Consider the following 72,089-nt stretch of genomic DNA (forward strand, 5'->3'; position numbering starts at 1 on the left):
TCCAAGCCCTTCTCACTCAGGAGAGCAGCTCCTAGTTTCCATCCTGAGTCCCCTGCTACTCCCTTTTCCCCTCTTCCTCGGCCCCAAACTTGGCCACAGTTATTTAACATATCTATGAAACCAGTTAAAGGTTATAGATATGTTAAATAACCATTCCTCCAGAGGTTAGCTCCAAAAATGTTGCTATGCAAAATAGCTCTCAATGGCCTGGCTCCATTCATCCCTTCCCCCTGGGGGGGTGAGGACATCTTAATATGTCTCTCCAATATTTCTATACACTTTGAATTCTGGACACCTTTCCAAATCTTTTTTTTGGGGCCCCCCCTGGCTGCACCCTGTATCAGTACCAGGGCCTGTTCTAATCCCTACAGCAGCTGGAACCACCTAACATGGACAATGGAGTCTGGCCTGATGAGATTTTTTTGTAAAAGTACACAATAAAGCACATGTTAACTCAAATAGTGATTAATTATAATTTATTTAAATTAATAGTATAGGTCCCACCCAACCACCAAAATTCCACTGAATTAAAAGACAATCCTAGTCAAATAATGTAATTCGTTTTTAAAATATTTTATTTACTTATTTTTAGAGAGAGGGGAAGGGTATGAGAAAAAGAGAGAAACATTAATGTGTGGTTGCCTCCTACACGCCCCACTATTGGGGACCTGGCCTGAAACCCAGGCATGTGGTCTATACTGGACATCCAATGAGCGACCCTTTGGTTCTCAGACTTGTGCTCTATCTACTGGGCCATTCCAGTCATAGCAAAGAATATATTTCAAAATCACACATCTGAAGGAAGACAGTTGATATTATACATTAAGAACATTATATTTCATATGGAAGAATCCAGCAGCCTCTTACCATGGTGACTATCCCCAGAAATAGCTGATGGAGGCTCAGAGTGAGGGTTTCCTGTCAAGGTAGAAGTTCCCTTTCTGTGAGCAAATCTAAGCTGGGTATTCTCATTTCCCTCCCTCTGAATCTCAGCTTCACTGACAACACTAGACTGAAAAACAAGTCAGTTATTGTCCTGCTGTAATCATTTCAAGATACGAAGAATTCTGAGTTGTATACATACATAATCATGTTTGTAAGGGAGTCTCTCAAATAAAAATGACATCAAAAATTAAGAAAATAAAGTACTAAGAATGACTGTCCTTTATTTTGTGATCTTTTGACAAAGATAAATATTAAATATAATATTAAATATATTTAATTCCATGTTACATAGACAAAGTGTATGTATATACAGGTAGATAAGATAGATGTAGATGTAGATGTAGATATAGCTATAGATACATGTATATATGAAATTCTGGCAGTTGTAGGTTAATAGAAAGCTAGAATTTAGACATGAAGTTAACAAATTCAAATTTCATTTAAATCTATTTGAGGAAACATGGGGATTTTAAATGTAACTTACTCATGAAGTCCACAACTTCTTAGGATACCCAAGTGAGGCCATTCATTAACCTGCCCTCAATAAACTAGGGTGAACAAACTAGGTGAACACTTATCCTTGACATACATGATGAGGAAGTTCAAAAAAAAAGATTCTTCCACACAGGTCCCAGAAAAACTCCAAGGTCTGACATCAGTCCCTCCCCACTTACATTATATATAATATGCTGTACGTATATGTATACACACACATTCCTTCCAAACATACCCTTGGCACATCAAGGCTTCCCAGTCCCCATGCCAGGACATCAGCCTCCAAATACCCTTTCAGCCAGGTCTTGAGTGAATACAAGGATGACAAATTACAAATTGACCCTGTATGAGCAGAAAGCAGGTCCCATAGTCCACACAAATCTCAGGACACCTGCCGGCCCATAGTCAGTGCCTGTGTCTCTCTGAGATAAGGAGATTCAAGGATCTCAGCATCACATATTGGTCTAGGAACCTGATAGACTTCCTTAGGGCCTCACCTGTGAAGAGGGGATGCACTGCCCTGGGGGAAGTGACGTGAAAGGAAAAACAGAGCGTGCCTAACACCTGTCTCAGCTGCAGTGCATTGAATGAACTCTGGGTGGCAGGTCCTAGACAGTGTGGCCCATTCCCTGTAGCAGGGCTAAAACAGAAACTGCATCTGCAGCTACCTGCATGACCAGGTCCCTCAGCCAGGTCAATGAAAAGACTCTTCTTTACTTGTACTTATTTTTACATCAAAATGTACATATTATTTTATATAAAATTGTGATTATCCGAACTGGCAATTATGAGTCTACATAATGTGTCACTTTGTACTTGTGAAGATGTTACATTTAATGTTAATCCATTTTATTTATGAACTGAATGACCCATGAGATTAAAATAGTGTGAACCACTCATCTACTCCAGCTTCTATAATAAACATAGAAAGAATGCTGTCCATTGACATGATTCAAAGGTGTCTCCATACCCATACTTTCTCCTGCTTCAGAACTGCACAACTAAGTCCAAGACAAGAAATGTGCTCAGGACAAAGGAAAACATGGGGCCATGACATCAGCTTTTCCCTACATATAAGAACAGAGGGCCACATGTAAAAAATTATCTCTCAACTCCAGGGTAAATTCTTCCATGGGTTGTGGGGATCACACGGGGCAGAGGTCTCTGGGGAAGGCAGCTGTGGTCTAGAACAAGATGAGACTGCTGGGTATTCTCCTGTTCCTGGTGACAGTCCCCCATGGTGAGTTTCTCAATGTCAGAAATGGGTATGGGATGGTGGAGATTGCATGTTACTGTTAATTCTCCTTGCCCTCAGGTGTGCTGTCCCAGGTGCAACTGCAGGAGTCAGGCCCAGGACTGGTGAATTTCTCACAGATTCTTCATCACATGCACAGTCTCTGGTTATTCCATCACCACAGCTTACTGCTGGGACTGGATCCACCAGCCCCCCAGAGAAGGGGATGGAGTGGATAGGGTACACGTGTAATAATAGAAGCACTTACTACAGCCCATCCTCAAGAGCTGCACCTCCATCTCCCGAGACAGGTCCAAGAACCAGTTCTTCCTGTAGTTGAGCTCTATGGTCACTGAGAACACAATTGTATATTACTGTGCATGATTTCCCAGTGAGGGGAATCAGCATGAGCTCAGACACACACCTCCTGTCAAGAGACAAAAGGGTTGCCTGTATGGTATGCTCAAGACAACAAGGGACATTCAGGACAGCAACTGAGACAGTGGAAAACTACACTGACATATCTCCACAGACTCTGACAACCCAGGACCACCTTTTCTTTCTACACTGTTCCTGCATCATAACCTGCTTCCCCTCCTGTGAAGATGCCCATCCAGTGTCATCCATGGTACTCCTTGTTGTGTGCTGTATGAATGAGGACCTGTGGCTCTTAGTCAGAGACCTCGCACATGTCAAGTCAGTGTTGGCTACACTGACTGGGGAACAGTAATCAGACTCTGACCAGGATAACCAGAACCTTCTCACCAGAGTCTCCGATAATTCCAGGTGATGGGGGTGGGGGAAGGAAACCACAAGGGTGGGCACCCTGCAGTCTTCATGTCAACTGTGTTTGCTTTTGCTCCATCCTCAAAGTTGCTAACTCAGTTGGTTCAGGACAGTGTGTGGATCCTTTCGAACTGCTAGGAACAGGGGAGAAGGAAAATCTGAGGTCATTACTATGAAAATCACCACTTTGTGCATGCTTGAGTGTATGTGTGTGTATAATTTATTGAGCCATAGAAGTACATGTGATATTAGGGCCACATTCAGGTGCTCTGACCAGCAGAACAGTCAACTGGAGCTCGACCACCTTCCTGGAACAAATGGGTTGAGGGGACAAGAGGCGCGAAGAATGGCAGCAAGACAATGAATTCTGATCAAGTTGCAAATTTTATTTTTCCGTACTGGGTATATATGAAAGAAGGGAGAGGAAGGAGATTAGGCTGCTTGCTATTGGCTAGCTTAAGACAAAGGAGGGCCCGCTTATTGGTTACTTGGGTGTAACTTGTACTCATGGACACCTCATGTGCCTGTAGCAGATTGGCTTGTGGAGCGCATGCACACGGGGGCTAGCTGGAGGTTATTTGGAGAGTCCTTGTTGATTAGAGGTTCCCATAGTCAACAGACTGTGCCTTGTGGCTAACCACAATGTTCTTAGCTAAAGGCCAGGTGCTCATTTCAGGGAAGTATGAGAACTGGGGCAAGGTTCCCAACATTTTCTCCCTTTTTATTACTTTGAGGGTGAGGAGAACGTAGGTAGGGTAGACTTTAACCAGCTGGGGGAGGTAGAGGCCTGACTCCTCCTGGGCTCATTCTGAGCTTTAGGGTACCTTTTGGGAGGAGAGGAGTTGGGTACCAAACTCTTTGCAAGTCAGCTTACCTCTCAGGAGACTTGAAGTGGCCGTACGTGTGGGCCTCTCCTTGCAGTGCTTTGCCTTGCACTCAGCGGTGTCTATCACAGCTACTTGGCTGTGAAGCATACCTTCAAGGGTTATGCTGCTCCCGTAGGAGGGGAACCTGGCAGGAATCGTGGGCTAGCACCCCAGCGGCTGTACGGCTCAGAGTCCGCTCCATGTTCCAGCATTTCTAATTGATGATAGTGCACCTGAATAGGTCTTCCTAGTACACTATTAAGTTGGTCTTTGACTAAGTTGGTTACACGTCTAAGAATCCAGGGGGCAAAGGAGAGGATGAGGGTGATAGAAACTAAAGGTCCTAAGAGGGGAAGGAGGTAGGGGAAAATTCCGTTGAGTCCACCCCAAAGGGGGTGTTCGGAAAGTTATTTTCTTCTTTTCTCTAGGCCTTCTTGTAATTTTCTTATCTTGTCTCGGACGATGCCTGATTTGTTGGCATAGAAGCAGCAGTGTTCCTGTAAAGCCAAACAGATACCTCCCTGTTCTGCAGTAAGTAAATCTAGATCTCGTCTGTTTTGAAGGACAACTTCTGCTAGGGAGTCTACTTGGCCTTGGATATCACTAATGGCACTGGACAGAGTCTGGACATCATCAATTAGTTGTTTAGAGAGCTTTGTGTATGAATGGACTGCGACTCCCAATCCTGCAGTCTCTGTGGCAACTGCTCCAGAGACGCCTAATCCAACTAATAGGGGTATGAATGTTAATGCTCTTTTTTGTCGCCCAGCAATATGGTCTAAGCTGGGAATGGGGACAGGCTCATCTCCGGGGAGAACATCTATATCTGGTAGTAAGGTAGCCAAGACACATAGCCCGGTCCAGTTAGCAGGCAAGGGTGAAAAGGCTAGGTTGTCTCCACAAATGAATATTTGTCCATGACCTGGGCAAAGGGGGTTACTATAATTGGTTATGCTGCTACAACTAGTAAATTCTATAAAGCCGACAGGAATGTCGAAGCTATTATTTTGAGCTATGCCTTGTAAGCACGGGGAGGGTGGGAATATTGTAGGTTGGACTCTAAAAGGTAAACTAGGGTTACATTATAGCTGTGATTCATTAAGGGTGGATATATTGACAGGAATAGCTAAAGGCATGGGGGTGCCTAGGCTCATATATAACCAGCAATCCTCGGCTAGGCAAGGGTTAGATATGTTAAGAGCTTGATGTGTGGCTATTAAAACGTCAGCAGTCTGGGTGTCTAGGTCTACTCCCCGAGGTTTGGGGAAAGCTAGTGGGTGGTAGGCGAGTTTTGGATATTGGCTGTCTATGAGATGCTCTATTTGTTTTTGTACAGAGTGTTCTCTTACGAGATCTTGTGGGCCGCCACCATCAGAGATATGTGTGGGGGCTGCTCGTTGCCAGCATACTGGCTGACCTATGGTGCCTGAGCAGCTAGCTTGCAGGTATTTAGTGGAATGAGTACTAATAACAGATGAGCTGGATCCCCAATCTCCTATATTGGCAGCATCTTTTGTCTTTCGTAGTATGGCAGTAAAATAAGTGGTATTTCTGGAAATACACTCTTGTACTTTATCATAACAAGTGGAATTCATCGCAGAGTGAAAGGTAGAACATGCTTGAGGGCATGGCCCTGGCCTACCGTTTATGGTAGGTATGATAGGGGTTTTTTTAGTTTCTTCTTCTATGTTAATAGAAATTGAGGGACAAATTGAGGGGGCCCTCGAAGTGGGCCGAGATTGATTTTTTGAAATTTCTTGTCTCTCTTTATAGAGATTTTGGGCTGAAGGGGCCCTCGAGGGGGGCCGGGATTGATTTTTTAGAACTTCTTGCCCTTCTTTACAGAGGTTCTGGACATCTGGAAAATGCCCATGAGTGACTAAGATTTCCTTAATGAGATTAAAATAACTGAAGGTGGTGATGGGGATGGTCTGGGGGCCAAAGACTCGATAATAGTCATTAAGGCAATCTCCGACCCGGTTCCAACACCGCGGGTCAATCGTCCCCTCTTGGGGGGAACCAGGGGCACGTTTTGAATATAAAGTCAAAAAATAAAACTAAATCTTTTTTCTTAACTCGAGTTCCTCGCACCTTGAGAGTTTGTTTTAATTGGCTTATAAAAATATCATTCTGTGAACATGCTTATCCCATGATTGGGCCTTACCTGGCCGAGTTCGCCGTCGAGGGGAGGGGTTCCTGGATCTGTCTCGCGGTCGAGTAGTCGCCGTGATCCGTGCGGGGAAGTCACTGGTGGGAACGGCACTTTGTTCAGGCGGCTATCGGGCCCCACGTTGGGCGCCACTTGCTAGGGCCAGCAGAGCAGTCAACTGGAGCTCAACCACCTTTCTGGAACAAATGGGTTGAGGGGACAAGAGGCGCGAAGAATGGCAGCAAGACAATGAATTCTGATCAAGCTGCAAATTTTATTTTTCCGTACTGGGTATATATATATAGGGAATAAGGGAGAGGAAGGAGATTAGGCTGCTTGCTATTGGCTAGCTTAAGACAAAGGAGGGCCCGCTTATTGGTTACTTGGGTGTAACTTGTACTCGTGGACACCTCATGTGCCTGTAGCTGATTGGCTTATGGAGCGCATGCACACGGGGGCTAGCTGGAGGTTATTTGGAGAGTCCTTGTTGATTAGAGGTTCCAATAGTCAATGGACTGTGCCTTGTGGCTAACCGCAATGTTCTTAGCTAAAGGCCAGGTGCTCATTTCGGGGAAGTATGAGACCTGGGGCAAGGTTCCCAACATTCAGGAATACTAAAATGGAACCTGTGAGCGGAAGCGCCTAAGGACTGCAGTGTCCCCCAAGCTCCTTGAGAACTTCAAGACTCATAGATATCTGCTGAATTAGTGCATGTGGCAATTTCAGAAAAGGAACTCCCTGGAGTCTGGACAGCGCCTTGTGTTGGGGTTCCCTACAGAGTAACTGGGTTCAGTAATGATCATAATCCTTACCCTGAGATGTCTAAAACATGGTGTTCCTGAGGGAGCATCCTGAAGCCAAGAGTCACCCTTTAATTCTGAGCTAGGTCCTCTGAGAAGTCCATGTCATGTGACTCCCTATTCTCCCTTGCAGAATTTGGGCCTGGAAGCAGAGAGTGCATGGGATCCATGGTCTCAGGCTGCTGTTTATGTTGCAGATGGTGAGGGAGCTGGGGAGGGATTTCTTCTAAGGGACTGGGTCTTCCACTTTTCACAAAAACATCCTTCATGAGAATTGGACATGAGATGCCTGAAAACATCCCATTCCATCAGAGCATTTACCAAACATGGTAAGACAAGAGAACTCCAGTCAGTGATGGTATTTCTGGGCTTCTTATATCTGAATGTTAACGAGCTGGAGAAAGGCATTTTTTTTTTTTTTTTTACAATATATTCAGTACTGCATTTTGAAGACACGCTCACCCAAGGAAAAAAACCGACAGGTATTAGTGCCCAGATCTGGTCCATGTGGTCCTTGAGTTACTCAAAGGTGGGTTTTTAATGAGGAACATGACCTGCGGGAGCTTGTTCCTCAGTGGGAGAAGCTATGTCTACACAGACCTCAGGGAACTGGCAGAAGTCTGATGCCATATAGCACTGATTAAGTCTAGGACCCTGAATCTCCATTGATTATGATCTCTCTGCCCTCTACTCTCTCCCAGGTGGAGTCATATAATCAGTTATCAAGTGACCTGCCTCAGGACCATAGAAATGAGGTAGACTAGTTAAATGCAGGTCTGTCTGTGCCCTGAGAGCATCTCTCACAGCCACACCCTCCCCTATTGAAGCCCTGATGAAACAGTCCCCTAACCATGGACTGAAGATGGGGAGTCCTCTCCCTGGTGGCAGTGATTACAGTTAAGTGGCTCCCCAATCCATGAGTTGAGAAGGGGACCAGGGACAGTCCAAGCAGATTTTCAACCACCATTACTTACTTTCCACAAGTGTCCAAACCTGTGCCTTCTATTGCATCCTGGGACTGAGGGGAGGAACCTGGGGTCTCAGTGAAGTTCTCTGGCAAGGTATTAGGATACACCTTCAAGAGTTAGTCTATGTTATGGGTGTGACAGGAGTAGGCCTGAAATATATGGGCTGGATAAACACAAACATTGGGAAACCTGTGTATGCCCGGGGGTTCTCAGAACAAGATTTCTTCTGCATGGACACTTCTGTTAGCATCACCTATCTGCAAATTAATGGCCTGATGTCCAAGGATATGACCATGTATTAATGTGCAAGAGTCTCATGTGATGACCAATATCCTGGGAATGTCACAAACCCTGGGAAGTGGAACACATGGACTGTGCTGAGGAGATAGAGAGTGGAGAGTTTCCTGACTTCCTCATAAGGGAGAACAGAAACAGAATCAGAGAAATGGACATCACATGGAGAAATTTCCATCGGGAATGGGAAGGTAGGAATAGGGGAAAAAAGGTGCAGGGAAGAAGCATAACTTGTAGGCATAAAATAGATGTGGAGAGATAAAAATGGTATAGGAAGCAGAGAGCCCAAAGAACATATATGTACAACCCACAGACATGAAGTGGGTTGGATGCTGGAGGGTTGGGAGTGCAGGGCAGAGAGAGGATAAAAGGGGAGAAATTGGAAAAATTGTAATAGCATAATCAATAAAATATACTTAAAATAAAAGGATGTTTTAGAAACATTGTCAATATGTAGATGGACATCTAAATATATTACTGTGTGAGAGACTCAGAGAAATAAACTCAGTATGAGCCCAGACACACTCCTCCCTGTTGAAAGTCAAAAATGCTGAACTGCAGGGGGCTCTCAAGACACTAGGGGGAAAAGTTCAAAATAACCCAGCCAGTTGCCCACATGGACTCTATTCAGCAAGCCCCACTTTTCTGGGTCTCCTATTCCTGCAGTAGAATGTATTTATTTTTCTGGTGAGATGCCCTTGTGGAGTTCTCATGGTCTTGTCTTCGAGGCTCTTGGTTTTGAGCTCTCAGAATGGGGAGCTGTGGGCTGTAGGTCAATGTGACCCACACCCCACACACACACATTGGGGCAATGTTGGCTACATTGATTGACAATGGTCTACTGGTTATGATTCTCCCCAGGACAAGCCAGGGCCATTTTTACTGTGGCCTTTGTAGGTTCCAAGTGCTGGAAAAACAGGAAACCACAAGTGGGGGCACTTTTCACTGTTCATGTAAATTGTTTGCTTTCATTTCATTGTCAAAAGAGTTAACTCACTAGTTTCAGGTCAGTGTTGAGGCCCTGCACATGTATTAGGAAGAGGAGAGGAGGGCAATCTGGAGTAATTACCACAAAAATTATTATGCTGTGCATGTGTCTGTGTGTGATTTATTAAACTATAGTAGTGCAGTGGGGTTAAGACCATGTGCAGGGATACTCTGATGGGACCTTGAAGCAGAGGGATGTGAGGATACCAGAGGTTCCATAAGTCCCAGGGTCTTCTGGACTCAATAGTGTCAACTGTGAGGACACCATCTCAGTGAGATGCACTGTGAGGAAGAGGCAGAGAAAATGCTCCTGAAAGGACCCCTGTTATTACTGTGATGTGCAAGGGGCATATTGGAGCTTCCTTATCCTCTGAATGAGGGATGTTTACTGATGCATCATTTTGGGATACTTGATCGGGGTTAGGTTTGGGGATTTGAACTGCAGCGTTTCCTTAGCAAGTTCTATATATCCTTCTATTTCAGAACAATGGAACAGTTTGGGGGGAACAGTGAGTACCTGAAAGTGAAAAAGTAATTTCTATGCCCTTATCTCTGACCTACATCACACTGATCACATTCTGGTTGACGTATGTTCCAGGTTCCAGCACAGTCCATGACATCACAGTGCTCTTTCAGTCCTTCCTCATGGTAAGATTATAAGTAAGCTCTTCACCTGAGACCAAAGCCTTGTCAGTGTCTTCGGCACTGGGCCAGAAGTGGTGGTTATCACACAGCAGGGAGCAGGTTTTGGATACTCTTGATAATGGGAGACCCATGTCCATTCTATACTATGTTCCTATCACAACTGAATCAATTACCTACCACACAGCTGGAGCTGCCATCTACACATATTTATTTCTGTTTAGTCTGAAGGTCAGAGCATGAATTCTCTTCACTGGACTGAGTTCAAGGTGATGGCAGCACCACCTTTTCTGCAGAGGCTCTAGGGCCATGCTGTGGTCCAAATATGTGTGTTTCTCCAAATATATATGTTGAAATCTTCATCTCCAAGGAAGTTAGTATTGGGACTGCAAATATGGGGAATTTTTAGATCATGAGAGAGTCCCATGAAAGGGGTTAGTGCCTTTATCAATGAGGCCAGAGAGCTACCTGGTCCTTCCACCACATAAGGACCCAGGAAAAAGTTGCCAGGTATGAACTAAGGAAAAGGTCCCTCTCCAGAAGGCACAAAACTAGCATCTGGACTGTGGACTTCCAGCCCCTAGGCCGCTGGCACATAAATGTTGTTGTTTATCAGCTCCCCAGTTCATGGCACATGGTTATAACAACCTGAACAGTCTTAGATATACATCTGTTTCCTTGTATTTTCCAGATTCTAGAACTATATTTCTTGACCCATGGCCTCTTCCTCCTTTTCTACAGCTTGGAAAATCTCACCAGACATCCGTGGTCTCATCACTTTCTTTTTCTCTTTGGACCATCAGTTCCATCTTTATTATTCTGATATAGACACAGATTACTCTGGAGAATCTTCAGTTACCCATACATAAAAATTAGTCAAACATGACAAAATGACTTTTCAGTGTAACACTGAGTTCCCAAGCATGATTCAGACCAGCACAGCCACACTCATTCTCCCTATGTACCACTCACAGGCCAATTACTTTTGGCACAATCCAACATCGTCCAAAATGTTGACTCTTTAATGCACAAACTCAAGTACAAAATCCATCTGAATTTTTCCTTCTGAGCATTCTTTCTCTAAGTTCGGCATATGGAAGACAATTAGCATGTATTCATCCTGGGGCTACATGCTGTCCAAGTGTAGAACTGTGGTACTAGAAGGGGGGGTTATCATCTCCTAAACTGCAGCTGTGGGGTGGGTATTTGATTCCAGAGTGATAAACATTAGATAGACAGAAATCAGCAGCCAGAAGCAAATTTGAAATCCATCTGAGTGATCTCCAGTAGACTTAAGAACTGGGAATGACTTTCTGTGGCTCATACCAAAACCCCTGTGGTGCTGCTCTATTCTAGGGTCTCCTTTCCTTCTTCTAAAAGGGTGCAGGTGTTGGAACAGAGCATGTTAATCAGCCTGGTTCCTGCCAGTAGATCACTGAGTGCAAAAGCATTTTTTACTTTGTCCTCTGTTGTTATGCAACAGAACTTATGGCAGTTTCTCAGTTTGATTTTGTTCAAGGCCCTTGGAATAGGAGAATTGCCTCAAGAGAGAAGCAGGTCTCCTCTCTGAGGTATCAGATACCCATGGGGTTTTCATCTGTGTAACTGATGGTGGGTCCTGGGTGGAAATAACTAAAAAAGGACATCATATAAACAAGAGGGTTCACAGTGCCTCACTGAAAGGAACCCAGTGTGCAGGCTGGATAAGGAAAGAGTTGATGAGGGCCCTCAAGTCTCTTGGGGACTCTGAGGAAATCATGCTCTGAGGATCCCCTGGAGAGCTCAGGATACAGGGAGATCTTGTCTCACAAGATGACATGGTTAAGGGCACATCTATTGTCAAGTTTTTATCTCCATGCTCTGCAAATATTGTTATTACATTAAGACACTATAAAGCTTGCCTAAACAGTGTGTAAACACACAGAAATGTCCTCTTCCTATAATAAACTCTCAGAATTGTCATAACCAAATGTTCCAAGCACCAGGCACTTGGGATAATTTAACTAATGATCAGAAGTTTAAACTGCCGACACTCCATTTCACAGATGAGTAATTAAGATTACATCTGAGAAATTTCACACATCAAATAAATTTTGACTTAAAATTTTTTACTATAGTTAGTGAGTCAAGTTAAGTCAAAATGCATAGGATTTGTTAACTTCTTTAAAGTTTTTCATTATTATCTAAGCAGAGAGACCCTCTGTAAATGGCCTCATTTGGTGGTTTTAAATAAACAGCCTCCACATCAGCTCCATGAATCTCTAGCTTAGGGTGTGTGAGTTCCAATGACAGGAAAGCATCTGCTCATGCTGTCTGCTCTGAGTCCTTGAATGTTGGGAAGCCAGAGTCACTCAGAGCCAAAGGCACCATCCCTGAGTATACTGATTCCTCTCCTACAATACCTGCAGCCTGTGCTCTGTCCCCCGCATGTGCACTCCACTTCAGCATTGGAGTGTAGCCTGCAGTAAATGCAGATACTCATTCAAGCTCCAGTTACAACAAAATGTCCTACAACCTCACAAACTATGTCCCGCTGTACCCTTGATTAAATTTAGTGAAGCAGTGGGGGGCAGAAACGTGGGTACAGGGCCAAGTGCTGGGATCACTGTTGTCAGATGTGGCCATTTGGATGTACCCCAGGACTTCTCAGCATTCTGTAGTAAGTTATTGAAATGCCAGAAAGACCAAAGTTCCCAGGACACTTGCCTGCATTGAGGTACTGACCTCCATGCAGGTCCCCACACCCAGATCTCCCTATATAGTAGGAGGACATGCAAATATGGATCTTTTACTCATGAAAAGCAGCCCAGCCCTGACCCTGAAGTTCTGGGACAGGATCCCAGCCCAGGATTCCCGCTTGTTCCCAGTTCCTGCTCAGGACAAAACACAGAACACTCATTATGGAGTTTGGGATTGTCTGGATTTTCCCTGTTGCAATTTTAAAAGGTAATTTATGGAGAATGAGAGACACTGAGTATGTGAGTGGATATGACACAGAGAAAAAGTGGATGGTGACAGTTTCCTGACCTGAGATCTTTCTGTTTGCAGGTGTTCAGAGTGAGGTGCAGATGGTGGCGTCTGACAGCATCTAGGTGCAGCTTGGGGGAAGGAATTTTGAGATTCTTCTGTTGAGCCTCTGGATTTATCATCATTAGCACCTGGATGCACTGATTCTGCCTGGCTCTACAGAAGGGGCTTGTATAATTTTTTTTGCATCAATACCAATGAAAATACTACAAACTATTCCAATACTGTAAAGGACCAATTCACCATCTCCAGAGACAATGACAAGAATACACTGCACCTTCAACTGTGCAGCCTAAGAGCCAAGGGTGTGGCCCTGAAATAATGTACAGCACAATGAGGGGGCAGTCACTGTGAGCTCAGAAACAAACCTCCCTGCAAGAGGAGCTGTGTCCACCAGGGGGCATTTGGGGTCCCTGAAGAAAAGGACCATCCCAGGAGAAGGAGCAGTTGGAGGTTTGGGCTGGTTTCTTTGTGTCATTTCTTCTTCCTGTAACAGTTACCTCAGGAAAGCTCTCTGGATTCCTGATTCTGCACTCACCTCTGAAGTCTAATGGGGATAGAAAAGTCCACTGCAGAAGAAGAAAATACTTTTCACATGTGCAAGAGACTGTCCTTTTCAAACTCTTCTGCCCCTTCCAAAAAATTATCAAACCTCTTGATCTATGTCAGCTGAATCTAACCAGAGGCTTTGCAGGACTCAGCAGTGAGTCCAGCCCCACACAGTTCAGTTCCAAGTCATCCAACAGGAGGACATATGCATGCAGGACAGCGGGCATCAGAGGCAAATGAGCCCACCTCCAGAAGAGTAAGGTCCCCTGTGGTGACAGTCACTGAGTTAGCTTCATGCTCACAACACCTAGAGCAAGTGATGTCACACAGATGCAGAGGGATGCACAACAGCTTTGTGTGGATGTCCAGGCTGATGACAAACATACACCACAAGGGAGCTTGTAATGTCAATTACCCACAGTCGAAATCTCTGGGAGGAACAGGTTAAGGAACCTGCAAATGAACATGTTTTCTGGGAGGAACCTTCTGCAAGTCAGATTATAACCCTACATCCTGGGTAGCATCCCTCAGTGTGTTACTTAGGTAGGAACCACCAGAGAATAATAGTAGCACAGGGATCTGCATGAGATTTTTCAATAAACCTAATGATGCTCAAAATTTTTACAAAACGTGAAACCTGTGAGTAGAGCCCTGGAATTCAGTCACGTCTCTTGCCTGTTGTACCCTGGAATTTTGGGTTAAATCTCTTTTTTTCTTTGTCTATCCCAGGTGTCATTCCACATTATATGACATGAGCTTCTAGCCTACAGAAGAGTGGTCAGACACTTACAGTTTGTGGTGTGATGGGTTAGTATTTCCTGCACCCACCTGGCACCACTCATGGTCATTACAATATTATTGACTTTATTTTGAGGTTTGTGACTTACCTCCCTGTGTTTAACCTGTAATTTCCAATTTGTACTTTTTTATCTCTTTTCTATTATCATTAAGGCTCCCAAATCTGGGTCTATGAGCATGTTTCTATTCTGCTTGCTTTTTCGTTGTTGTTCTTGTTGTTGTTTATTAGATTCCAGATATAAGTCAGATCAAATGACATTGGTGTTATTCCACCTGAATATTTTTATTCAGCATAACAGTCCCTAGGTCCGTCCAGTCCAGAATAGGAATATTTAATGTTCTTTTGCCTAAGGATTTCATGTTTTTTTGTCTGAGTAAAAATAATGGGTTAACTTTCAAAGCAGTTATTTTTTTATATTAATGACTAGATGACTATGTTAGGCTATTTCTGAGAAAAGTGACACAAGACAAGTTGAACTTGCTACATGAGGAGGACAAATCACAACATAAAGAACAACGCCCCTGAAAGTACTGGCTCCAGGCTTGCTTAATCCCACCATCCATGTACCTGGGAGGATCTCTTTCCTCTTCTGCACAATGAACCACAGAGCATGTGACTTCATGCAGAGATGACACCTGTCTCATGTGTAAAAGGTGACAGCATTCTCAAGTATCATGTACAGATATGAAAATGCATGAAAAAGAGGGAGGAGACAAAGCTTCTGAAATTTACTTCTGATGAACCAGGGATTAACCTGGTCTCATTTCTGAATAGAACTATGTCACATACCCAGAAAGCCACACATACTGATGGTGAAAATAGGACAGAACCCAAGCACCTGACCAGATTTACATAAAGTTAGATCCTCCAATCCCAGGATGGAGAGAAACTTTAAATGATTTATTTACTTGGTAATCAATGGACAAAGAAAAATGATGTTTTTCATATCAATTATGATTAATTTATTTTCTGTTATTTTGTATTAGTGCCTGGTATGAAGTTTTGCCATAAAGAATTTTTTTAATTTAAAATTATTTCCCAAATTCCACCTACATCTTCACCTGAGAAGATCTAGTCATGGCTGAGATTCTCCTGTGTTCCCAATGGTGGAACCTGGTTTTACCACAGAGTTTAGGAAATAAAAATAAAGGTGAGCAGTGAAGATGCTGAACATTCAGCACCAAACTCCACTAAAACAATGTGCCCCAGGAGCACTTTGTGCTTCTCTGTAGATTTCATGCTTCTGTCTCCCATGCTCCACACAGACCTCCTCCAACACTGGGTCCACATGCTCTAGGGTCTCACTCTGTTTGCAGTTCATACTCTGATTGCTCTGTAAAAGAAATAGGGTCCAATGGAACTTCCTGTCACCTGATCGGGGACCTCCTGCAGTTTTAATGCTCCCTCTAATCATGAGCATTGAATTACCTTGGTGTGTTCATTACTGGTTGTTTTCAAAGGCATCTCTCATTTTAAATACTGACCTTTTATGACAATTTACTCTCCTAGGTCATGTACCCATCTCCTGGAACAGTTGGGTCAGTGGGGATGGTAGAGGTTCCAATGTGCAGAGTAATTCTTAACAGACATGCACCCTTAGACATGTTAATCTCTGAAGCATTGTCCTTCATGTCAGCATCCAAAGGCAGAGCTCCGTATATAGTAGGAGGTCATGCAAATAGGGACCCTCTGCTCATGAAAAGCAGCCCAGCTCTGACCCTGCAGCTCTGGAACAGGAGCCCAGCTCAAGATTCCCAGGTGTTCCCAGTTCCTGCTCAGGACAGAACACAGACCTTTCACTATGGAGTTTGGGCTCAGCTGGGGTTTCTTTGTCGCTATTTTAAGTAATTCACAGAGAGTGAGGGATAATAAGTGTGTGAGCAGATATGGGGGAAACAGTCGACATGTGAGTTTCCTGATCTGATATCTTTGTGTTTGCAGGTGTACAGTGTGAGGTTCACCTGATGGAATCTGGGGGAGGCTTGGTGCAACCTGAGATGGTCTCTGAGACTCTCCTGTTCAGCCCCTGAATTCAGTTTCAGTGGCTACAAATTGAAGTGGGTCAGCTAGGCTTCAGGGAAGTGGCTGGAGTGGGTTTCATACATTAATAGTAATGGTGGTGGCACATAATATGCAAACTCTGTGAAAGGCCAATTCACCATCTCCAGAGAAGAGGGCAAGAATGAGCTATATCTGCAAATGAACAACCTGAGATCCGAGTACAAGGCTGTGTATTACCGTGTGAGAGACACAGTGAGGGGACGTCTGTGTGAGCCTAGACACAAACCTCCCTGTGGGGCACAAAAGAGCTGGGATGCAGGGGACACTCAGGACACACTAAGCACTGGATTCAGTTCAGGAATAGCTACAGATGCAGGTTAACTGTTTGTTGTCTGGCAGTTGTGGGGTTAACTCTCCACACAGCAGTTTCTCTCTGGGAACTTCCTTTCCTTAGTGATTCTGTGCTTACCTCTTAAGTTTTTAAATTACAAAACTTTGTTGTCACAGAAGAAAACATTCTCATATAGTCAGAGAGTCACACATATTTGTTTGCCCCTCTCAAAATGAATCATCAGTGAATCATAAAACCCTCATGACCCACATAAGCTGAATCTACCACAGGCTCTGGTAGATGCAGCAGTGCATCCCAGCCTCACACAGCTCAGAGTCCAAGCTGGTGAGAAGCAGAACACTTGCTTGCTGTGCAGTGGACACAAGGTATATATGAACCTAATGCCAGAGGACAAAGTCACCCAGAGGTGATAGTCATGGACCTTGCTGCATGTCCATGGCAGCAATAACAGTTTACATTATGCAGAGATAGAGGAACCCTTGACATAACTTGGTTTAGATGTTCAAAATGATGTGGTCACATACACAGATGGACCATGAAAAAGTTTGTCATTTCATTGAGGAGCCTCTTGAGGGTAGGTCAGACTTTTCAGAAAGTCAGGGATGGCTAGATCATGTTAGGTAAGGAGTCTGGTCCAGGTTTTATTGTTCATCTCTGAGAAGGTCGAGGAGGGTCTTGGTCACAGGAGGTGTTTGTGTGGTTTCAATCTCCTACCTACAGCAAACTAGGGAGAATCCCCATTTTCTCTACCATGTGTTTGCAGGAGAAGAGAGAGAGGTGAATCTTAACATATCAATATCATACATCAAACTTAAGAGCCTGAGTGCTTTTCCACTGAACACCTAGAAAACATGAGTGAGAATGCACAGCTACTGACCAATAGAGGTGGAAAACAAATTGTTCCCTAGAAAATTAGGATAATGATTATATGTAAGTACTAAGGGAAACTAGTAATACATTATCTGGACATATTAGTTCAAAGTCTAGAGTGGGACCTGTCAACTCTAAAAGGATGTCAGTTTGTTCTAAGGGATTTGAGTCCCCTTTTCTGCTTCCAAAATGAGAAACTTCCACAGGATAATGGGGATCTTCAGTTTGTGAGGGTTTGCTGGAGTATCCTTCCAACTGGGTAGAATCATGATTTGATTTATTTGTTGTTGCTATGGGTTGCTAAAAACTCACATATTAAAACCCAGGGCCCATGTCATCATGCTAAAGGTGGGGCTTTGGGACAAGAGTGGGTGCTAGGGTGGAGCTCCCTTGAACAAGATTAGGGTCTTTATAACAGAGGACTGACAAAGGTCCCTTGCCCCATCCAACATCTGAGATTACAGTGAAGAGCCATTAAAAAGGCATTCTTGACTTCCGCCAAGATGGAGGCATAGATGCAAGTGCCGTGCCTTCTCACACAACCAAGTTTAGAGACAACTAAATATTAGCAACAGAAAACACAGCCAGAACAGGGAAAATTAAACTTTTCAGAAGTCTGTTAACAACAAATTTCTCAGCCTGACTGGTAAGGGGCGAAACCAGCGGCTGGTGAAGCGGGATTGCACAGGAGGTCTCGGTCAGACGCACTGAGGTGCGTGGAATCCATACGCGCGGAATCCAGGTGCACGGTTGGACCTAGTGAGCGACCGAGTGAGCCACCAGGCGAGTGACCATGAGCGACCGCCGGGGAAGACAGCGGGGGAGCGGTGCTGCGTGTTGACTGTGGTCGCCCATTTGTGCGTGGGCGGACAGGCGAGGGAGTGGGCGGTTGGACCGGTCCGGGCGGGTCCCCGCGGCAAACGGCAGTGGAGGGCGCTGCCATTTCCCTGCTCTGACCCCACCTCCACATATGGCGTCATAACCCAGAGACTCTAAGTGGCCCGGCCCCTGTGAACCACTTAAGATGCTAATCCTTACCCAGCTGTGAGAAACAGCAGAGGGGGTCGCCATTTCCCCACTCTGACCACGCCCCCACATACAGCGTCACAACCCAGCGACCTGGGAGTCCAAGGCGCCGCTTCTCACACTTAAAGGGCCCAAACAGACCAAAAATGTCGCAAGAAAATCTCAAAGCCCCAGAGCCCATAGATCTAAGCAATGAAGAAATAGCAAAACTCTCAGACGCACAGTTTAAAACACTGGTCATCAGGATCCTCACAGAACTGGTTGATTATAGCCACAAATTAGACAAATATATGATGGCGAAACTAATTGAAATGAATGGAATTGCACAGGAAACCAATAGCGATGAAAAGGAAACTGGGACTCAAGTCAATGGAGTGGGCCAGAAGAAAGCAAATAATGGCCAAACAGAAAAGAGTCAAGAAGCAAGAATTCAAAGAAATTAGGAGAGTCTTAGGGACCTCCAGGACATCTTTAAATGCTCCAACATCCGAACTATAGGGGTACCAGAAGGGGGAAAGGCACAGCCACCAGTGGAATACTTATTTAAACAAATAATAAAGGAGAATTTCCCCAATCTGGCAAAGGAAATAGACTTCCAGGAAATCCAGGAAGCTCAGAGAATCCCAAAGAAGTTGGACCCAAGAAGGAACACACCAAGGCACATCGTAATTACATTAGCCAAGATTAAAATGAAGGAGAGAATCCTAGAAGCAGCAAGAGCTAAGGGGACAGTCACCTACAAAGGAATCCCCATCAGACTGTCAGCTGATTTCTCAAAAGAGACCTTACAGGCAAGAAGGGGCTGGAAAGAGGTATTCCAAGTCATGAAATCTAAAGACCTACAACCAAGATTGCTCTATCCAGCAAAACTTTCATTTAGAATGGAAGGACAGATAAGGTGCTTCTCAGATAAGATCAAATTCAAGAAGTTCATCATCACCAAGCCCTTATTATATGAAATGTTAAAGGGACTTATCTAAGAAAAAGAAGTTAAAGAAACATGAACAGTGAAAGGACAACAAACTCACAGTTATTAACAACCACACCTAAAATAAAAGCAAACTAAAAGCTAGATCAGGAGTGGAAACATAGAAATGAAGATCTCAAGGAGGGTTAGCAACAGGGGAGTGGGAGGAGGAGAAGGGGGGAGAAGGTACAGAAAATAAGTAGCATAGACAGTAGATAGAAAATAGATGGGGGGAGGGTAAGAGTAGCATGGGAAATATAGAATCTAAAGGACTTGAGACACATGGTCATAAACTAAAGGGGGGTAATGGTGGGGACGGGGGGGTAGGGTGGAGGGGAATGAAAGGGGGAATAGAACAACTGTAACAGCATAATCAATAAAAATTTTTTTTAAAGAGGCATTCTTACCAGTCATCAAAAGTGCTGGTATCTGTTCCTGGATTTTTCACATCCAGGTCTATGAGAAAGAAAATTTGTTGTTTGTACTTTGTTACAGCATCCAGAATGGATTAGTGTTGTAGTGTAACATGACCACAAGTGCTGACTCCCTGGGGTTTCACTGCCATTTTTTGTGAAAAGTAGATCGTGACTGTCATTCCAGCCATGTGCAAGGGTGATTTCCCTCAGTTGTTTTCTTCCACAGGCCTTCCAGGCCTGGCTGAGGGTCATGGGAGGCTCCTAAACAGACGCAGCATGAAGGCAGCATTAGAAGTGGGTATAATCCATGAACAATTTTATCATTTATCACATCAGCATGGGAGAAAATTCAGGTTCCAATGGAGGTAAGATCCATAAGTGCATGGTCCTCCCAGTCACCATGTCACAGGGCCATGGATGGCTCTTGAAGGCACCACATTAACCTCACTCAGTAGGAGCTTTGGCCAAATGAGTTCAGTGTTCACTTAGGTTTTATCAGTTTAACTAATCATGTCAAGTTTTCAATCTTCCCAGAGACTATACAATAATGACATGTGGCATTTGGATCATAGCAGCACCTTACAGGATAATTACTGGTGTGCTGTGTGCTCATCAGGCATTTGATGTGACAGTCAGTAAGCCATTGGGGGAGGAAAGGGAAGAGGCTGAGCACATAGGGTGTCCATGGCAGTTAAAATGTTCTACATATGTTTTTCCCTTCTTCCCACTCTCTTTGTCCACAATGATGGACTCTCAGCTCACAGATGGAGAAATTAGCAACAACAACAATAACCCTTTAGCACGCAGACTCACCAGTCTCTGGTGAGTCTCCCAATAAAACTCCCACTATCACAAGGATGCTTGTCCCTCTGAGTTGAGTGGAGACTCTCACCCACAGACTTCACTTCTCTGTCCCTAAGGGAAGAGTACTTGGAAATTGGGTGCTTCATGTGCTGATAAACCCAGACTTGCCACTGTCCCTGCACCTATGAGAGGGTAGCTACCCCCGGGTCACTGCAGTTTGTAGTCACTGCAACAGTTAACCCAGGGGAAGGTCCCTGAAGGCTCATCTGGGCACTTGCTTGATGCTCTTACATTTTAAATTTATGAAAAAGTGGGGCTTGAGTGTGTGTCCACTCCAAATGAGAGTCTGTTTTCTGCAGGTTTTCAATGTGAGGTGCAGCTAATGGAGTCTGAGGGGACCCAAAGCACCCTTGAGGTCTTTAAGCCTCTCCTGTAAATGTACAGGATTCACTTTCAGTGACTATTATATAACCTGGATCCATTAGCTTCTAGGAAACAAACTGGACTGGGTAGGTGTTCTTAGAAACAAAGCTACCAGTCAAACAAGAATATGCTGCATCTGTGAAAGGCATACTCATCATCTGAAGAGATGATTCTCTAAATGATGCCTATCTGCAAATAAATAGACTAAGAGCTAAGGCCACTGCCTTCCATTACTGTAAAGAAGATATTGTGAGGGGAACTCACTGTGAGACCAGACCAAACCTTTCTGCAGGAGGGGCTGTGGCCATCAGGGGGTGCTGAGAGTCTCTGAACATGAGGACAACCACTGGATCAATTGCAGAAGAAGGTTTTGACTGGTTTCCTGTTTGGTTTATTCTCCCTATAACAGTTTCCCTCAGGCAGCCTCTATGGATTCCTACTCCGTGCTTATCTGTGATTTAAAAATACATTGTAAAGACAGAAAACCTTCCTTCATATGCAAGGTACAGAGTCTTTTTCACACACAGTTGTGCCCAATTCCAATAAATAATCAAACCTCTGACCCTAGTTAGCTTAATCTAACCAGAGACTGCTGGACACAACAGTGAAGCCCAGGCCCACACACTTCAGTGTTCAGGCCTCCCAGCAACAGGACACATGAATGCTGTACAGGGGTCACCAGAAGCATATGGCCCCAGTTCCAGAGAACAAAGATGTCCAGTGGTTATGGTCATTGACTCGGCCTCATGCTCACAGCATGAGGCACAGGTGAGACCACACAGAGGCAGAGAAACCCATCCAGCTTAGTGTGGATGCCCAGGCTGATGAGAAACACCCACCAAAGGGACATGGAATGTGTATCACACACATATTTGACATCTCTGGGAAGAACAAGAGAAGCCCTACAGCAAGGTAAACCGTATTTGGTAGAGTCAGGAAAGTAAAGGACTCACTGATTTTACTTTCTTGGGGTGAAGGAGGGGAATCTGCCTACAGAGGCTCATGTGGTTTTAATCTCCCAGTGGCTTTTACAGATGAGATCCAGACTCTTTTATCATATTTCCTGTGTGGGGCAGATGGAAAGCAGGCAGAAATTATACTTCATTTGACAGCAGTCAAACATAAAATAACATAAAGTCTGGCTACCTACCTCACTAATCAGCCATGAAAAATGAGTAAAATGAGATAAAGGTAATTATGTATGTAAATAAACCATATCTACAGACAATGAAAAGAATGACCATAGGAAAGCAGTTGATGTTGATGTTTATGGTGATGATTATGATGGTTATTTCAATAGTGATGGTGATGACGATGGAGATAATGGTTTGGTGGTGGTGATGATGATGATGATGATGATGATGATAATGATTCTGCAGCCAGGGGTTTCCTCTCTTTTCTGTTTGTGTTGAGAGATTTTATAAATAGAGCCCCAAGGATTATGCAGCTTGTATGAGTCATGGTGTTACCAGATGAGTAATGACATGAGAACTAACTCCTGATTCCCTGGCCCTATGACATTGTGACCACACATAACAGAGACACTGTAAAATGTGAATGTGGGTAACAAGGAATTCCCTTTCCACTCATTTACAATGACACATTCTTTGTTTCTCTTGGTGTCTAACTGTAAACCTTTAACATTTCTATTCCTAACAAACTCACCTTTTCTAAGATGATATAATTTATCTCTATGATGCCCTGTTCTTCCTTCTGGATCTACATTAAAAGATTTTATACCTATATATCTAGTAAAATGTGTTCATGAAAATAATGCTATTTCAGTACATGACTGAAACTATGGTCATCATTCTCCCTGTCCCAGTTCCAAAGAGTCTGCTCAAGTCCCTATGTCTGCTGTAACCAGTGAACATGAACAATGCAGGCTGACAATTTTAATGGAAATTTCTTTCTAAAGATACCCAATAAAAGGTCCATTATAATGTGAATATGTTAGGTTTTCCTAACCTAAAATTAAATAAATTTGCCCCAACTAACAACCCTTAAGCCAATAAATAGCCAGCTGTGAACATTAAGTACTAAGTACATGTTTCAAATTTGCATGTCTGATGGAAGAAAGTGTTTATTTTAGATAAAGAACATTATATGTTGTGAGGAAGATCCCAGCTCCCTCTGACCACAGTGACCACCCCCCCGGAAACATGGCCAAGGGTGGCTGGGAGTGTGGGTTTCCTGTCAGGGGAGAAGTTCCCTTTCCTGTGGGCAAATCTGTGTTAGAAAATCTCTTCATTTCCCTCCCCCTGAATCACAACATCACTGAGAACACTAGACTGAGAAAATAAGTCATGAATCCACTGCCACAATAATTTCAACAAAAGTATAATTTTGAACGCTATATGTAAATAATCACTTTTTCATTTCTAGCCTTTTATTCATAATAAAACATGATGATTCCTGGTGAGATTAGTTTGGCATATCTGCAATGTGCCCTGGACTTTTGAGAGGAAAGAGTTTGCACAGGGAACTTAGACATAATCACAAAACTTTCAACATTAAGAATTCAGGGTGTCTGACCTGCTTGTGTTGGGAGGGCATTACTCAAATCAGAAATATCATCTATTAAGAAACAAGCTACTGACTTCCGCCAAGATGGAGGCATAGGTGGATGTGCCGTGCCTTCTCACACAACCAAGATTAGAGAAAACTAAATATTAGCAACAGAAAACACAGCCAGAACATGGAAAATTGAACTTTTCGGAAGTCCGTTGACAACAAATTCTTCAGCCTGACTGGTAAGGGGCAAAACCAGCGGCTGGCAGAGCAGGGTTGCACAGGAGGACTCGGCCAGACCACTCAGGCCCGCGGAATCTAGGCGCAGGGTCAGACCTAGTGAGCGACCCAGTGAGCAACCGAGGGGGAGACAGCCGGGCCCGGGGCTGCCTGTTGACTGAGGTCGCGCAATTGTGCGCGGGTGGACAGGCGAGGGAGTGGGCGGTTGGACCGGGCCGGCAGGTCCCCACGGCAAGCAGCAGTGGAGGGCGCCGCCATTTCCCTGCTCTGACCCCACCTCCACATACAGCGTCATAACCCAGAGACTCTGAGTGGCCCTGCCCAGGTGAACCACCTAAGGCACTGCTCCTCCGCACCCAGCTGTGAGAAGCGGCAGAGGGGGTCGCCATTTACCCGCTCTGGCCACGCCCCCACATATAGCGTCACAACCCAGCGACCTGGGAATCCAAGGCCCCCCGCTTCTCACACTTAAAGGGCCCGAACAGACCAAGAATGGCGCAGGAGGATCTCAGAGCCCCAGAGCCAATAGATCTAAGCGATGAAGAAATAGCAAAACTCACAGATGCACAGTTTAAAACATTGGTGATCAGGATCCTCACAGAACTGGTTGATTATACCGACAAATTAGACAAATATATGAAGGCGAAATTAATTGAAATGAATGGAATTGCACAGGACACCAATAGCAATGAAAAGGAAACTGGGACTCAAATCAATGGAGTGGACCAGAAGAAAGCAAATAATGGCCAAACAGAAAAGAGTCAAGAAGCAAGAATTCAAAGAAATGAGGAGAGTCTTAGGAACCTCCAGGACATCTTTAAACGCTTCAACATCCGAATTATAGGGGTACCAGAAGGGGGAAAGGCACAGCCACCAGTGGAAAACTTATTTAAACAAATAATAAAGGAGAATTTCCCCAATCTGGCAAAGGAAATAGACTTCCAGGAAATCCAGGAAGCTCAGAGAGTACCAAAGAAGTTGGACCCAAGAAGGAACACACCAAGGCACATCGTAATTACATTAGCCAAGATTAAAATGAAGGAGAGAATCCTAGAAGCAGCAAGAGCTAAGGGGACAGTCACCTACAAAGGAATCCCCATCAGACTGTCAGCTGATTTCTCAAAAGAGACCTTACAGGCAAGAAGGGGCTGGAAAGAGGTATTCCAAGTCATGAAATCTAAGGACCTACAACCAAGATTGCTCTATCCAGCAAAACTTTCATTTAGAATGGAAGGACAGATAAGGTGCTTCTCAGATAAGATCAAATTCAAGGAGTTCATCATCACCAAGCCCTTATTATATGAAATGTTAAAGGGACTTATCTAAGAAAAAGAAGTTAAAGAAACATGAAGAGTGAAAGGACAACAAACTCACAGATATTAACAACCACACCTAAAACGAAAGCAAACTAAAAGTACAGCTAGATCAGGAGTGGAAACATAGAAATGAAGATCTCAAGGAGGGTTAGCAACAGGGGAGTGGGAGGAGGAGAAGGGGGGAGAAGGTACAGAAAATAAGTAGCATAGACGGTAGATAGAAAATAGATGGGGGGAGGGTAAGAGTAGCATGGGAAATATAGAATCTAAAGGACTTGAGACACATGGTCATAAACTAAAGGGGGGTAATGTTGGGGATGAGGGGTAGGGTGGAGGGGAATAAAGGGGGAATAGAACAACTGTAACAGCATAATCAATAAAAAAAGGAAAAAAAAGAAACAAGCTACTGAGAATGACTATGTTTTACTTCTGATATTTTTGTGAAGGTGATATTACTTGTTCAAAACTATAATAGTAATGTTTGGTAGTTATGGGTAAACTAGAATTTTGGCATTCACAAACTGTACACAAATGGCAATTCTTATTAAATCTGATTGAAAATGCTTGGAGACTTAAAGATATCACCCACTCTCCTAGTCCAACCCTTTTTCTTATGCTCAGAAAGGAGAGGATGCCTGTTGATATCATTCCATTGTGTCTGAAAAACCAAGTGATTCCCTATATTTGACACACATGCTAAGTTCAAAAGAAGAGATGCCCCCACAGAGGTTCCAGAATGACCAAAGTGTCAGACCTCAGTCTCTCTCCATTGCATGGGGAAAGTTGTCCTACATGTGAATTTCAATTTCAGCTCCAGGGTACATCCTGCCCTTGGCTATGGGATATCTCAGCTTTCTCCTCACACAGGGCAGACATCTCTAGGTAAGGTAGAGCTGTGGTGAGTGGTCTAGAAGAATATTAGACTGCTGGGTCTCTTCCTGTGCCTGGTGGCAGCTCCTCAGGGTGAGTGTCTCAGATATCAAAAACAGGTCTAAGAAATGATGGTGACTGAAAATGAATGACAGGGACTCATGTTCCTTGCCCCGCAGTGTCATATGCCAGGTGCAGCTACAAGAGGCAGGACAAGGCCTGGCAAATCCCTCACAATGCTCTCCCTCACCTTCACTGTTGCTTGTTACTTAATCACCAGTGGTTACCACTAGGACTGGATCCACAAACCCCCAGGGAAGGGGCTGGATTGGACTGGGTGCATGTTATAATGGGAACACTTACTACAGTCCCCCCTCAAGAGCCACTTTCCAGTCTCCAGAGACATGTCCATAAACTGTTCTCCCTGCATCTGAGATCTGTGGTCACTGAGGACACAACCTTGTATTACTGTGGAAGAGACATTGTGAGGGAAATTTACATGAACACAAACACAAACCTCACTGATGGAGGCAGGAAGGTCAGGTTGCAGGCTGCATTCAGGACACCATGGGACACAGTGGAAAACTACACTGACACTGCTCCACAGACTCTGACTCCCCAGGACCACTTTTCTGGCTCCTCTGTTCCTGCATCATCACCTTCATCTGCTCTTGGGAAGATACCCATCCAGTGTCCCCCATGGTACTGCCCTCAGGGCTCCTGGCTGTGTGCTCTGAGAATGAGCACCTGTGAGCTGTACATCAGAGTGACACCCCTATAAGCCAAGTCAGCACTGGTTACACTAACTAGAAAGGTGTTACCTGTGTCTAACCCTGCCGATGACAAGCCAGGAATTTCTCACAATGGCCTCTGCAAGTCCCAGGAGCTGGAAGAACAGGAAACAACAAGGTCAGGCACTGTCCTGTCTTCATATTAATTATGTTTGCTTTTGTTCTGTTATTAAATCACATCACTCACATGGTTCTTGTGAGAGTGGGGATCCTGCCCATGTGCTAAGAGCAGGAGAGAAGAGAGACCTTGGGTCATTACCATGAAACTCATCACAGCATGTGTGTGGTTTATTGATCAATAGAAGTGCAATGAAATTGGGGCTACACACAGGGATAGACAGATGAGACTTGCAAAGAAACCTGAGGGCTTCAGCATCCCCCGAAGCCACTGATTGCTTCTGGACTCAGGGTGTCACTGAGTCAGTGCATCAGGCAGCTTCAGGAAAGGGGATCCCTGGTGACTCATAGAGTCCTGCTTTGGGCTTTCTACAGAGTCAGTGGGATTTAGTAAGACCAGTTCTCTGTGTCTAGAGATGTTAAAGCACATGGGGTCCCAGAGGGAGCTTCCTGAAGTCAGAGTTTAGTCTTTAATTCTGCACTTGAGCTGCTGATATTCCCGTGTCCTGGGAGTCCAGACAGGACTTTTGCCTGCAGTGTGCAGCCTGGGCAGCATGGGGCACATGAGACACATGAGCTCAGGGTGGCTGCTTCAGGATCAGGTGCAGAGGGAGCTGGGGAGAGATTTTCTCTAAGGGACTGTGTCTTCCTCTTCCCATAAAAATATCTAAATTACAGTTAGACATGAGGTGACTGTAAATATCCAATTTCTTTAGAGTATTTACCAAACTGAATAAGACATGAGAACCACAGTCAATAAGGGTATTTGTATGAAGTCTTTATATTTGAATTCTAAGGAAGTGAGCATAGGGATAATTTAACTAACTCACTATGTGGAAAATTTTGAAGGCACACTGGCCTAGTAAGAAGACATTTAGGTATCAAGGCCAGATTGGCCCAGGTGGTGTCTGTGTCACTGAAAGGTGAATTCAGAATGAGGAGCATATCCTGTTGGGGCTGGTTCCTCATTGGGAGAAACTGTGTCAGCCAGAGCTTAGGGACCTGCCAGGGGACACATATTCTCACATGTGGATTAGGACCTGGTCCATCAGACTCCTACTCAGCATGGTCTCTGTGTCCTCTGCCTTCTCTCAGGTATGGTCAGCACTTCAGCTATGAAACACACTGCCACATGCATATGCAAATAACAAGAGGTAGACTAGGTTAAATGTGGGTTTTTCTGTGCCCTGAGAGCATCACCCACAGCCACACCTTCCACTGAAGAAGACCTGAAGACATAGCCCCTCATCATGGACTGGAGCTGGAGAACCCTCTTCCTGTTGGCAGTAGCTATAGGTAAGAGTCTTCCCAGACCCCTGGTTGAGGTGGGAATCAGGAATATCGAAGTGAATTTTACCCACTCCTGTCTCTTCTCCTAAGGTGTCCACTCTCAAGTGCAGCTGGAGCAGTCTGGTGTTGAAGTGAAGAAGCCTGGGGCCTCAGTGAAGGTCTCCTGCAAGGCTTATGGATACACTTTCACCAGTTACACTATTGACTGGGTGCAACAGGCCCCAGGACAAGGGCTTCAGTGAATGGGGTATGTCAACCCTAACAACAGTGGCACTGGATATGCACAGAAGTTTCAGGGCAGAGTCTGCTTGAATGAAGACAAGTACACTAGCATAGCCTACATGGAGCTATGCAGCCTGAGAACTGAGGACACAGCCATATATTACTGTGTGAGACATACAGTGATGGAAAGTCAGGGTGAGTCCAGACACAAACCTCCTTGCAGGAGACAAGAGGCCTGGGCTGCAGGGGGTGCTCAGGACACCACAGGACACTCTGGAAACTTGAGCACAGAGACCCGCCCCAGGGAAAGGTGTGTGCCTGGGTGGGGAAGAAAGGGGCTTCCTCTTGGGAGCAGTGATTTCTTCTCAAAGCTCTCAGCTGCATGCAGGGGTGCTGGTTCCTTCTTTTTGGCTCTGGTTTGCCTCATTCTTACTGCAGACAGCAAAGGGGGAAGTGATACTGTCTGTTTGCAGATGAGATTCCACCCTGTGCATGGGACATTTCCTTCACCACTGTCCTGTTTATCCTTTTTCTTCCTTGAGAATGAACTACCATTAGTGCTCTCATCTTCCCTGTGGTTGGAAATGTTTCCCACGAAGAGGGAAACAGCCCTGTCCAGGCCCCTTTGTGCTGAGCTCAGATTCTCTATCCAACATACACACAATGTTCTCACACGTCTGCTTCCTTCCAGCAGGCACCCCTCACCCCACATGTGTTGTGAATATTCCCAAGAACCCCTGCCACTCAGTTCTCTGTTCTCCTTCCACATGTTACCCCTGCCACTCAGTTCTCTGTCCTCCTTCCACATGTTACCCTCTTGCTCTTCCTTTACTGGGTGGTTGTGGAAACCCACGCTAACATCTGGTTTCAATAATCTCTGTATATTTACTTTGGTTTTCTCTTTGAAACAATATATGATTGCATTTATGTCTCAAACAAACAATTCTGGATAATCTCTCCCATGTCAACACCTTCAGCTCACTCACCCCTAACATCACCACCTCTGCAGAGCCCTGTCACACAAGAGAACATTCAATGGTTCCAGCAACAGAAATTTGGATGTTTCTAAGCATCTGAGTTCAGCCATCCTTGTTCCATGAGTTTTAGAGTCTTGGCTGTCACCCCAGAGTCCTGGAAAAACGCTTACTTGTCAGAGCGCCGGGAATTGTGTGGGAGTGGGAGTGTGTGCATGTGTGCACACAAACCTTAACTACTTTACATATGTGTTTGTGATGGTGTCATTGTGTGCTGTATGTGCACATGTATGAGCTAATCTCTGCTGTGAGTCTCCCACAGCTCACAGAACAAAGGCCTTCCCACACAGCAATGAGAACTGGTTTTTGTAGAGAGAGCAGCCCACTGGTAAGCCTGTGTTTCCCTTTCTGTCAGCTGGGTGTGAGCCAAGGAGAAGAGTGTGTCATGGACACAACGTGCTTGAGGATCTCCTTGGTAGAAACTGACTCCTGAATGTCTTAGGTAATGCCTGTAAAGAGGTGGAGAGTTGAGGCATCCTTTACTCAAAGTGTCCTCCTTGTCTCCAAGTGACCTGCCCCAGGTGAGCTACATGAGGGAAGCTAAAGACAGGTGAAGTCCAGAGAGGGGCTGTAAAGACGGGGTGCATGGGAGCAATGGATTGTGCACACTTTTCTCTTGGTACTTGAGCAGAACACACACAGTCACACACAGAGTCACCATCCAGTCACACAGTAGTCATGCACACAGTCAACCACATACAGTCTCACACACTCATTATCATGTATAGCCACACACAGTCACACAGAGAGAAACACACATTTCCACACAGTCATACACAGTCCCACAGTCTCATACACAGTGATGCAATCACATTCACATATAGTCACATAGTGTTACACAAACAGGTTAACACACAGTTACAAACACAGACAAGGCTTCACACACAGCCATGCACAGTCACTAACACATACAGCCACATAGTGTAAAACACTGTCACAGAGTCACAAAGAGTCTCACGCACGGTATCACACAGAGTCACACACAGTAGCAATCATATACACTGTCACACACAGTGTCACACACAGTCACAAGCTTGTTTTTCAAAAAGAAAAACTTCTTATGATGTGCATTCACACATAAGAAGTGATACAGAAGTGTTCACATCATTGCACACTGTTTTCTGTAAAACATATCAGGGTTTTTCTACATGGTAATAGCCAGTCCATAAAATTGCCAGGGTAGATATTTCTCCTGCTGCTGTTGTTACAACACGTACTGAATAGATTAACTTAACTAACGCTTGTTTTATTTTTTAATTTATTGTTAATTAATTAATTTTTAAAATTATTTTTCAATTACAGTATTCTTTCTTTTACTCCCTTCAGAGCCCACCCGCCGTCCCCCCCACCTCCCACACCTTTCCACCCCCCTTAGTGTCCATGTGTCCTTTATGGTAGTTCCTGTAAATCCTTCCCCCTTTTACACTGCAATTCCATCCCCTCTCCCCTCTGGTCGCTGTCCCCCTGTTCTTGATTTCAGTGTCATTGTTTTAATTTTGTTTTCCTGTTTGCTTTGTTGTTTAGCTTCCTGTTAAAGGTGAGATCATATGGTATTTGTGGAACTTTTCACACTACTGATTGAAGATTACACCAGTGTGTCTACCCCAAGTATGCAGTTTGAAAGGGGTTTTAACAATATTCATTTGGAATTATCTGATGCAACAGGCAGCTGCCTTGAGAAATCAAAGTGAGGTATACAGTGATGAAGTTTCCATAGTTTTACATAAAATCATAAGCTAAACATGGGCATATTATAATATCGGTTTTAGAGTCCTCTGTAGATATATCCTTTGAGGGTTCAGATGGGATACAATCTAGGGTAAGCACGATCATTTTGATATAATGATTTGTTAGAACATTTTCTTAGCTTTCATATCAAATGTTTTTGTATTGACTTCCACCCTCATGTTATCTCGAAGATGGACGTGTGTTTACAGATTTCCTCAGTTTATTTCATTCAGTTTACAGGAGACATAAAAGCCCAGTTTGTTTGCAAGGAATCCCAAACCATACACTGACCTCTATTTCTCTTCTGGTCTTGTCCTGATTTACAAACCCTAAGAACTGCAGTTCCTTCTGATGTTTGTGCTGATTTTACATCAGATGGAGAGGTGAATACAGACAGAAAGTTCTATCATCATAATGTGTTCTGGTTATGAGACTGCTGGTTTAATATTGATATGTGATCCATCAAGAAATAACAAGGTTCAGGTTCTCCATAAGAGTCTCTAATAAATTGGAGGTTTGTTTGTTTGTTTTTAACTTTTGTAAAATATTTTTATTTAATTATCGTTCAAGTACAGTTTTCTTTCTTTTACTCCCATTCCAGCCCACCCCCCAGAGCTCCCCACCTCCTTCCCATTTCCACACCTATTAGTTTTTGCCCATGTGTCCTTTATACTTGTTCCTGTGAATCCTTTCCCTTTTCCCCTGAAATGCCCTCCCCTCTGGGCCCTGTCTGCCTGTTCTGTATTTCAGTGTATTTGGTTATATTTTGCTTGCTTGTTTGTTTTGTTGTTTAGGTTCCTGTTAAAGGTGAGATCATATGGTATTGAATTTCCCATGATGGATGTTAAACAATTATGAGCCCAACTTAGGCATTTAGTCATGACAGTGGTCTGTCTCAGAAACACTGTGGGGGGGAGTCAATGTGAGCCCAGCCACACATCTTCCTCCAGGAGAAAGGAGCTTATCTCAAACCTGGAACAAGGGTACATTTTCAAGCCAGTACTTTCTTATCTGAGTGGCTCCAGGTATTATGTATGCATATTTCAGGAAAAAGGGAGAAACACTGAAATGATTGAACTGATTAAACAATGAGGAAAAGCACCATGTAATTAAATGATAATCTTGAATGAGTGTCAGCTCAGAAAATGTTAACTCATCCTCCATGTTAATTCATCCCCTTCATGGATGGAGTTCATTTTCCCATTCACACATTGATACACTCAGTGGATTGGGTTCAAGTTCGGTGGACACCCATCATGTATGGCCATGGAGTCAGCACTCCCAAGGGCCCAGTGCAGACAGGAAAAGGGACTGTGAGAGAACACAGATGGTTCTTCTGAAATTAACTGTTCATAAACAAGAGGGCCACAGCATATGCCCTCTCCTGCTCCAGGATTAGAGCTTTGTCATATACCCACACAGGTACAGATGCTGATGCTGAACATAAAGGTGAACAGAAAATGATGATCAGTTTACATAAAATGCATCTACCAGCTGAAAAAATGGGAGGCTATTTGAATAATTAATTCACCTTCAATAATTAATGATATCTAAAAATACTGCTTTTTACATTAATAAGTTTACTTATATCTGTTATTTCATATCAGTGATTGGCATGAAAATTTTCTATAATCAAATGTCTGTAATTTAATATGTACTGCCCAGTCTCAACCTATATTCTAATCTAAGCAGGCCTCGTCATATCTGAGTTTCTTCTATGTCCAGTGTTTGAACCTAGATTTACCCCACAGAGTCTATAGAATAAAATTAAATAGGACAGTAAGGCTGCTAAATATTGAGCACCAAAATTCACTGAAGAAAAATGACCTAGAAAAACTGCTTCTCTTTAGAGTCCATGCTTCTGTCTCCAAATGATCCACACAGATGCCCCTCCTCCTCACAAACTGGGACTATGTGTTCTAGGGGACATTCTGCTCTTCATTCATGCTCTGCTTTGTAAAGGAAACATGGTCAGATGAAACTTCCTATCACCTGAATATGAAAATCATAAAATTTTAACTTTCCCTCTGATTGTGGGAGTTGATTTCTCTTGGTGTGTTCATTACTGGTGATGTTCAAAGGCATCTCTCAGGTTAAATTTCTCTTTTTTAAAAAAACATACTCTCATAGGTCATGGAGTTTCCTGGAGCACTTGAGTCAGTGGGGATAGACAGGATCAGATTTGAGGATAAATTCTAAACAGACATGATTACTTAGAAAAGTCACACTCTGGGATCATGTCCTTCACATCACTTTCCAGGCCCAGATCTCACTATATAGTAGAGGACATGCAAATAGGGCCCCTCTGCTCATGAAAAGCAGCCCAGCCCTGACCCTGTAGCTCTGGGACAGGACCTCAGGCTGGATTCTCAGGTATTTCTATTCCCTGCTCAGGACAAAATACATACCACTCACCATGGAGTTTGGGCTCAGCTGGGTTTTCCTTGTTACCATTTTAACAGTTAATTCATGGAGAACCAGAGACACTGATTATGTGAATGGATATGACTATAAAAAACAGTGGACCAGTGACTTTTCTGAACTGACATCTTTGGGTTTACAGTTGTCCGGTGTGAAGTGCAGACAGAGTCTTGGGGAGGGCGTTTGGTGCAGCCTGGGAGGTGTCTGAGACTCGCCTGCATGGTCTCTAGATTTACCTTCAGTAGCTATGATAGGCCCTGTTCCAGTCAGGCTGCAGGGAAGGGACTGCAGTGGGTCTGTCATTAATAGTAATGGTGATACAACCTAATATGCAAATTCTGTGAAGGGCCAAATCACCATCTCCAGAGACAACACTAAGAGTGAGTTCTACCTGAAAAATGAATAGCCTGAGAGTCCACAACAAGGCCCTATATTACTGAGCAAGAAACACTGTGAGAGGAAGTCAATGAGCCCAGACACACATCTTCCTCCAGGAGAAAGGAGGGCCAGAATGCAGAGGGCACTGTGGGCACTTCGAATACAGGGTCACCCTAGCATCATTTCTGTACATTAAGGGCTGTTTTCCTGGAGGTGTGGGGTTAACTCACCATGCAACAGTTTTCCTCTGGGAACCTCCCTTTCTTAATGATTCAGTGCTGGCCTCTTAACTATCTGAATTACAGAGGCATTCTGTAGTGAAAGGAATACATTCTCCCATGCACTAAGGGAGATAGTCAAATACATTTGCTTGCACCTGTTCTGTTTAATCATCAACAAATCATCAGTGTTCTGAACCATGTTAGATGAATTCAACCAGAGACTCTGCTGGGCCTAACAGTGCAGCCCAGCCTCACACAGGTCATAGTCTAAGATGGCCAGCAGCAAGACACATGCATGCTTAACAGCAGATACCAGATGTGTATAAGCCCAATGCAGAGGACAAAGGTCCCTGATGGTGATGGTCATTGACTAGATTCTGTGTTCATGACATAAATATCAGTTGTTATCACACAGATGTAGAACGTCCCCACCACACCTTGGTACAGATGTCCAAGCTTATGAAGTCACACACACACACAGAGGAACATTCAAAATGTTTGTTATTTCATTGTGGATTTTGCTGAGAACAGGGCTGGCTTCAGCAACTCAGAAATGGCTGGTTCAGCCTTGACTGGTGTAGCTCAGTGGATTGAGCGTGGGCCTGCAAACCAAAGGATCACAGTTGGATTCCCATTCAGGGCACACGCCTGGGTTGCAGGCCAGTTCCCAACAGGGGAAGCATGAGAAGCAACCATACATTGATATTTATCTCCCTCTCTCCTTTCCTTCCCTTCTAAAGATAAATACATATAATTTAAATAAATACATAATATTATTTAAAAAAAGAAATGGTTGGTTCACTCCTGGTAAGTCATCTGGTTCTGGTTCTTATTACTCCTCTATGACAAGGTTGAGGAGGGTCCTGCACATGGGAGTGCGTAGTGTGAGTTCAATCTACTATGAATCTCCGCTTTCTCCACAGATTTTCTCCAAGTGTGTACAGAAGGAGAGGGAGGGGTGAATCTTAACATGCCAGCACCAAACATGAAGAATTACAGCTTGTACTTATTTCACTGGACACCTAGGAAACATCAGTGAGAACATGGAGTTACCTTCCATCATGGGTAGAAAACAAATTTAGTTACTAGAAATTGAGAATAATGGTTACAAGAAAGCAATAAGGGGAAAATGATAAATTATATGGGTGTCTTAGTTTAAGGTCTAGGGTGGAAGCTGTCCACTCTGCAAAGCTTTTAGTTTTTTTTCTGAAGGATTTGGGTCTCCTTATGAATTCCAAAGGTTAGAAGCTTCCACAGGTTTACGGGGGTACTAAGTTTGGGGAGATCTGCTGGAGTACCCTTCCAACTGAGTGGAATCATGATTTGATCCATGCCCTTGTGCTTTGGACTTGTGTTTTTGTCACTCAAAAGCCAACACAATAGAACCTTAGGACCATGTGGCTGTGTTAGGAAGTGGGGCCTTATGAGATTCAGTCTTAGGGTGGAGCTCTCATGAGTGGGATTAGGGCCTTTATAACAAAAGACTGAGAAAATTCCTTTGCACTATCCACCCTCTGAGAGTACAGCAGACTCTTCCAGGAAGTGAATTCTTAGACAAGGTCAAATTTGCTGGTTTCTGTTCTTGGAATTCCTGACATAACATCCATGGTAAATAAATTTATGACTTTGGCCAATGTCCCCTTCCATTTTAATTTGTTACAGCACCCAGAGTAAATTAGGACTGTAGTGTAACATGACTGCAAGGGCTGACTTCCTGGGATTTTCCTGTCCTAATTATTGTAAAAAGTGCAGCATGGGTTTCCTTCCAGTTAGGTTCTAGGGCAGTTTTTCTCTGATGTTTTTTAAAGGCAAAATTCCCTGATTGAAAGTCATGGGAGTCTGTTAAACGGAGGTAACAGAAAGGCAGGACTAGAAGTGGGTGAAATCTATGAAAACTTTCAGTATTCACAACACAGCATGGAGGGAGGTCCATATTTCACTGGAGTTAAAATCCACAAATGTATGTTTCTTCCAGTCACCATGTCACGGAGATGTGACTGTTGTGCACTTGAAGGCATGCATGGGCATGAATACCACTTGGATGTAGCATTCACCAAATGGGATTGTGGATTTAAGTCGTTTTTCTGATTAACTAAGCATACCATTTTTTTTAGCATACCATTTTTTGAACTTCCCAGATATTGTATATGCTAATGTCAGTGTGACACTTAGATTACAGTAACACCTGCCTGAATAATTATTAATTTGCTGTTTGCACCTCAGTCACTTAATGTGACAGTTGTTAAGCCATTTGGGGAGGAGGGTGAAGAGGCTGAGCCCAGAGGGTGTCCAGGGCAGGTAAAAGGCTCTACCTGTATTTGTTCCTTCTTCCCATTATCTTTCTCTATAACAATGGAATCTTGGTTCACAGATGCACTAGGGGCAGGGGTTCTGTCTTGAAAGCACAAGAGAACAGGGCTTGCCGTGCTTACTGCCCTCAGCCTAGGAGGCTGACAATGGGGATTAACCTTGCTCTGTGTGGAGACAGGGAATTTATTCCCTGACAATGACAATGTCATACAAATGATTTATTCTGAGCTGAATAGCCTGAAACACTGTGCATGTGAAATATTACTGTCAATTAAATTGTGTTAAACTGATCAGTGGTAGAATTTAGCAACAACAATAACTCCACAGCACACAGACTAACCAACCTTTTGTAAAGGCCTCCACTGTTACAATGAGTGTGACTTCCCCTCTAGTCAAGTGGGAACCGTCACCAAGGAACTTGACTTATTTGACACTAGGGGAGGAGTGCATTCAAATGGGCATCACCACTTACAGATATAAACCAAGACTAGCTGCTGTCCCTGAACCTCAGGGAAACCAGCTCAAGCCCCTGGGTCTCAGTAGTTTGCACTCACTGATGCAAGGTAACCCAGAGAAATTACCATGAAGTTTGAGTTGGGCTTGGAACATACTCTGATGCTTTTACATGGTAACATTACAGGGGAAACTGGGGTGTTCTGTGTCTGTGTGTGTGCACCCACTGCTAATTAAAATTTCTTGTCTGCAGGTGTCTGATGCGAGGAGCAATTGGCAGAGTCTGGTGGGGGCCTGAGACAGCCAGGAGGATCTCTGAGACTCTCCTGCAAATGTTCTGGATTCACATTCAGTGACTCCTATATAAACTGGATCTGCAGACTCCAGGAAAAAGCCTGGAGAGGGTAGGGGTCATCAGAAACAAAGCTAAGAGTCACACAACAGAATATGCTTCATCTGTGAAAGGCAGATTCACCATCTTGAGGGATGATTCCCAAAGCACTGACTATTTGCAAATGAACAGCCTGAGAGCCAAAGACTGCCCTGTATTAATGTGCTACAGACACAGTGAGAGGAAATCAGTGTGAACCCAGAGAAAATCCTCCCTGGAAGAGGAGCTGTAAACACCAGGGGACACTCAGGGACAACTCAGGGCCCACAGGTTCTGCAGGCATAAGGCACATGAAAGTTATTTAAGGATTTGCTTCTTCTCTGGCATGAAGTTTTCTCTTCACCTGACATTCAACATGTAGGTACCTAAGCAAGCCTTCTCCACAATGAGTCTAAAGTGGTTGGATCACTTCTATATGCATGCAGTGAGCAGATGCATATTATCTCTGAATTGGGAATCTTTCCCTAAAAAGCTCTGTTGTGATTGTTGGTTTTGTGTTAGTTTGACTAGATCACTAGGTGCCCAAACATTTGGCTGATAGTTATTCATGGGTTTGTCCAGTGTGTTTACAGATGAAATTACCTTTGAGATGGTGACTCAGAAAAGCAGATTGCTTTCCCCAATGAGGATGAACACCCTTTACCCCACTAAGGGATTTACTGAAACAAGCTAAAGAGGAAAAATTAACCCCTTTCAGCCTGTGTGCAGGATTCTAGATTTGGGAAAGAGATCTTCTTCTGCCCCAGGCACCCTGGTTCACACCCAGGGTCCTCAGTGATTGATTTTGCAAGCATTTTTTCTCCAGTGTGATCTTGCACAATACCCAACTGCAAATTGCCCTCATGTGTAAAAGCTCATGATGAACATGGACTGAAATGATAGAGATTTATATAATTCATTAGATTACTGTGAACATTTGCTTAGAAAGAATGTTTGCTTGATGCAGGTTCCAAAGTGATTATATATTATGAGAACAAGATTGACATAGAGGATAAATAGTCAGTGACATAAGTGGCTTGGTGACACACATGAGTAACACATGCTTGACAAATACAGCACTGATGCATAGCCCTAAAAAATGGGAACTCTCTAAGTCTTCTCCTTCATTGGAGCCATTTGTGGCTCCGAAAGAGAAAACTCAAATAGATGTTCTTGTATGTCCCTAGAACTAAGCAAGAACTCAATGTCTTCTAGGATGAAATATTTGGAAAACTGGGAGCCCACATGGGGAACATCAGCAGTTACTACATGACCAGCCCTAGAGAATGTTTCCTTTGAAAGGGGATCATTGAAACGATTTTGAAAACAATGAGCAGTGCTGTCTGAATTCTGCCCCTAATGCCTTGACCAGTGTGGGAAGTCCATGAGGGTTGAACAAGAAGCCCAGGTGCAGGAGGAGATGGTGATTCCTGCAGGGATTGAGAGGTGCAGCTGTGGGTCACTGAGCAGTGAGTCTTTCTCCACCTGGCATGTGAATTCTGAGGTTCATGGGGTGTATGGTGATAAGGGAAGATAACCATATGGATGGAGCACCAAGAATAAAAAAAAAAACTTGAGTGTCACACACAGAGATGACATCAGCTCAAAAGAAACACCATGCCCTAGGATCCAGTGGGGGGATTGCTCAAGTTATAGCTACAGCAGCAAAGGGAGACCTGGAGTGCATTTCCTTGAAAACCAACACAGTGAGTGTTTGTCATTCATTGAGTAGTAAAACTGCAGTGAAATTTGGGCCACATGCAGGAAAACTCAGGTGAGACTTTTCCCCGCAGGAACCTGAGGACATCAGAGGCTGCCAAATTCCACAAGAGCTTCAGGGCTTAGCAGTGACAGCTGTGTCAGTACATATGGCAGGTCCGGGGGGCATTCCTGGTGGCTTCACTGAACCTAATCTTTGGGGCCCTGTCCAGGGTCACTGGGGTTTAGTAAGGTCAGTTCTCTGTAACCAGAAAATTAAAGCACACAGTGTCCCTGAGGGAGTTTCCAAAAATGAGGGCACAACCTTCAATTCTGGAATAGAGATGCTGAGATGTTCATGCTGTTTGAGCTTTTACAGGAACCTACCCAGCATAGTGCAGAGCTGAATCAGGGTGTGGGCAGGTCTCACAAGCTCAGAGTAGCTGTCCCAGGAGCAGGTGCATGGGGAACTGGGAAACAATTTTCTGTGAGGTCCTGTGTCTTCTTCTTTTCATGAAAACCTCTAAAAGAATAGTTGGACATCTGGTGACTGTAAATATCCTATTTTATCATGGCACACACTGAGCTCCATGATACATGAGAATAAGAGTCACTGGTACTTCTAGGGATTTTTTTTATAACTGAATTATAAAGAACTGTGAACAGGGATGATTTTATTACCCATTAGGTGAAGAATTTTGGAGACAGGCTGATCCAGGAATAAGATATTCAGGTATTAAAGCCCAGAATTGGTCTGGGAGGTCTCCATGTCTCTCAAAGTTGAGTTCACAATGATGAGCATGTCCTGTGGGAGCTTGTTTCTCAGTGGGAGGAGCTGTATCAACTCACACCTAGAGACCTGGCTGGGGACCCATATTCTATAACACTGCATAGAACTTAGACCCTTAGACATCCTTGGCATATAGTCACTGTGTCCTCTACTTTCTCTCAGGTGAGGTCAAGTCTTCAGCTATGAAACACTCTGCCTCATGAATATGCAAATGAGAAGAGGTAGACTAGGTTGAATGTGGGTCTGTCCTCTGAGCTTCGCCCTAAAACACTGTCATGCATAGAATTCAGAACAGCACTGTCCCTCATCCTGGACTGTATATAGAGAGCACTCTTCCTGTTGGCAGTTTCTAGAGGTAAGGGGATTGGCAGTTTTAGGTTGAGGGGGTGACCAGGGACAATTAAGGGAGATTTTTCTGCCACTCCTGAAGGCTCTTCATAGGTGCCCTTTCCCAGGTGCAGCTGTTTCAGAAGGGTTCTGAAGTGAGGATGCCTGAGTTCTTAGCGAAGGTCTCCTGCAAGGCTTCTGGACACATCTTCAGCAGCTATGCTATGCACTGGGTGCGATGGGTCCAAGGAAAAGAGCAGGATGGATGAAGCAAACTGACCCTCAATACTGTGCTGCAATCTATGCACACAGGATACAGGGAAGAGTTACCATGACCACAGACCCATCCCTGAGCACAGCCTGTATGAAGCTGAACAGCCTGAGAGCTGAGGACACAGCTGTGTATTACTGTGCAAGACACATGGTCAAGGAAAGTTACCATGAGCCTAGACACACACCCTTTTGTGTCAGGAGTTAAGATCACTAGGAGGCTCTGAGTACCTGAGAACCATCCCATAGCAGGTGCAGTTAAAGGTTTGGGCCAGTTTTCTGCTGTCTTCTACCTCCTTCACAATTTCCCTCAGAATTTTCCTCTGGGTCCCTGATTCTGGGTCACCAATGATGCCTCTGAGGTAGAAAATGTGTTGGAAACACAGCATTCTCATGCGAACAATAGGAAACGTTTCTTTCACACACTATTGTGCCCCATTTAAAAAAATCAAACTTCCTGACCCACATCAGTTGAATCTAACCAGATTCAGGAGAAGGTATAACATAAGGGCCATTTTTCATGTCTAAATGCAGTAGGACAGAGGCCAGCTGTGAGTGAAAGTCACTGACTGCATGTTTCTTCCAGTTCACATGTCACAGAGGACAGCTGATGTGTCCTGAGGGGAGAACAATGGGGCAACAGTTGTAGTGGGAGGGCTTTTTATTTCAACTGTTCAGGATTGCTTAGGCTTTAAATAAGTAAGTTTTTTGTAAAAATTCTGTTTCCAATCTTTGCAGAGATTGTGAGTGGTTGTGATCTTGATGTATAGAAGCCCTGGCCACATTTCACAGAGCTGGTTTGTGATGATGCTATACTGTGAGCACCGCCTTCCCTGAATTTACATGTGGAAAAATGCAAACTCAAGCAGTTTCTATTGGTTGAACGAACAGTCAGATTTTTCAGAGAATGACCTTCAGGCATCACAGAAACACCTGCACGAGAAATGCAACACATTCACTCCCCATGGACAGTGAAGCTGGATGAAACCATCTAAATGATTCAAAGGACCCTTGAGAACTGGTCTATGCTCATGTCTTACCTTCACAGCTGCTGAGGATTTGCTTTTTCTGATAATACAGGTGCAGGAAACAAGCTCCTGTGTTATCAGAAACAATTACTGTCTGGTAATTGTCACTGCAGCACTGATTGCAGATAAAATTTGTGTGTCTATCCCATAAATTCAGTTTAATAGAGAGTTTAACAGCATTTGTTTAAAATTATCTGATTTCAAAAATCACCTTTCTTAAGACATCAAATATTTCAGTAAGATAAACAGATATAAAGTATTCCATTCTTTTTTAAAAAACTAAAATCATGAGCTAAATCATGCCTTGAATTTCTTTACATATATCATTTGAGGGCTCAGAAAGGAAAATTACCCAGGTTAAATGTGTTAGTTTGGCACAATGAGTCATTACAGCATTTTCTTAGCTTCCATACTATGCTTTTTACTAAGTTTCCTACTCACTTTATGCCAGTTTCCAGGATAGATGAGTGCCTCCAAGGTTCCTCAGTTGTTCAAGTGATGGGGTTTCTGGGACATAAGAGAACCCAATTTGTGGCAAAGAATAGAAATCATACACTGCTCCGAAGACCTCTGTTTGTTTCCTGTTCTCATTCTGATTGACAGGATCTAGCATCTGCAGTGCTCTCTGAAGTCCGGTCTGATTTTACATCAGGTGGAGGAATGGATGCTGACTAAGGTTGGACTATTACACTAGTCCTGGTTACCAACCTCCAGGTTTAATATTGATGTGTCATCCATCAAGAAATTGCTATCAGGTTCAGGTTCTCCATGAGAGTCTTGAATAAATTGAAAGTTTCCAATGAAATTTTCTTCATGTAAACTAAACAACTGTAAGCCCAATCTTGAAATTTAGTCATGGCACCTACTTGCAAGATGCACCACACAGGTGTGTGGGCCTCACCTGGAACCTAGAACATGGATAAATCTTCAAGCCAGTGCTTTCTTATCTGAGTGAGTCCACATATTATGTGTGGCTATTTCAGAATCAGCGTGAGAGACTGAACTGATTAAAAACTGAGGAAAAGCACAGCATAGAGGAATGATAATCCTGCATATGTGTCAGTTCAGATGAGCTTCACTCACCATCAACATTAATGCATTCCCATGGAGGGGCTACCTTTCCCCATTAGCAAATAGATACACTCAGTGCACTGGGTTCATGTTCAGTGGATGACCATCCTGCACAGCCATGGAGACAACACTACCAAGGCTCCCATACAGACATGGATAGGGACTGTGAGAGAGAGGAGATGGTTCTTAAATGAACTATTGACACACCAGGGGGCCCAAACCTACTTAATCTCCAGCTCCCTGATTACAGCTACATCACATGTGCACAAACACAGATGCTGACAGTGAACCTAAAAAGCTAAACTACCAAGAATGAACAGCTTACACAAATTTAGATGCACCAGCTCCAGTAATGGGAGGATACTTGAATGATTTTTCATACTTTCATGAATGAATAAAGAAAATAACATTCTTATCAATGACAATTTACTTATCTGTAATTTTGTATTAAGGGTTTTAATAAAAATTTTACATAATGAAATTTCTGAAATTTAAACATAGATACCCCCCAATCTCTACCTACATCATCTCCTAAGCAGATCTAGTCATGATCAAGTTTCTTTTGTGTCTGCAGTATTGGTACCTGCTTTCACCACAGGATCTAGAAAACAAATGAAGCAGTTAAGCTGCTGCCCATTCACCGCTGAACTGTGCTGAAAAAACATAATCAGGGACCACTGTCTGCTTCTCTGTAGAGTTCATGCTTCTATGTCCCAGTGATCCACATAGAGGAGCCACCTCCTCCAACCCTGGTTTTATGTGCTCTATGGTCACACTGTTTTTAGTTCACACTTTGATCAGTTTGTAGAGAAAATGGTTTCAGGAGAAAATTTATGTCTCTTGAACACAAACATCCTCTGGCCATGAGGGATGGATTCTCTTGGTGAGTTCATTATTGGTGACTTTCTTTTTTAAAAAAATATTTTTATCGATTATGCCATTACAGTTGTTCTATTTCCTCCCTTCATTCCCCTCCACCCTGCACATACCTCCCCCATCATTCCCCCCTTTAGTTTATGACCATGTGTCTCAAGATTTTTAGACTCTACATAGGTGTCCATCAGTAAATGAATGGATCAAAAAATTGTGGTACATATACACAATGGAATTCTATGCTGCAGAGAGAAAGGAGGAGCTACTACCTTTTGCAACAACATGGATGGAACTGGGAAGCATTATGCTGAGTGAAATAGGCCAGGTGCTGAAAGACAAATACCATATGACCTCACCTTTAACAGGAAGCTAAACAACAAAACAAACAAGCAAGCAGAAAAAAACAACAAAGACACTGAAATAGAGAACAAGGGGACAGTGACCAGAGGGGAGAAGGAAAGGAAGTTAAGGGGGAAAAGGGGGAGGGATTTGGAGGAACAAATAGGAAGGACACAGGGACGAGAACTAAGGGGGGTGGAAATGGGAGGGAGGTGGGGAGCAAGGGGCAGGGGAGGCTCGGATGGGAAAAATAGACAATAAACTATACTTGAAAAATAACTAAATAAAATTAATATAAAATAAAATAGTTCCTCTAATACAAAAAAAAAAGATTTTTAGACTCTATATTTCCCCTACTATTCTTACCCACCCCTCTATCTATTTTCTCTACTGTCTATGCTACTTATTTTCTGTACCTTCTCCCCCCTTCTTCTTCTCTTCAAAGGCATCTCTCATTTAAAATCTCTGTCCTTTTATGACAATTTACTCTCCTATGTTGTGTGCCCATCTCCTGGAGCAGTTGGGTCACTGGAGAGGGCACAGGACAGAACATAGGAAGGAATTTTTTACTTTTATTCCTATTTTTCTCTTCACCAAAAGATATATTTCTTTGCTTTTATTGAAAGAAAACAAGAGAAAGAGAGAGAGAGAGAGAGAGAGAGAGAGAGAGAGAGAGAGAGAGAGAGAGAGATTGGTTGCTTCCCATACACATCCAGATCAGGAATCATATGCACTTGACTGTGGGATCAAAACCACATCCTCTTGGTTACAGAATGACACTCCAACCGACTGAGCCAAACAGTGCAAGGCAGGGTAGAGGTAAATCTTAACAGACATGCAGCCTTGGAAATGTCTCATTTAGAGATAATGTCCTTCATGTGACCGTCCAACTCGAGAGATCCCTATATAGTAGAAGGATATACAAATAGGGCCCCTCTGCTCATGAAAAGCAGCCCAGTCCTGACCCTGCAGCTCTGGGACAGAAGCCTGTCCCAGGACTCCCAGGTATTCCCAGTACCTGTTCAGCAGAGAACACAGACAACTTACCATGCAGTCTGGGCTCAGCTGGGTTTTCCTTGTTAGTATTTTAAGAGGTAATATAGGAATGAGAGATCCTGAGTATGTGAATGGAGATGACAGAGAAACAACGAAAAGGCAACAGGTTCCTGACCTACATGCTTGTGTTTCTGAGTATCCACTGTGAGGTGCAGGAAATGTGCAGTTTTTAAAAGGGTTCATGGACATGGAAAACAATGAGACGATTGCTGGGAGGATGGTAGTGTAAGGGGAATAATGGTAATGAGAAAATACATTAGTGATTAAATTTAAAAACTAGAAAAATTAAAGTACATGATAACACAACTTTCTATTTTTATTAATTTCATATTGCACTGTAAACTAGTATTTTGTTGGAACTCCTTTAGATACCAGTGGAGACTGGCTTTCCAGCCCCCCAGTCCTGTTGTGAGGATGGTGTCAGTCACTCAGGTGGTTCAGCCTGCAGGGTCTCTGACCTTCTCTGAAAGGTGCAGGTGAGGAGGGGGGCACAACTCTGTGTGGGCCCCCTTGGAGGGCCTAACGGACTGATGGTCACAGCCCCTTCTTTCAGACTATATACCACTGAAGGATCATAGCCTTGGCTTGGGGATGTGGGCTCTCCAGGGTGGCACAGGTGTCACTAGGTAGACAGTGCTCCCTGCTCTTGCCCCACCCCTGCCAGCCACTTCTGTGGGGAGTGTCCTGGTTTGTTTTGGAGGAGCACACCTTTATCCTGAATCAAGTTAGTTAGAGAAGTAGCATCTTCCCACAGACTGAGGGTGGCCTCAGTCCTTGGAAGCAGGACTGTGGGGACCTGTCAGGAGGTGGCTGTGGTAACTGCCATAGGCAAAAGATGTTGTGGCAACTCTCTCTAATCCTGGGATTAGATGCCACGGATTCAGACCAGCTGCTGCCTTTGTCTCTTCTCCAGACCAGTCTTTGGCCCAGGCAGCACTCTGAAAGTCTTACAAAATTTTAGAGACACCATCACAGGGTTTTCAAGCTTCATTTCAGAGAACCAGTGGGAAAACACACATACCTCTCACTCCCCTGTAATGGGACCCTGAACATATGAAGAAATGTGAACATGTGTTCCACAGCTGCTTGTGGTGATTTTTTGCCAATGTTTCTTCCTTGTTCTCTATAGTTTCATTGGGGTCAGAAAGCTGCTTAATTTTCATCAGCTGTCACTTCCTTGACTGTAGTTGTCTTGATGGTTTGAACATTGGTTGCCACTGTGAAGAGGAAGGTAGCTAGAAGGGCACACATGCCCCCCAAAGATGAACCTCAAGTACACCATGAACAGATCACTTCATGTTATTGTTCAATTAAAATTGTCTGCATTACCCCCACCACTGCCTACCATCCCAGCCATCCCTCCCTCCCTTACCTCCATCTGCCCTTCAATTTTCCCTTTATACTTGTTCCTCAAAATCATATATTCTAACAAAATTGTTTCAAATGAAGTTAAGACAAATGATAGCTACTAAAGCCATGGTACTGAAAAACCAAATGAACTTTTTGGACAACCTGATATACAAATAACTAGTTGACTATGTGAGAGTATTTCTAAGGAAAGTAACAACACAACTTGAACTTGCTACATGAGGATGAAAATGACCATATAAACAACAAGAAACCTAGAAGTGCTGGTGCCAGGTTTGCTTAATTCCACCATCCACATACCTGGGAAGATCGCTTCTGAGCTTGCACCCTAATCCATGCACATGAGACTTTATGCCCAGGTGACACCCATCATTTGTAGATGATGTGACAATAATTTTTGTGTCTGTTTATAAACAGACACAAATGAAATGAAAGAGGAAAGAGGAAAATCTGAAATTTACTTGTGATGAACTAGAGACCTGCCTTTGTCTTACATTTCTGGTTAGAAGTGTGTACATGTCTTCACAGCCACAGATTCTGATGGTAAAAATAAGGATGAATGTCCAGAGCTGAGCAGTTTTATAGAAATTTAGACCCACCTGCTCCAGAAATAGAAGGTTGTTTAAATGATTTATTTACTCTGTAATCAATGTAAGAAAAATGGTGTTCTTCATATCAATTATAATCTTATTTAATGTATTTTATATAAGTGATTGGTATCAAGTTTTTCATAATGAACTGTCTATAATTTTAACATACTTCACATTCTCTACCTATATCTTCACCTAAGCAGATCTATTTAGGACCAAGTTCCCTCAGTGTCCCTAATGTTAGAAACTGGTTTTACCAGAGTCCAGACAATAAAAACAAACTATGACTCAGTCAGACTTCTGCATATTCACTGAAGGAACATGACCCTGGAGCACAGTCTGCTTTGCAGTAGACTTCACACTTCTGTCTCCCAATGATACACATATGCACAATCTCTTTCAATACAAGTTCCACAAGCTTTAGAGTCACACCCTGTTCTAGTCTCTGCTCTTCTTACTTTGTGGAAGAAATGGTAACTGATGGAACTTTCTGTCTCCTGAATATGAACCTCCTGCACTTTTATTTCTCCCTCTGTTTGTGAGGGTGGAATTCTCTTCATGTGTTCATTACTGGTGACTCTCAAAGGCATGTCTCATTTTAAATTCCTCTCCATCCATGGCAATTTACTCTTATAAGTCACATACCTGTCTACTTGAGCAGTTGGCTCACTGGGGAGGGCACACCTCAAAATGTAGAAAATAATTATTTTATTTTTTATGTTATTATTTTTATCCTCAACAGTAGACATTTTTTCATTTCATTTAGAGAAAAAGAAAAGAAAAAAAGAAAGAGAGATAGAGAAAGAAAGAAAAATAAAGATAGAGATTGATTGGTGCTTCCTGTTCCCACCCTTACCAGGAGTCATATGTGCCCAGACCTGGGATCAAACCTGCAACCTCTTGGTAACAGGTCAACTCCCCAACAAAATGAGCCAAAATGTCCAAGGCTGGGGAGTAATTCTTAACAGACACATGCTCTGGGACAACACACACACTGAGGCATTCATTGTCCTCTATGTCACTGTTGTAACCCAGAGTTCTCTATATAGCAGGAGAACATGCAAATAAGGCTGCTCTTCTCATGAAAAGTAGCCCAGCCCTGACACTGCAGCTCTGAGATAGGAGCCCAGCCCTGGACTCCCAGGTGTCCCCAGTCACTGCTCAGGACAGAACGGACATTTCACCATGGATTTTGGGATCAGCTGGGTTTTCCTTGTTGCAATTTTAAAAGGTAATTTATGGAGAATGGGAGACACTGGGTATGTGAGGTGATATGACTGAGAAAAACAGTGACACAGTAGAAGGTTCCTGACCTGATGTCTTTGTGTTTGCAGGAGTTCAGTGTGATGTGCATCTTGTGGAGCCTGGGGGAGTCTTGGTGCAGCCTGGAGGGTCTCTGAGACTCTCCTGCATGACTTATGGATTCACCTTTAGTAGCTACTGGATGCACTGGGTCCTCCAGGCTTCAGGGAAGGGACTGGAGTGGGTCTCAGTTATTAATGTAATGGTGGTACCACATACTATGCTGACTCTGTGAAGGGTCAATTCACCACCTCCAGAGAAAATTGCAAAAACATGCTGTACCTGCAAATGAACAGCCTGAAAACTGAGGGCACACTCGTTTATTACTGTGCAAGAGATACACAGTGAGGGGAAGTCACCACGGGCCCTAATAAAATCCTCCCTTTGGGAGAAAGAAGGGCTGAGATGCAGGGTGTGCTCCTGAAAACAGGGGGCACCCAAGACACACAGTGAGTGATCTTGAAAATGCTTTTTTCTACATTTTAATCTGGGACAATAATCAATGGCAATTTACTTCCATGTGGAAAAGTTTGTGAAGCCCATTCTTGAGACAATAGATACTTACTTGATTCAATATATTAGGCAGAAAATTTGTTAGAAGGATGCTTGCTTCATGCAGGTGCCAAGTGTGATAGATAATACATTATAATAGCAAGATTTGCACATGGGATAAACAGAAGTGACTTAAATGACATGGGAGCCCACATAACTGACACATACTTCATAAATCCAGCACAGGTCTGAGGGCCTGTGGAAATGGTACTTTTTTAGTGCTTGCAGTTAGGAGCCACCTGTGACATTCTCCCAAAAGTGAAAACAGAACAGATGCTCATGTCTATACCTGGAACTAAGTCTAAACTCAGTACCTGCCAGTCTGCTGGATTTGGAGGACAAGGAGCCCACACGTGGAACATTAACACATGTTCTTCATGACCAACCCCAAAGAAAACCACCTTTAAAAAGAAGACTAGTGACCAGTGGTGTCTAAAGTCTCATCTCTGATGTACTTATCAGTGTATTTGGCCACTAATGTCTACACTTGTACATGACTGAGTATTTATTTACACTTTGCCTCATTTAGACTGGACCGTGTGAAGATGGTGCATGAGTCCACTCTAAGAAAGTGCTGGGGTTTTAGAAGCAAGACTTCCCAATCTGGTGATGCAGGAGTGCCCTATAGAGAACACTAGCTAGTATGAACAGTCCCCTATGACTGAAACACATAAAGTAATTTGAACCTAAAATATCCATCGAGTTCTGGGCAGAAAAACAAGCACTTACTCAAAGACATCTGTCACTACAGTGACTCTGTATTAAAGTGGGAATGATTTACACTGGGACATACCACTGGATTAATGCAAGGGGGAGCTTTTTATGCTCTTGATCTGGATGATTTTTTACTCCATGGCTTACCCTGGAGAACATGGGACTCTGTTGGTTCCTGTTGTCACATGGCTACTGCTTCTTGAACATCTCCCAAATAATTGTCACAATGCTGTTTAATCAAGTTAATCCAAGAAGTGGGTGAAATTGTAAGTTTGGGCTGTTTTCCAGTCAGATTTAGTCTTTCTGTAATAGTTTCCCCCAGGGAACCTCCCTAAATTTCTGATTTTTAGCTCAACTCTGAAATCTCTGGGATAGGAGAGTTTGTTTTAAAGAAAGAAAACATCCACATGTAGAAAAATGCAGAGTCCAATTAAGACACACTTGTGCCCAATTCCAATGAAACATCAAACCTTCAGACCCACGTCAGTTGAATATAACCAGAGACTCTGCTGCACCCTACAGTGCGGCCCAGTCCAACACATTCATTGTCCAAACTGGTTTCAGCATGACACTTTCATGCTGGACAGTGGGCACCAGAGGAGTATGAACCTGATGCCAGAAAATAAAGACTGCTGGTGGTGATGGTCATTGATGTAGCATAATGCTCACAGCACCCAGAGTAAGTGACCCCACACAAAGCAGTGGGACCCAGGGAAGAATAGTGTGGATATGCAGTCTGATCACACACACACACACACACACACACACACACACACCCCAAAAGGACATGGAACACTCATTGAATGTAATTTTACTATTACATGTGTTAGCAAATGTAAAGTAAAATAAAATATACATATCTGTTTCACTTAACTACCATAAAAATGAACAAAATAAATAAAAGATTTTCATATGTTGACAACTACCATGTCCACAGAAAATTAAAAGAATGATTATAAGTAAGCAAATATAAGATACAGATAAAAGTGATAAAGAGGATTGTGATGAAGATGGAGTTAGACTAAGTCTTTGTCTAATGTCTTAGGCAAAATCTCTCCCCTTTCTAAGGTTTTGGAAACATTGACCCACCTTTCTCCTCTTAAAGGTGAGATGCTCCTATAGGATCTATGAGAATCATCAGCTTAAGGAGCCCTATTAAACTAACCTTACAATTGGTTTGGTATTTTGTGTGATTACATGGATCTAAATCTAAACACAAAGATGAAATTCATGGCGTTTCTCTGCTGCATTTGCTGTTAAAACACCCGATAAGATTCTCTCCAATGAGGTTCAAGAGAAAGTCTTCTATCATGTTCACTGCAATAGATAGAACTCACTGATTGAAGACCACAAAGCATGTTAGAAATATGGAGTTGAAAGGCACCTTTAATATATGGATGACAGGATGGGTTATAAAAATTAGTCATATTCACTATTTTTCCTATTTGGATGCAGCAGGGCAGAGACCAATTAGGATTGAAAGTCAGTGACTTCATAATTCTTCACATCCCTATATCACAGAGGATGACTGGTGTGTGCTGAGGAGGTGACCATGGGTCACCAGAGCTAGTGGGAGGAACTTTCGGCATGGCACTTTAGAGTTTCTGAAAACTTAAATTATTTTTATGTAAGCATGACCTTTTCCAATCTTCACAGAGTGTTGGTGACCATGAAGAGTGGGAGTCTGGCAATACATCACAGCGCCAGTTTGTGATGATGCTGTACTGTGAGCATATCCATAACTGCATGTGCAGGTGGGGAAAACGTAAATCCAAGCAGCTTTTATCAGCTAAACAACCATACATTTTTTAAGGCAGTTACGTCTAAGTATCACAGAAATGCACACACAGTTAATACAACATATTCATGTTACATAAATTACGGAGCTGAAAGACATTGTTCACAGGTTCTTAAGGACTGACCCCCCCAGTCCAGTCTCTCCTTCAATGTTGGCCCAGGATCGGCTGTTTCTGATAGTGGAAGAGCAGGGAACAATCTGGTCTCACTGGAAATTTCCACACCAGTGTTGATTGAAAATGATGCGGGTGTGTCTATGTCATATATGCTATTTGATAGGAGGATTTAACAAGATTCATTTGAAATTATCTGATGCCCACAAGCTGATGTCTTGTGACACTAAATATCTAAGTGAAGTAGAGAGCTATAAAATTTGCCATAATTTTTACATAAAATCATAAGCTAAACATGGATATGTCATCATATTGGCTTTAGATTCTTCTGTAGATTCATCCTTTGAGGGTACATATGGGATATAATTTAGGTTAAGTCCGATCATTTTGGCATAATAATTTATTAGAACATTTGATTAGCTTTCATGCCATATGTTTCTGTATTGACTTCCACCCTCACGTTATCTCCACAATGGATGAGTGTTTCCAGATTTCCTCAATTGTTTATGTGATTGACTTTACCAAAAACATGAGGACCTACTTTTTTTGCAAAGAATCCTGATCCATACACTAACCTCTGTTTCTTTTCTGATCTTGTCCTGATTTACAGACCCTAAGATCTGCAGTGCCTTCTGATGTTTGTGCTGATTTTACATAAGAAGGAGGGATGGATACTGACAGAAAGTTCTATCATCATAGTATGTCCTGGTTATGAGCCTGCAGGTTTAATATTGATGTTTGATCCATGAAAAAGTAACAAGTTTCAGGGTCTCCATGAGAATTTTTACTAAATTGAAATTTTGCACTGAATTTCCCCTGATGGTCATTAAATAATTTTGAGCCCAAGTATGGAATTTAGTCATGACACCTGTCTGAGATGCACTACAAGGTGTGTGGACTTCACCCAGAATATGGGACAAGGGTACTTTTCAAGGCAGCACTTTCTTAGCTGCATGACTATATTATGTGTGGCTATTTTAGGAAAGAGGAAGACACACTGAAATGATTGGACTAATTAAACAATGAGGAAAATCACAATATAATGAAATGACAATCCTGAATGTGTGTCAGCTCAGTCAGTGTTCCTTCACTGTCCATGTCAATGTATCCCCATGGATGAAGATGGTTTTCCTATTCTCACATTGACACACTCAGTGCATCAGGTTCAAGTTCAGTGGACGCCCATCATGTACAGCCATGGAGGCAGCGGTACCAAGGGCCCAGTGCAGACATGAAGAGGGACTGTGAGAAAGATGAGATGGTTCTTCTGAAGTTAACTATTGATTAACAATTGGGACACAGCATATGGCCTCTTCTGCTCCAGGATTAGAGCTTTGTCACATGTTCACACAGACAGATCTTGATGCTGAACATAAAGCTGAACCACAAAAGATGATCAGTTTATATAAAGTTACACCCACAAGCTGAAAAAAAAGGGAGGCTATTTGAATGATTAATCCACCTTGTGTAATTAATGAGTACATGCAAATATTGCTTTCCATATCAATAAGTTTACTTATATCTGTTATCTCATATTAGTGATTGGCATCAAGATTTTCCATAATCGAATTTCTATAATTTAACATTCACTCCCCAACCTCAACCTAAATCTTCATCTAAACAGATCTAATCATAACTGAGTTCTTCTGTGTTGCCAATGTTTGACCCTGGATGTAGCACAGAGTCTATAGAACAAAAAGGAAATGAGGCAGTGAGGCTACTGAACAATCAGCACCAAACCATACTGAAGGAACATGACCCAGGAGCACTGTCTGTTTCTCTGTAGAGTTCATGCTTCTGTCTCCAAATGGTCCACAAAGATGCCCCACCTCCTCCAGCACTGGAACCACATGCTCTAGGGGACACTCTGCTCTTTGTTCATGCTCAGTTTTTTTAAAGGAAATGGTCAGATGAATCTTCCCGTCTCTTGAACATAAACCTCCTGTGCTTTTAATTTTCCCTCTGGTTGTAAAAGTTGATTTCTCTTGATGTGTTCATTTCTGGAGACTTTCAAAGACTTCTCTTATGTTAAATCCCTCTTTTTAAGAAAATGTATCCCTGGCTGGCATAGCTCAGTGGATTGAGCGCGGGCCTGTGAACCAGAGTATCAAGGTTCGATTCCCAGTCAGGGCACATGCCTGGGTTGCAGGCCAGTTCCCAGCAGGGGACGCATGAGAGGCAACCATACATTGATGTTTCTCTCCCACTCTTTCTCCTTCCCTTCTTCTCTCTCGAAAAATAAATTAAAAAATATTTAAAAAAAAAGAAAATGTACTCTCATAGGTCATGTACCCATTTCCTGGATTACTTGAGTCAGTGAAGATGAACAGGCTCAGATGTGAAGAGAAATTCTAAACAGATGTGATTCTTTAGACCAGCCATATTCTGGGACAAGGTCCTTCATGTCACTGTCCAGTCCCAGTGCTTTCTATATAGTAGAAGGACATGCAAAAAGTGTCCCTCTGCTCATGAAAGTAGTCCAGCCCTTACCCTGCATATCTAAGACAGGATTCCAGCCCAGGATCCCTAGGTGTTTCCAGTCCCTGCTCAAGACAGAATGCAGACCACTCACCATGGAGTTTGAGCTCAGCTTCCTTGTTGCTAATTTAAGAGGTATTTTAGGGAGAACAAGAGACACTTAGTATGTGAGTGGATATGACTGAGAGAACCATGGACCAGTGACATTTGTGACCTGACGTCTCTGTGTTTGCAGGTGTCCAGTGTAAGGTGCAGGTGGCAGAGTCCAGGGTGGGCTCAGTGAAGCCTGGGTGGTCTTTGAGACTCCTCTGCATGGAATCTTCATCCACATTCAATAGCTATGACATGCCCTGATTCAGCCAGGCTCCAAGAAAGCAGCAGGAGTGGGTCTCAGTCTTTAATAGTAATGATGGTAGCACATACTACACAAACTCTGTGAAATACTGAATCACCATCCCTATTGACAAAACCAAGAATAATCTCTTTCTGCAAATCAACAGCTTGAGAACACAGGACAGTATCCTGTATCACTGAGCAAGATACACTTTGAAGGAAAGTCAGTGTGAACCCAGACACAAACCTTCCTCCAGGAAACAAGTTGAATGATCTGCAGGGTGTTCTCAGGGCACACCCAAAATAGGATTTACCTAGGAGCATCTGCTACAGATTAAGGCCTGGTTTTCTGGAGGTGTGGGGTTAACTCACCACACAGAAGTTTCTCTCTGGAAGCCCCTCTTCCTTCTTGATTCCTTGCTGACATCTTAGGTATCTGAGTTGCAGAGTCTTTCTGTAATAGAAGAAAAACACTCTCACATGCACCAAGGCAGTAAGCAAGGCATACATGTGCTTACTGTTTTCCTAATAAACCAATAAATCATCACATGTTCTGATCAACATCAGCTGAACCCAACAAGGGACTCTGTGGGACCTAACACTGCACCCCAGCCCCACAGAACTCAGAGTCCAATCCAGCCAGTAGCATAACACACACTTGCTGAACAGTGGGCACCAGATGTTTATGAAAACAATGCCAGAGGACAAAGGCCCCCAGGTGGTTACGGTCTGTTGGGAACCACTCTGCCTGGTTTCAGAAGTTGTAACTGCCCCCCATGGCTAAGACTTTGTGAGCAACCTCCAGAATGCGAGCCAAAAAGGAGACAAAGCTTGTCTCTGGTAGCAAACACTTATTCTGCTTCCTTCCCCTGACTCCAATGCATGGTCAGATAGTCAGAGATGGATAACCCCTCTGAGGAGGGGCAACCTAAGCCAGACACGATCACTTGGGAGGCTATCATGGAAGGATTTGGGGAGCTTCAACAAAGAGAGAATGATGGACTCTCGCCTTCCTACTATTTTGACATAGCCCGAGTTCCCATGTTTTCTGGGAGAAGTGCTTTCTGGCTCTAATCTACTTAAGCCTGAAAAGCTGTGATAAGGGAGGTGGTGCAGCCTCTTGCCAGCTAGAATGGGATCCAGGGTGATTTGTCACAAGAAAGAATTCCTAAAAGTCCTGTGAATTTTTCGTTGCTAAGAGTGCTTTCATTCATATGATAAGGATCTGAACAGGAAACGAGTATGTCTCCCAAAGTTTCTGCAACCCCCTTTCCTGATAGACACTGACAAAGACTAAGCCCTCAGATTTCTTTGAAATGTTATCTACTGTTTCATCCTTACTGCCTGTATTCCTGTGTATTACAACCCAATAAAAGCTGTTGAGAAAGTGGCTCTTGGCCTTTCCCCTCTGAAAGATTGGCCACCTCTCCTTCCCAAGCAGATAATGTCTTGGTAGTGTTAACTTTCACCCGTGGCAGACTGGGGGACTTGTTGGCAAAGTTGCCCCCACAACAGTCATTGACATGACTTTATGTTCATGATACAAACAGCAGTTACATCACACAGAGGTACAGGGTCCCCAAGATACCTTTGTACATATATCTAGGCTTATGAAATCACAGAGGGACTATCAAACAGTTGCCATCTCATTGTGGAGTCCTTTGAAAATCGAGCTGTCTTCAGCAACTCAGAAATGGCTGGTTCACACCAGATAAGGAGCCTGGTTCTGGTACTTATTTTTTATTTCTGACAAGACTCTGCTCATGAGATGGTAATGTGTAGTTTCAATCTCCCACCTGTGTCATACTGGTGAAAACCTCTGGTTTCTATACAGATTTCTCCATGTGCACAGGAGGAGAATGAGTGGTGAACTTTAACATGTCAGCGTCAAACATCGAAAACCACAGCCTGACTACTTATTCCACTGAACACCTAGGAAACATGAGTGAGAACATGGACCTACCTTCCATAATAGGTAGAAAACAATTTTAGTCTTTAGAAAATGAGAATAATGGCTACATGTAAGCAATAAAGGGAAAGTAATAAATTATATGGATGTCTTAGTTCAAGGTCTATGGCAGAACCTGTCCACACTTCAAAGCCAACAGCCTGTTCTGAAGGACTTGGGTCTCATTTCTACTTCCAAAGATGAGAAGCTTCCATAGGTTTATGGGGATGCTCAGTTTGGGGAGCTCTGCTGAAGTAGCCTTCCAACTGGGTGGAATCATGATTTGATTCATTCCTTCTTGCTTTAACTTGTGTTCATGTCACTCAAAAAACCAACACGATAGAAACTAGGGCCCATGTGGCTGTATTAGGGGTCAGGGTTTGGGGAAAAGCTTCAGTCTTATGGTGGAGATCTCATGAATGGGATTAGGGTATTTATAACAAACGAGTGAGGAAGCTCCCTTCCCCATCCATTCTCTGAAACTACAGCAAACAAAGGTCTTATAGAAAGTGGATTCTTAGAAGACATCAAATTTGCCAGTTTTGACTCCTGGAATGTCTGCCTTCTGATCAGTGATAAATAAATCTATGTCATTAGCCAAAGACACCATTCATGTCAAGTTGTTTTTACAGCACCCTGAGTGGATTAGGACTTTAGTGTAACATGACCATCAGGTTTGACTTCCTAGAATTTTGCTGGTATATTTGCTGCAAAATTATGCATGAATTTCAGTGATGTTCAAGGGCAGTTTTCCTCTGTTGATTTTTTTTAATTTCAAGGTTTTTTTAAATTAAATTTTATTTTTATTGATTATGTCATTACAGTTGTTCTATTCCTTCTTCATTCCCCTCCACCCTACCCCCCATCCCCACCATTACTCCCTTTAGTTTATGACCATGTACCTCAAGTTATTTAGATTCTATATTTCCCATACTATTCTTGCCCCCCATGTATTTTCTATCTACCATCTATACTTCTTATTTTCTCTACCTTCTCCCCCTTCTCCTCCTCCCACTCCCCTGTTGCTAACCCTCCATGAGATCTTCATTTCTATGTTTCTGCTCCCAATCTAGCTGTCCTCTTAGTTTTCTTTTGTTTTAGATGTGGTTGTTAATAACTGTGAGTTTGCTGTCCTTTCACTGTTCATGTTTTTTTTTTACCTTCTTTTTCTTGGGTAAGTCTCTTTCACATTTCATATAATAAGGGCTTGGTGAGGATGAACTCCTTGAATTTGATCTTATCTGAGAAGCACTTTATCTGTCCTTCCATTCTAAATGAAAGTTTTGCTGGATAGATCAATCTTGGATGTAGGTCTTTGGATTTCATGACTTGGAATATTTCTTTCCAGCCCCTTCTTGCCTGTTACATGTCTTTTGAGAAATCCACTGACAGTCTGATGGGAACTCCTTTGTAGTTGACTGCCCCTTATCTCTTGCTGCTTCTAGGATTCTCTACTTCATTTTTATCTTGGCTAATGTAATTATAACATGCCTTGGTGTGTTTCTTCTTGGCTCCAACTTCTTTGGGACTCTCTGAGCTTCCCAGATATTGAAATGAATGGAATTGCACAGGAAACCAATAGCAATGAAAAGGAAACTGGTACTCAAATCAATTGAGTGGACCAGAAGAAAGCAAATAATGGCCAAACAGAAAAAGAGTGAAGAAGCAAGAATTCAAAAAAATGAGGAGAGTCTTAGGAACCTCCAGGACATCTTTAAACACTCCAACATCTGAATTATAGGAGTACCAGAAGGGGGAAAGGAACAGCCACCAGTGGAAAACTTATTTGAACAAATAATAAAAGAGAATTTCCTGTTGATTTTTATAAGTAGTTTCCTTGTCAAAAGTCATGGGAGGAGGGAGGAAGGAAGATGGCGTCGGAGTAAGATGGAGCGGATTCTAGCTCCCGCACTCGTGGGTGAAAATCCTGGCAGATCTATAGAAAAGCAGCACACTAATCCATCAGTTATCCAGCATTTGTGAAATTAAAAGAACAGAGACTGTGTTGGATGCTGAAACACCAGAAAGTGGCAGGTCAGTGGGGTTTCGAGGACCAGAGTAAAGACAAAGCAGCGGCAGGGGCTGGCGCCCCAGGCCAGGTGGCCCAGGTACTGCCTCTATGGCTGGGGTCCAGAGCCATCGGTCTGAGACCAACACCAGAGAGGTCTACCACAGGAGCTTGGGCACCCAGTGGCCCCAGTGGCCACCAGCGCCAGCCAGCAGCTCCCCCCACTTCCCTTGTAAGCAAAAGTGGACAAGACCTGGCAGAGACCTGTCTGCTTGCCGGCTTGCATTTTTGGGGAGGGATACAAAGACACAGGGCCCCGTTCAACTGCAGACTTTGTGATCGAAAGCCTGGGAGAATCCAGAGACACATTGGCCTCACAGGTCTGGTTGGGGACTGAGCAGGAATGAGAGACAAGCTGTCTGGAGAGTTTTGTTTTGTTTTGTTTTGTTTTGTTTTGTTATTGAAAGTGGACTGAGGTGTTCTCCTGCCAGGGCAACTTGGCTTGCTTCCTATCCAGCCTTGCAGCGAGACAGGGGGGAAGTGGAGGCAGTTGGGGACCAGCCACATGAATGGGAAGCGCCCTGCCAGTTATTCTGGGTCCCAGAAGGCCTGGTGGAAGCGGAAGCCTCTGAGCCACTACCAGGTGACTGGGAAGCCCACAGCCGGTTACGCAGGTCCCAGAAGGACCAGCGCGCATGCGCAGAGAGTTCTGGCCGGGGCCACAGGACTTAGAAGCTCCCTGCCGGAGACTTCTGGACGGCGCCTAAGGTCAAGGGCAGTGCATTGCCGGATTCTTGCGTGCACTGGTGCAGAGATCTTTGGGCCGGTGCTACGGGACCGGGAAGTGCCAGGCGGTTTCTCGTAGGAGCAGGGGCACAGAGAACTCTGGGCTGATGCCACTAGGATCGGGAAGTGCACTGGGGCCGGCGCCAGGGAACCGGGAAGCGCAGTTTGTGCAGTCCCGGGAAGCACTGGTTACGCAGTCCCAGATTGCCCCGGAAGTGCGCCCGTCAAAGTGTGCAGGCGCCCACACCCCACTCTGGTAGCCTGGCTGGTGCTCGCACTTGTGCGGGCACCCAGCACACAGAGAGATCCTGCCGCAACTAGAAAAACCAGTCTGGACAATTTGAAACCAACAAGGGAAGGGTTTCCCTGTTATTGTTGTTGTTGTTATTGTTTGTTTGTTTGTTTTGCTGTTTGCTCATTTGTTTTTTGGGGTTTAAAAAAATTTTTATGTTTTTTTCTTTTTTTAGTAACTTTTTTGTGCATTAGTTTAGTAACCTTATATATTTTTTAATTTTATCACTGCTTTATCTTTCTCTGCTTTGTTCCTCTCTTTTCTTTTCCCCTGTTTTAGTCCTTCTCCCTTTCCTCTTAAGCTCATTGCTTTCGCATCCCCTCTCCTGCCTTTTCATTTAATTTTATGTTGCTTTGTTCTCTTTTACCCGCAAGAGACACAAACAACTAGGAACTGTGAAAGGACGAGAATGGGACCCAAAGAGGGGGCATCTCAACAGTAGAGACAGAGAAACAAACTTTACCTTCCTATAGCAGAGAAGCCACGAGAAGATGTATATTTTTTTATTATTTTCACCTCTTTTATATTTTAATAATATCTCTGTATTCCTCCTCTTTCTTTAGAGGCTTCTTAGTCTCAAGTAGATATATTGTATTATTAGACAGGCTCCCCTGTTCTTTCCTCCACAGTGCTTTGCTAACCATCTAAACTACATGCCACTTGTTTTCCTTTAGCACACTACCTAAAGCACTATACCCCGTACTCAGACAGATCACATAGAGATTGTTATACGAGTGCTGCTCTAATATTAGTGTAAATAATAGCTGATCTACACAACAGTAAATACTTCACAACACATCTCCCGGATCTTAGCCCATTGTACAGGTCCCTGAATTCTATAACTGTAGTGGTTAACTCAATTTGCTCACACACCACACCTATTTACCGATACTTACAGTCACCTCACCTCAAAATCTGACCATGTAAAACCTCACTGCTTTCTAGTTACAACTAACGAGCCTTCCCTCCCCAACAAGAGGCTTATCTTTTGTCCATCCTCTCGTAAAAGTGTCAAGTTGGGCTGAAGAATGCGGTTAATACAATATAAAGTCTAAAGATCGCCTGTCTCCGCTCTGCCAGCTGTGACTGTAAATATCATAAAAAAACTTTTATGCTGTCATAAACCAGTTTGCCTCCTCCTAGAACTGATTACGCATACACAATAAAATGAGTAGGTTGAAACGGAGAAAGAACATCAAGATACGTGAAGGAGCCTGCACCACTGAAATTCACAGGCAGTATACCACAGAGGTTCACAGCATAAAACCAGGGAGTCAGAAGAGATCAATTTAAGAAGCTGAGGCCAACAAGAACAGTCTCACAAACAATGGGAAGACAAAGAAAAAATCCCCAAATAAAAAAAAAAAAAAGCAGAGGCTTCAGAAAGAATGTTAGATGAAAAAAAGCTAATCAACTAACAGATAGTGAATTCAAAGCACTGGTTATTAGGAAGTTCAAAGAGCTCACAATGCACTGCCAAAAACTACAGGGGAGTTACAATGATCTCACCGCAAACTACATCAACATGAAAAAGGAAATAGAAACTATCAGCAAGGGACAAGAGGAAATGAAGAATACAATTTCTGAATTCAAGAACACAGTAGATAGTTTCAAAAGTAGGATAGAAGAGGCGGGGGATAGGATTAGTGAGCTGGAGGACAAAGTAGATAGCATCTCACAGAAAGAGGAGGAAAATGAAAAGAAACTTAGAAAAAATGAAGAGGGATTAAGAGAATTACAAGACAATATGAAACGTAATAATATCCGAATAATAGGGATACCAGAAGGAGAAGAAGAACAAGGGATAGAAAACATATTTGAAAGAGTAATGACAGAAAATTTCCCTAATTTGATGAAAGAAAAAGTCACACAAATCCAGGAATCACAGAGAGTCCCAATCAAGAAAAACCCAGGAAGACCGACTTCAAGACACATCATCATGAAAATGGCAAAATTCCAAGACAAACAGAGAATCTTAAAGGCAGCAAGGGAGAAAAAAGAAATAACATACAAGGGAGCCCCAACAAGGTTAGCTACTGACTTCTCAATGGAAACACTTCAAGCAAGAAGAGAATGGCAAGAAATATTTCAAGCAATGAGAACCAGAGGCCTACAACCAAGGCTACTTTACCCAGCAAGGCTCTCAATCAAGATAGATGGCCAAATGGAGAGCTTCCAAGACAAAAGAAGTCTAAAAGAATATGCCTCCACCAAACCAGCACTACAAGAAATACTAAAAGGACTGCTTTAAGGGAAGGAAGGATAAGAGGGAGACAGAGAGGAACACAGGTACAAAAATGGCAATGAATAAGTACCTATCAGTAATAACCTTAAACGTAAATGTGTTAAATGCTCCAATCAAAAGACACAGAATAGCTCAATGGATAAGAAAGCAGGATCCACACATATGCTGCCTACAAGAGACCCACCTCAGGACAAAAGACCATCATGGACTAAAAGTGAAAGGCTGGAAAGAAATTTACCAAACAAACAGACAAGAAAAAAAAGCTGGTGTAGCAATTCTCATATCAGACAAAATAGACTTCAAAAAGAGTACCATAAAGAGAGACCCAGAAGGTCACTTCATAATACTCAAGGGAAGAATCCACCAAGAAGACATTAACATTGTAAATATATATGCACCCAACATAGGAGCACCCAAATATATCAAGAAAATCTTAGAGGACTTCAAGAAAGATATTGACAGCAACACAATTATAGTAGGGGAATTTAACACCTCACTATCAAAAATGGACAGATCTTCCAAACAAAATACAAATAAAGATATTGCGGCATTAAACAACACCCTAGAAGAAATGGATTTAACTGATTATATATATATATATATATATATATATATATATATATATATATATATATATATATATATATAGAGAGAGAGAGAGAGAGAGAGAGAGAGAGAGAGAGCCCTTCATCCCAAAGAAGCTAAATACACATTCTTTTCAATTGCACATGGAACATTTTCAAAAATTGACCACATGATAGGATACAAAATGAGCCTCAACAAATTCAAGAAAATTAAAATCATACCAAGCATTTTCTCTGACCACAAGGGACTGAAATTGGAAACCAAACCCAGAGGAAAAAATCCAAAGCACCCAAAAACATGGAGACTGAATGGTATGCTATTAAACAATGAATGGGTCAAGAATAAAATTAGGGAAGAAATCAAAAAGTTTCTGGAAACAAATGAAAATGAACTCACAACAACCCAAAACTTATGGGACACAGTGAAGGCAGTCCTGCGAGGAAAATTCATAGCAATACGGGCCTACCTAAAGAAGATAGAAACATTTCAAACAAACAACCTATCCCTATGCCAACAAGAATTCAAGGAACAACAACAAAGACAACCCAGAGCAAGCAGAAGGAAGGAAATAATCAACATTAGAGCAGAATTAAATGACATAGAAACTAAAAGCACAATTCTAAGAATCCACGAATCCAGGAGTTGGTTCTTTGAGAAGATAAACAAAATAGACAAGCCTTTAAGTAGGCTAATTGAGAAAAGAAGAGAGAGGACTCAAATAAACACAATCAGAAATGAAAGAGGAGAGATTACAACTGATACCACAGAAATAGAAGAGATTGTAAGAAATTACTATGAAGAACTATATGCCAAGAAATTGGAAAACCTAGGGGAAATGGACACATTTTTAGAAAAATACAATCTTCCAAAATTCAGTGAAAAAGAAGCAGAAAATGTAAATAGACCAATAAAAGCAAAAGAAATTGAAGCAGTAATCAAAAAACTCCCATCACACAAAAGCCCTGGTCCAGATGGTTTCACAGGAGAATTCTACAAAGCATTTAAGGAAGAGCTAACCCCTATTCTTCACAGACTATTCCAAAAAAATCCAGAAGGATGGAAAACTCCCAGATTCTTTTTATGAAGCCAGCATCATCCTAATTCCAAAACCAGATAGAGACACAACAAAGAAAGAAAACTTCAGGCCAATATCACTCATGAACATAGATGCTAAAACCCTCAACAAAATATTGGCAAATCGCATCCAACAATATACCAAAAAGATCATACACCATGACCAAGTGGGATTCATCCCAGGGTTGCAAGGATGGTTCAACATTCACAAATCAGTAAATGTAATACATCACATAAACAAAAGCAAAGACAAAAACCACCTGATCATATCAATAGATGCGCAAAAAGCTTTTGATAATGAACGACACCCATTTATGATAAAAACACTCAGCAAAGTGGGAATGGAGGGAGTATTGCTCAATATAATAAATGCCATATATGAGAGACCTACAGCCAGCATCATACTCAATGGGAAAAAATTAAAAGCTTTTCCACTAAGATCAGGAACAAGGTAAGAATGTCCACTTTCACCACTTTTATTCAATATAGTTTTGGAAGTTTAGGCCACAGCGATTAGGCAAGAAAAGGAAATAAAAGGCATCCAAATAGGAAAGGAGGAAACAAAACTGTCACTGTTTTCAGATGACATGATAGTGTACATGGAAAATCCTATAGACTCTAACCAAAAATTGCTCAAACTAATTAATGAATTTGGCAAAAGAGCAGGATACAAAGTCAATATCCAGAAATCAAAGGCATTTTTGTATACTAACAATGAATCAGCAGAAGCAGAAATCAAGAAAAAATCCCATTCGATTTAGCAAAAAGAAAAATAAAATATCTGGGAATAAACCTAACCAAAGAGGTAAAAGACCTGTATGCAGAAAACTACACAGCACTGAAGATAGAAATCAGGGAAGACACAAACAAATGAAAACATATATCGTGTTCATGGATTAGAAGAATTAATATCATCAAAATATCCATACTACCCAAAGCAATATACAGATTCAATGCAATACCTATTAAAGTACCAATGGCATATTTCACAGACATAGAACAAACACTTCAAAAATTTATATGGAACCATAAACGACCCAGAATAGCAGCTGCACTTTTGAGAAAGAAGAACAAAGTAGGAAGGATTACAATACCTGATATCAAACTGTATTACAGGGCCACTGTAATCAAAACACCCTGGTACTGGCATAAAAATAGACACATAGACCAATGGAACAGAACAGAGAGTGCAGAAATCAACCCAACTCTCTACAGTCAATTAATATTTGACAAAGGGGGCAGTAACATAAAATGGAGTAAAAATAGCCTCTTCAACAAATGGTGTTGGGAGAACTGGACAGCTACATGCAAAAAAATGAAACTTTAACACCAACTTACACCATACACCAAAACAAATTCAAAGTGGATAAAAGACTTAAATATAAGTTGTGACACTATTAAAGTTCTACAGGAAAACATTGGCAAGAAAATCTCAGATATTTCACGCAGCAACATTTTTACTGATATGTCCCCTAGAGCAAGGAATATAAAGGAAAGAATAAACAAATGGGATCTCATCAAAATAAAAAGCTATTGTGTGGCTAAGTAAAACAGTATTAAATTAGCAAGACAACCAACTGTATGGGAAAACATATTTGCCAATGATACCTCAGACAAAGGTTTAATCTCCAAAATATACAAAGAACTTACACGACTCCACTCTAAGAAGACATCTAATCCAATTAAACAATGTTAAAAGGACTTGAACAAACACTTCTCCAAGGAGGACATACAGAATGTTCAGAGACACATGAAGAAATGCTCAATATCGTTAGCTATCAGAGAGATGCAAATTAAAATTACAATGAGATACCACTTTACACCAGTCAGGATGGCTTTCATAAATAAAGCAACAAACAACAAATGTTGGAGAGGGTGCAGAGAAAGGGGTCCTTAGCTTACTGTTGGTGGGATTGTAGACTGGTATAGCCATTATGGAAAACAATATGGAATTTTCTCAAAAAACTAAAAATCGACCTGCCTTTTGACCCAGCAATTCCACTGCTAGGATTATATCCCAAGAATCCTAAAACATCAATTTCAAAGAACCTATGCACCACAATGTTCATAGCAGCACAATTTACAATAGCCAAGGGTTGGAAACAACCTAGGTGCCTGACAGTAAATGAATGGATCAAAAAATTGTGGTACACATATCCAAGGATGAATTAAAAAAAAGAATAATAAATAAATAAATGAATAAATAAATAAATAAATAGTGGTACATATACACAATGGAATTCTATGCAGCAGAGAGAAAGAAGGGGCTACTACCCTTGCAACCACATGGATGGAACTGGAAAGCATTATGCTGAGTGAAATAGGCCAGGTGTTGAAAGACAAATGCCATACCATCTCACCTTTAACAGGAAGCTAATTAACACAATGAACAAGCAAGCAGAATAAAAATAAAGACACTGAAATAGAGAACAAGGGAACAGTGACCAGAAGGGAGAAGGAAGGAAATTTAAGGGGGAAGAGGGGAGGGATTTGGGGGAACAAATGTGAGGGATGCAGGGATAAGGGCTGGGGGAGTGGGGGAAGTGCGGGACGGGGTGGGGCTTGGATGGGAGAAATAGACAAAAACTGTTCTTAAAAAATAACTAAACTAAAAAAATGAGAAAAGAAAAAGAAAAAATAGTCAACCAAAAAAAAGTCATGGGAGGCTATTAAATACACATAATGGAAAGGCAGCATTAGAACCGGACATAATTCATAAAACCTTTTATATACTATATCAAAGCTTTTATATACTATATACTATATCAACATTGAGCCAGGTCCAGGGGTCACTGAAGGTAAAATTCACAAATACAGTTCTTCCAATCACTATTTTACAGGGACATGGCTAGTATATGTTTGAATTTGTGTGCATGAATTGCAACTTGGGTGCAGCATTGGCCAAGTGGAACTGTGTGTTTATGTAGGTTTCTATATTTTGACTAAGCATGCTATTTTGCAAGTATCTCAGAGGTTTTCTATAATGACAATGTGCCGCTGGATTATAGTAACACCCACCTGAATAATTATCAATGAGCTGTGTGCACCTCAGTCACTTGATGTGACAGTTGTTGAGCTGTTGGGGCAGATGGGTGAAGAGGCTGAGCCCAGAGGGAGTCCCAGGCAGTTAAAATGCTCTACATGTGTTTGTTCCTTCTTCCCACTTGTTTTCTACACAATAATGGACTTTCAGTGCACAGATGCACAATGTGCAGGGATTCTGCCTTAAAAGAACAAGAGAGTAGGCCTTTGCAGTGCCCACTGCCCTCAGCCAGGGAGGCTGACGATGGAGATGAACTTCTCTTTGTTTGTTGATACATAAACAATGTCAAATAAAGAGTTTATTCCAAGCTGAAGAGTATGAAACACTGTGAATGTGGATATTACTGTAAATTATATTGTATTAAACTTTCAGATGGTAGAATTTAGCAACAACAACAACAACTCTACTGCATGCAGAATAACCAGCTTCTTATACACCTCTCCACTATCACAATGAGTGTGCTTTTCTCTCTAGTCAAGTGGGGACCATCAGCCAGGGCCTTGACTTATTTAATACTAAGGGAAGAAGTGCATGCAAATGGATATCATCAACTGCTGATAAACGTAGATTTGTGGATATCTCTGTTCCTCAGGGAGAGCAGCTGGAGCACCCAGGTCTCTGCAGTTTGCATTCACTGCTGCAGTTAACACTGAGAAAGCACCGTGAAGATTTACCTGAGCTGGGCACTTTTCTCTGATGCTTTTAATGAAAATTTCTTGTCTGCAGGTGTGAAATATGAGGTGCAGTTGGTGGAGTCTGTTGGGGACCTGAGGCAGCCTGGAGGGTCTCTGAGACTGTCCTGCACATGTTCTGAATTTACCTTAAGTGACTAATATATGAACTTTATCTGTCAGGCTCCAAGAAAAGAATTGGAATGGATAGATTTTATTAGAAACAAAGGTAACAGTCACAGAACAGAATATGCTGCATCTGTGAAAGGCAGATTTGCCATCTCAAGAGGTGGTTCCAAAAGCACTGCCTATCTGTAAATGAACAGCCTAAGAGCCTAGACATCACCCTGTTATTACTGCACAAAAGACACAGAGATGGGAAGTCAGTGTGAATGCAGACACAAACCTTCCTCCATGTGGGGCTGTAAACACCAGGGGGCAGTCAGGGCCCACAGGTTTTGCAGGCACAGGACACAAGGATGTTAAGGTTTAGTTTCATATCTGGCACGAAGCTTCCTCTTCAATTGACATTCAACATGTAGGTCCCTAAGAAAGTATTCACCACAATGAGTCTAAAGTGGTTGGTTCACCTTTACCTACATGCATTGAGCAGATGCATATTATCTCTGACTCGGAACTCTTCCCCTAAATAGCTCTGTTTTGACTGGTGGTTTTGTGTTAGTTTGACTAGATCACAAAATGCCCAAACATTTGGCTGACAGTCATTCATGGGTTTTTCCCAGTGTGTTTACAGGTGAACTTACCTTTGAAATGGTGGCTCTGAAAAGCAGACAGTTTTCCCCGATGAGGATGGGCACCCTTCACTCCACCAAGGTACTGACTGAAACAAACAGTTGAGGGAAAGTTAACCACTTCCTGCTTGTGAACTAGATTTTAGAGCTAGTACAGAGGTCTCCTTCTGTCCTGAGCACCCTGGTTGTCACCCTTCAACCAGTATGACTGACAGCAACAGCTCTCCTGGGTCTACTGACTAAAACCACAGCTTATGGGCTTTGAGACATCTCACAGTCTGTACTATGAGGATAAATTTCATATAAATGTAAATTCAACCATTCATCAGTGAACAAACAGGAGGATCACATTACTTCATGCCATGTTAAAATTTGCAAAGCTGTTACCTAACATTTCATGTGCCCTAGACCTGTGAGGCCCATTAAAAACATCTGAACCTCAAGAAGACTCAGGAAAGATCACTGAGGATGGATAGAGAAGGACTGCATGTGATCAGAGCTTGCCTAGACAGCTCCAGCAGACAAATCTGATGAAACAGCGCAGGTTTTGGATTCTCAGTCACTGATCTTCCAAGTGATTTTTCTCCCACTGATTTTGGTCAACAACAAACTGCAAATTGCCTACATGTGGAAAAGCTCATGATGAACATTTACTGAAATAATAAAGATTTATTCAACTCTTTTTAAAATATATTTTATTGATTATGCCATTACAGTCTATTTCTGCCCTTTATTTCCCTCCACCCTGCACACCCCTCTCCCACCATTCCCCCCTTTAGTTCATGAACACGTGTCTCAAGTTCTTTAGATTCTACATTTCCTATACTATTCTTGCCCCCCTTTCTATTTTCTACCAACCGTCTATGCTACTTATTTTCTCTACCTTCTCCCCTCTTCTCCTCCTCCCACTCCCCTGCTGCTAACCTTCCATGAGATCTTCATTTCTATGGTTCTGCTCCTGATCTAGCTGTCCTCTTAGTTTGCTTTTGTTTTAGATGTGGTTGTTAATAACTGTGAGTTTGCTGTCCTTTCACTGTTCATCTTTTTTATCTTCTTTTTCTTAGATAAGTCTCTTTCACATTTCATATAATAAGGGCTTGCTAATGATGAACTCCTTGAATTTGATCTTATCTGAGAAGCATTTTATCTGTCCTTCCATTCTAAATGAAAACTTTGCTGGATAGAGCAATTTTGGTTGTAGGTCTTTGGATTTCATGACTTGGAATACTTCTTTCTAGCCCCTTTTTGCCTGTAGGGTCTCTTTTGAGAAATCCGCTGACAGTCTGATGGGAACTCCTTTGTAGGTGACTGTCCCCTTAGCTCTTGCTGCTTCTAGGATTCTCTCCTTCATTTGAATCTTGGCTAATATAATGATGATGTGCCTTGGTGTGTTCCTTTTTGGTTCCAACTTCTTTGGGACTCTAAGCTTCCTGGATTTCCTGGAAGTCTATTTCCTTTGCCAGATTGGGGAAATTCTCCTTTATTATTTGTTCAAATAAGTTTTCCACTCGTGGCTGTTCCTCTTCCCCTTCTGGTACCCCTATAATTCAGATGTTGGAACATTTAAAGATGTCCTGGGTGTTCCTAAGTCTCTCCTCATTTTTTTTGAATTCTTGTTTCTTCATCCTTTTCTGTTTGGTCATTTGTTTCCTCTTTCTGATCCACTTCTTTGATTTGAGCCCCAGTGTTCTTTCCATTACTATTGGTTTCCTGTGCATTTCTATTCATTTCAATTAGTTTAGCCTTCATATGTTCCTCTAATTTGTGACTATAATCAACCAGTTCTGTGAGCATCCTGATTACCAGTGTTTTGAACTGTGCATCTGAAAGTTTGGCTATTTCTTTATAGCATAGATTTATTGGCTCTGGGGCTCTGAGTTGTTCTTGAGCCATGTTTTGATCTGTTCATGCCTGTTACATACGAGGAGGTGTTCACCAAGGTGGGGCCACCCAGGTCGCTGGTTTGTGATGCTGCATGTAGGGGCGGGGTCAGAGAGGGGCAATGGCGGTCCCCTCTGCCACTTTCTGCCACTGGGCCCTGCACTGTCTGTCTCACTGCTTCGCTCCTTCACCAGTTTATCTGCGCTTGACTGTGTGACTTTGGTCAGCCCTAAGTGACTCCACCGCCTTGAGCCCTCAGTGGGTCTGCCCGTTTCTCCACACCTGGGATTCACCCATGGCTGCTGGCACACCTGGGTTGCGTGCCCAGGCTGGTCTGGTGGATATTTCCTGCCCGACCCCGCTCTGCTGCTGGCTCTGCCCCTCTTACTGGTTTGGCTGAAGGGTTCATTGTTGTCAGACTTACGGGTAGTTCAATTTTCTGTGGTTTGGCTGCACTTTTCTTGCTAAAACTTTGTTATTTTTAAACTTGTTTGTGTGAGAAGGCACAGTGCTTCTACCTACACCTCCATCTTGGCGGAAGTCCAGATTTATTCAACTCTTAAAATTACTGTGAATATTTTCTTCACAAGAATGTTTTCTTGATGCAGGTTCCAATGTGAAAATACATTATGGCACCAAGATTGAAATGGAAGGTAAATATGCAGTGACTTAAATGAGGTGGTGGGACACATAAATGACATATGCTTGATAATTCAAAACTGGTTCATGGTCCTAAAGATGGGAATTTTCTCAGTGTTCTACATTGGATCCGCCTGTGACATTCCTCACACAAATAAACTTGAAAAATATGTTCTTGTCTGTCCCTAGAACTAAGCAAGAACTCAGTGCCTGCTGGGCTGCTGGATTTGGAGAACTCAGAGCCCATATGAGAACATCACCTCAGCTCACCCATGACTAGCCCTAGACAAAACTGCCCTGTAAAGGGCGCCTGAGTAATGACAGGGGTGTGTTATTCCTCACCCATGAGGCTTTGATCAGTGCAGGAATGTCCATGAAGGCTGAACTGAGATCCCAGTGCAGGAGGAAATGGTGGTTTCTTCAACAACTCACAGAGGCAGCCGTGGGTCACTGCACATTGAATAGTTGGTGTGAATGCAGGATTCTGGGGTCTGAGTTCCAGGAGTCAGGAGGTCAGAAGAGAAGATAATCATCAGGATGCAACATCAAGAATGGACAAAACATCAGTGTTACCCTCACAGAGCAGATCTCAGTCACCTAGAAAGTCACAGCCAGCCCTAGAATTCATATGGGGGTATTGCCCATGTGCTAGGCACAGGGAAAAAGAAGACCTGCAGTTCATTATCATAAAAATCATCTTTCTTTGTGTGTCTCTGTGTATCTCTGTGTATCCGTGTGTGATTTATTGAGCAGTAGAAGTGCAGCAGGAGTAGAGCCACATACAAGGATCCTCAGATAGGACTTTAAAACAGAGGAACCTGAGCACCTCAGAGGCCCCCAATGTTCCTAAGAGGTTTTGAGCTCAGTGATGTTTAGCTGTGTTAGTGCATCTGGCATCAGCAGGAAAGGGTTCCTTGGTGGCTTCATAGAATACTGGCCTGGAATTCCTGCAGAGTCACTGGGGTTTAATAAGGCCACTTCTCATTGCAGAGATGTTGAAGCACTTGGTGTCCTTAAGGGAACATCCTGAAGTCAGGGCACGGCCTTCATTCTGTACTGGAGACTTTGAGAAGTCCATGCCCTGTGAGCCAAGACATGACCCTCCCCAAAGAACAGGCTGTGCAGTAGGGGGTGCATGGGACTCACGAGCTCAAGAACTTCTGGCCCAGGAATTGGTGCAAAGAGAGCTGGAGGTATTTCCTGTGAGGGCCTTATCTTATTCTTTCCATGAAAATATCTCAAATAAGATGTGGCTATGGTAACTGTAAATGTCCTATTCTATCAGCATTTACCAAACTCAATAATATATGAGAACTACAGTACATGAGGATATTTCTAAGGCTTCTTTATACGTGAGTTGTAAAAAACAGAAAATAGGGGTGGCTTTTTAACACACTAATGCAGAATTTTGGAGATCCACACTGATCCAGCAATAAGACATTCATGTATTAAGGCCAGAACTGGTCCAAGTCGTCTGTGTGTAATCAAAAAATGGTTCACAATGAGGAGCGTGTTCTATGTGGGACTGTTCCTCAGTGGGAGGAGCTATGTCAACACAGAGCTCAGGGACTGGACAGGGGGTACATAGTCCCTCTGATACCCTTTGAATGTGGTCCCTGTGTCCTCTATCATCTCTAAGGTGGAGACTTATATGCAAACATTGTATCACTGCCTCAAAAATATGCAAATGAGAAAAGGTAGACTATGCTAAATATGGGTCTATCTGGGCACTGAGAGCATCAGCCACAGCCACACCCTCCCCTACAGAAGTCCTGACAGCACAGCCTCTCACCA

At 42.9% G+C, this 72,089-nt stretch overlaps 1 pseudogene and 1 gene segment (V, D, J or C); both read left to right on the plus strand.

The window, feature by feature from the left end:
- The first annotated feature begins 28,495 nt into the window (after positions 1 to 28,495).
- On the plus strand, positions 28,496 to 40,756 carry LOC128628561 (immunoglobulin heavy variable 1-8-like; annotated as a pseudogene).
- A 31,268-nt stretch (positions 40,757 to 72,024) lies between these two features.
- The window catches only part of LOC119047655 (immunoglobulin heavy variable 7-4-1-like), a 512-nt gene continuing 447 nt past the window's right edge, over positions 72,025 to 72,089 (plus strand). Inside the window, 1 exon segment of the V gene segment in view lies at positions 72,025 to 72,089. This exon segment is cut by the window's right edge and continues 45 nt beyond it. Within this exon segment, the coding sequence occupies position 72,089 (1 nt within the window).

The sequence above is a fragment of the Artibeus jamaicensis genome, unplaced genomic scaffold, assembly GCF_021234435.1.
Source record: "Artibeus jamaicensis isolate MK-2021 breed Jamaican fruit bat unplaced genomic scaffold, CSHL_Jam_final contig_843, whole genome shotgun sequence".
Lineage (NCBI taxonomy): Eukaryota > Metazoa > Chordata > Mammalia > Chiroptera > Phyllostomidae > Artibeus > Artibeus jamaicensis.